The sequence below is a fragment of the Marmota marmota genome, unplaced genomic scaffold, assembly GCF_001458135.2.
Source record: "Marmota marmota marmota unplaced genomic scaffold, marMar, whole genome shotgun sequence".
NCBI lineage: Eukaryota > Metazoa > Chordata > Mammalia > Rodentia > Sciuridae > Marmota > Marmota marmota.
In genome coordinates this window covers 8,621,166-8,693,254 of record NW_025999982.1, presented here as the reverse complement: position 1 = coordinate 8,693,254, position 72,089 = coordinate 8,621,166, and the positions used below count along the sequence as shown (strand labels likewise).

Sequence of the window (72,089 nt, the reverse complement as noted above, 5' to 3'; positions counted from 1 at the left end):
ATGATTGCCACTCGTCAAAAGCTCATACCTGCGAACGATCACGGGGGATTCGTAGCATTCTTTTTACTTCTTTCATTGTTGTTCTATTGTTTCTATAATAAATACATAAAAAACAGCAGAGCTGTTGGAATCTGACTTTATAAATCAAAAAAAAAAAAAAAAAAAAAAAAAAAAAAAAAAGGAGGACTCTGAGATCCATGTGGCCTGTAAAAGCAGATGCTGTTTTTACAAGAACCATGGGTCACTCTTGCTGCGGTATTTACGTCTGTGTTGCTCTCTGGTGGGGTGGAGGGAGAAGTTCCTTTTTTCAAGCAGAGCAGACGATTCTTCTCCCAGCCCCTGTTATCCATGGTCATGGTCATGGTCAGAGGAGGGGCCAGCTCTCAGAGGGAAGGTGCTGGTGTCTAATATTTCTTTTGGCTTCTGCACAGGCAAGAGAGGCAGGGGGTGAGTCAGGAAGGACCCTGGGAAGGAACCTGCAACCTTTTCTTCCTCCTGTGTGAGGCTGGGGGTGGGGTGGGGAGCAGGGAACATGAGCTCTCAGGTACCCAGGAGACCCCAAGAGCCTCGGACAGCTGAGGTGGGGGGCTGGTTGCCAAACTAAAGGAGGGTGGAGTTTCTCCAGAGAGCTTAAAGGGAGAAAGGGGTTCAGAACCGTCATTTTCTTCTCCTTTCCATTCCTCTCCTCCTCCCTCTCTCCCTCCCCTTTCTCTTTTCCAATCTTCGTTGTCTTTCCTTCTTTTCCTTCAGTGGCTGTTGATTGCGCTCCTACTCTGCATACAGACTATATCCATTACCCAATTTAGGGAGGCCAAGAGACAGTTTCTGCTCCCCAGAAGTCTAGCCAGAGAGACAAATCTGCAAAGGTTAGAATCGAACTAATTCAATGTGACAAGGAGAGGAATTAACTCTGCTCAGAGGCCTCAGTGAGGCCTCCCCAAGAGGAATCAGGGGAGTCGAGGGAGGGGTCTGCTGGAGGGGGAGGGGCTGCGGGGGAGGGTCAGCGGGGGCAGAGGCTGGAGATGCTGGAGAAAGCGGCTCCTGCCTCCTTGGACCTGTGGCCCTTCTGCCTCTGAGTTCCGTGTCCAACGGGAAGGTCAACAGACTGCATGTCCACCTGACCCTAGGGGTGTCTCGATCCCTCAGTTACACTTAGGATCCCATCCTGGCTCTTCATCCAGAATCTACTAAAGTCATTTTGAATTCATTTGGTTATTTCTAGGATCTGTGGATGGCAGAGTCAAGGAGCCCCAGCCCCGCCTGTTCCCAAGCACCCAGGAAGCCAGTTAGACTCAGTTCAAGGTGTTTGGGTTTCACTAATGGACTCTGCTGCTCTCATTTCAGGGGTGAGAAAACTGTAGCCCAGAAAGGGGAATTTGGTGATTTATTCAATGTCATTGAGCAAATTGCTTGCTTTAAGTCAGCTCTTCTGGCCCCCAAAATCAGTTCTTTGTAGCGCACCAGGTCCTTTACCAGGGAAGACCAGTCCCTCCTCTTCCCCCTTCCATGCATCAGCGTTTCCCTGTTTACTCTTAGCTTCCTCAACTTCAAGGCTGGGCAGCCCTTCCCAGTCCAAAGGATGTAGCCAACAAGCCCTCCTCCTGCCCGCGACCTTCAGAGTTGTATTCCTCCACAGCTTTCATCTTTCTACGTGTCCCATCAGGACAATGCCTGGTCCCTGTGGTCTGCTCAGGGGAATAGCCCCTGGATCTCAAGGTCATGTGGCCCCTCCCTTCTCTACCCGCTTCCTCTCCCCTAAGAAACGGGATTTATTAAGGCCTTATGGTTAGAGTTAGGAACTAAGTGGCAAACTGGAAAAGAATCCCGGGGTCCAGGCTTCTTCCAACAAACCAGATCAGAAGTTACCCAGAGCAAATCTTTCCTGAGTCTGGCCTCATTCTCCTCATCTGGCCATGCTGGGGTACTAGATAGGCTTGAACCCAATGACCTCTAACCCCCTCAAGTCCTGACAATCGATGGCACTAAGCTTGCATGAGACTGCAATAAAGGGATGGGCACTAGCTCTTGCAGATGACCCTGTGTGTTGATCAACTTTCATCACCGTGACAAAGAATCCTGAGAAAAACAACGTAAGGAGAAAAGATTTATTTTGGCTCATGTTTTCAGAGGTCCCAATCCATAGTCGGTGGCTCTACTGCATTGGGCCTGAGGAAAGGAAGAACATCATGAAGGAAGGTAGGACACAGCAGAGCTTCTTAACTCATGGCAGTCGGGAGGCAGAGGGGGAAGAAGGGGTCAGAGACAAGACAAGCCCCTTGAGGGCATACCTCCAGTGACCCACTTCCTCTATCCAGACCCCACCTCCTCCGGTCCCCACCACTTCCTAAGAAGCCATCAGCTCTGAAATCGTCAATGGATTAACCCACCGATGAGGTCAGAGTCCTCAGGACCCAGTCACTTCCCCAGGGCCTCCACCTCTGAACATGGCTGTACTGGAGACCCAGCCTCCAACACGTGAGCCTTGGGGGTTCATTCCAGATCCAAACCAAAACACCCCACTTTCTTCAGTCTTGATCCAGATGCTTGGAGAGTACACAGCAGTGACCTGAGGACATTCTAGGGTCAGAAGGTGAATGTCATGATGGAAATGAGGCCCATTTGGCCTTCAAAGAGCTTCTGGGCCATTTGCCACTTGCTTTTTTGCTTTTCCACCTATAAATCCGTTCAACCTGCTTTGGCATCTGTGTGGTTTCAGAAGGCTATTATCTTGTCAACATTGTTCTACGGCATTGACATTATCTCTTAATTACACAATTACTTTGTTATGTACTGTAGACCTAGTAATAAAATATTTGAAGTGTTCAGGCACAGACAGGATTTTAAAAATATGATTTGAGTCAAACCATCTTGTAAAAATCACTGAGTGTCACAGAGAGAAGAGACCTGGGCTCATTCCCTCACTGAAGGGAGGGAGAGCCTAGGCCCTCTGTGAGTCACGTGGGTAGGATGAGTTCTGCAGACGTGGCACACCCAACTCTTTGTGCCATTGGAAATGATGAGTTTCTTAGCTAGGTTGATGGGACGGAAGGAGAAGCACACGGGACAGGCAAGGAGGTCAGGGGACAGGGGGACATGCATAGAGTGGGTGATCTGGGGTAGGCACGGTGACTTGGAGCACAGATGGGGGGTGGTGTGGAACAAGGAGCAGCGTGAGAATCGTCTGGAAGGGTTTGCAAAGGGATGGGATCTACCCTCGGTTAAAAATCCTCCCGCTTCCCATTGTTTATGACCCAAATCTGAACCAGGCTCAGCAGGCACTTGGCGTGACTCCCTGCTAAGACTGTGGAAGGCCTTCCAGACCAATGACCTTCTACCTCTGAGTTTGGAGGCAGCCCCAGAATTCTTCCTTAGCTAAATCTCCACAGTTTTCTCAGAAGAGGAAACTTATTTTCCACCTATTGGGGGTTGAATTGTGTCCCCCAAAAGCTATGGTGATGTCCCAACCCCTGTGAAATCTGTATGTGACCTTACTTGGAAATAAGGTCTTTGCAGATGTGGTCAAGTGAAGATGAAGGCATGTTGGATTAGAGGGGGCCCTAAAGCTAGCGACTGGCATCCTCAGAAGAAAAGGGAGATTCTTGCACGATAACAAGGACAGAGAGGAGTGATATCTCTGCAAGCCAGGGAGGGAGTGCCTGGACTACTGGCCACCAGCAGGAGCTAGGGAGCTACAAGGAAGGATTCTCCCCTGGAGACTCCAGAGAGAGAAGTTGGGTAGAGAGCGTGAGAGCCAGCAGGGCTCTGCTGACCTTGATTTCAGACTTCTGGCCTCCAGAACTCTGAGCGATTAAATTATTTTGTTTGAAAATACCTGTGCGGTATTTTGCAACTACAGCCCCAGGAAGCTAATATGCCACCTCTGGAAATTGTCTCCTCTATCTAATCCTATCTAGTTGGCCTTCTTTCCCTCTAAATACCTCTGTGTCTCCCGTCCTCTCCATTCTTTTGCTATCTCCTTGTCTAACACTCCTGTGGGGTTGTTTTCCTGCCCCCAAGTTCTTCTACCCATTCTCCATCTGCTTTAATCAGTTTTTTTTTTTTTTTTTTTTTTGCTGCTGTGACCAAAAGACCTGACAAGAACAACTGCAAACAATTTGGGGGCTCACAGTTTCAGAGAGGTCTCAGTCCATGGATGCAGTTGGTCCCATTGCTCTGGGCCCAACGTCAAGACCTTGACCCTTGACCTCTCTCTGCTCTGATCATCATGTTGGAAGAGTGTGGTGGAGGAAAGTGGCTTAGGACTTGGCCTCCAGGAAGCAGAGAGAGCGACCCCACTTACCAGGGACAAACTATATACCACCAAAGCCCTCCCTCAATGACCCACCTGACCCTCCAGCCACACCCTACCTGCCTACATTTACCAGCCAGTATTTCCCTGTCAGTGGATTAAGACACTAATTAGGTTAAGACTTTCAATCCAATCATTTCACCTCTAAACTCTCTTGCATTGTCTCACCCATAAGCTTTGGGGGACACCTCACATCTAAGCCTTAACACTGCCCAAGTCCTTCTGTTCTCCAGGCCCAGCCTAGACGGTCCTTTCAGTAACATCTTCCACAATCCTTTCAAAGGGCGCTTACCCCTTGTCTGCTGCAGTGTTTTTGTCGTTTCCCTATTTAGCTCCCACAGCAGAGGGGGAACCTACAAGGGGAAGGTGAGAGAGAATGTAGAGAAAGACTTCTTTGGTTCCAGGATTCTGCCTTTGTTCCGCCCAGCTGTCGCTGGGAGTGCTGGCAGGGAGGACACATCACTCTCGCAGAGCACAAAGCTGTTTCTCCAGATAAAGTCCCTAAAACATCACAGTTGCATTTTAAGTGTAGAGGCTGTTTATTCTCTTCTTTCTCTCAGTCAAGGTGTTTCTAAATGAACCAGTGATCAAGTACAGCTGGGTCTGCTCCGAGCCCAACAGTTGCATTGTTGGCCATTTTCCATTTGGATTTTGCCAGAAGGATAGAGCTGCTCCACAGCTGGCAACATGGAAAGCGGTGCAATGTCAGAGTCCATCCTGGGAGCATTTTCTCTGCACTCTTACGTGAGGTGTGGAGAGGCTTAGAGAGATGCATGGAAGCACACAGATGTTTCTACACTCACCTTGACCCTTGACCTCTCTGTTCTAATCATTTCAATTGCTCATCCTGTACAGAGCATCCTATGCTTGTGTCTCCAAATAGAAAATGCAAACAATGCAACTGTTGGACTCAGAGGTAGAATCAAGGTTTAGGTGTGAACCCTTTGCTGGCATGGATAACCGCATTCATGTAAGATTTGGATTTGGAACTGAGTCACCAAGCAGAGAGGTGGAGAATAGATATTCACTTTGCTGATGGGCATCCAGGGCAGAAGTGCAGGCTCTGTGCAGATGTCAAATATGAAGCTTCCTATTGAGAGGGAGGCTGCAGAATTGGTGGCCCAATTCTGTGGTATAGTTTTTTTTTTTTTTTTTAGTTGTCATTGGACCTTTATTTTACTGATTTATATGCGGTGCTGAGAATTGAACCCAGTGTCTCCTCACACATGCTAGGCAAGCTCTCTACCACTGAGCCACAACCCCAGCCCCCTGTGGCATTGTTTTGAGAGATGATCCTGGAAGCTCACCTTAGTGTCTGGCTCCCCAAACTGGGGTCCTCACACGAGGATCAGAATCTCAGCTCGAGTCCAGTCCTAATCAGTCAGCTCCAGTTTTGGATCCCCCAGTTAGTCCATACACACCTTCAGGATTGAAAAGCACTGGCTTAGACTCCAGTGGATGTCAGCTAAGTCTACACTTGAAATCACTCCAGATGCTAAGAGCAGACCCAGATTGATTAATCACAAGCTCTGGGGGCCAGGCCCAGGCATCAGCATCATAAAGAACCATCCCTGGGTGGTTCTAACATCCCATTTTTTGCTGGTGATTGGCTTATAGGTGAGCCTGGGTTTATAGGGGTCCAAACAGGCCTGAGGAAAGTTCTAGTGGGGTCCTCCTGAGAAAGTTTCCTTGCTCTTAGGACAAATACCCCATTAAGGAAAGCCTGATTTCTGCCTCTGGGTGTCACCATGTCAGGATGTGAGGCCTGAACAGTTGCCAAGGATGTAGAGGCAAAGTCCTGCTACCTGCTCTCTTCTTGACACTTGAAGAATATATGACCTGTTTAAGGTTCAGAGTTTCCTGTTAATTGCAGGAAACTCCTGACCAGTATACCATTATTTCTTAATTTCTTCATTATCCATGTAGGCCCTTCTATGCACGAGAATCGAGAGAGTCACCATGCCATAACTCGTGGTTGTTTCTCATGATCCTATGCACCCTGTAGGGCTCACCTCTAAAACACACACGCCTACCTTTTTCCTTCTCTGTGAATCTGCCGTTGTTGGCATCCCTGATTCAGCACCATACATACTTTTCATAACTGCACTGACAATGTTGTCGATCCCAGAGTCCACCCCAGGACCTGGAGCAAAATGTTTTATCAGAAAACTGCTATTGAACCACCCCAAGGGCAGGGGACACCATGAATACAAGTTCAAATGTGGGGAAAAAGCTGTTGTTTAAGGATCAGAACAGAGAAACAGGCAGGACTTGAACTAACAAAGAAGGAGGACACCAGAGGAGGGAAAAGGGCCTTAGAGGCAAAGAACACAATCCCTGTCTCTTTGCAGATGGATCCTTTCTCTGATTTCTCCAGTTACTTGATTTCTCCTCCCAGAGGTTACTGCACAGCACAATTGCACCTAACAGAAACATGAAGTTTTTGTGTGTGTTTAGCTGGTTGGTTTTCTTCTTATTCTTTTTATAACCTTGGTCTAATTATGCAAATCCCTCTTCCCTTTCTCCAGATCTCTGTACTCGTCTGCCCCTGACCCCCTTGATTCTCAGACTCACCATGTTCTGGGCCCTGTCTGCCTCCTTTGTGACCCATTCATCTTAGCCAGTCCATTGGTGGTCAGTGCCCCTGGCCACTTCCTCTCAACGGGTTTTCTTGAAAGCTGTTTTTAAATTAAATTCTTTCTAAGTTCCAAAATAAGTCACAGGAGATTGGATGCAGTAGCATTCACAACAATGAGAAGGATGGGAGGTGAGCCTGGGAAGAGATTCTGGGACCTTTCATTTAACTGCATCGTATTCTTTGAAGGAGTTTGCTCTGACCACTGAGGGATAATTTCCATTGCTGCAGATTATCCTTCTAAAAGCAAAGCTTCAAAAATTTGAAGAATTTGAGCGGTTGAAAAATCTTAAAATATATCACTTTTGATATGTCAAAGGATATTTTGGATAATAAATGATAAAGCTTTGTATGAATCTTTTTTTTTTCTTTTGCAGTACGGGGATTGAACCCAGGGGCATTCCACCACTGCCTACATCCCCAGTCCCTTGTTACTTTTGAGACAGGGTCTTTCTAAGTTGCTGGGTCTGGCCTTGAACTTGTGATCCTTGTGCTTCAACCTCCTGAGTAGTCAGGATTACAGGTGAGTGCCTCTGTGCTTGGCCGTATGAATTATTTTTTTTTGAAAAGGTAATAGATAAACTTGGTAGAAAAAAAATAAAGATACAGAGAAATTTATCATGAGCTGTAACTCTCCTCTCATCCCTGTCTTTCCTCCTGCCCTAGCCCCCTGGGCCTAGTCATTACCAAGGATTTCTTATGTAGCCTTCCAGAAATATTTTATACATGCTCAAACAATACACATCTATATTTATCACGTAAATATTAAATAAATAAATAGTAAATCCTGCCCTTCACCTTGTCGTGTATACCTTAATACCAATTTAAAATCAACATTTCTGGCTTTTATTTATTTTCTTGAAGTGGTAAACCAATTAACTCTAGATAGACCAAAAATTACTATGTATGTTATACTTTGTAGAATAACTATAAAAAATAATATAAAGAGTTGTGCCTAAAAAGCTAAAAGGTAAATATAATCCTAACAATTATATTAAAATATAATTATATTAAATTATATATCCTAAAATATTCAAATAATGCAAAAGAAGGAAGGAAATGGAAAAGAGACACAAAAAACAAAGAGGAACAAAAACTAATGGTAGATTGAAATTCAATCATGTCAGTTAGATTATATAAAATCACATTAAATGTAAGTGGTCTAAACTCACCAATTAAAAGACAGTGTTAGAAGGGAGATCAATGGAGTGGAAGAAGGGGATTGAGAGGGATGGAGGAGGGATAAGAAAAGGGAGGAACTATTGAATGAATTATGCTATGCATCTATATGACTACAGTGAAGTCCACATTCATATATATATCTATAAATCACTAACTTAAAATAAATAATAAATAAATAGAAGGAATATCAGTAAAGTAGAGGAAAGGGAACAGAGGAAGGGAAGAGGGAAGAGAAAGTGGAAGCACTGGAGATTGGAATGGATTGAATTATGTTCCATGCAAGTATGATTATATCAAAATGACATCACTGTTTTGTATGACTATAATGCACAAATAAAAACATTTAAAAGATGGGGAAGAAATTTTCAAATTGAACAACAACAACAACAACAAAAAAACATGTTTCAACTATGTGTTGTCTATAGGAGACACACTTTAAATTTAAAGATGAAAATATATTCAGGTTAAAAGTAAATTATGAAAAAGACATCCTATAAACAGTAATCAAAATATGACTGGAGTGATGTAAAATGGTACAATCACTGTAGAAAACAGTCCAGTGGTTCCTCAAAACATTAAAATGCAATTATCATATGGTCCAATAAATCTACTTTTAGAACTCTATCCAAAAGAAGTGAAAGGAGAGTCCTAAAGAGATATTTGTGTGTCCATGTTCATAGTAGATTTGTTCACAGTGGCTGAGAGGTGGACGCAAACTCAAATGTCATTGACATAAGGATAAACAAATAATTTGAATATTATTCAGCTATAAACAGGAAGGAAATTCTGATATATACTATAATATTAATGAACATTAAAGACATCATGTTAAATGAAATCATCCAGTCAAAGAAAACACAAATAGTGGGTGATTCTACTTATATGAGGAACCTAAAAAAATTTATTCACTATGGAGTATTTTAAAAAAGAAAGCAGAAAAGTAGAATGGTAGTTATAGAGGCAGAAATTAGACTGGTGGTTACTTGGGCCTGGAGGTGGAGGAAGGAGGAAATGGATGGGATGCTGTTTAATGGGTAACATTTCAACTTTGCAAGATGAAAAAAAAAAAAATTCAGAGATTGGCTGCCCAGCAATGTGGATATACTTAATGCCATCAAAATGGTTAGGATGGTAAATTTTATGTTATTTGATTTCATTGCAGTAAGAAAAAAAAAAAGATAACTGAAGTAGTTAGTTTAATATCAGATAGACTTCAGAACAAGGAAAATGATCAGGCAGAAAGGAACATTACAGAAGGATAAAACAATCCATTCACTGGAAGACAAAACAATTCTAAACATGTAGATACCTGAAAATAGAGCTTCAAAATACACAAAGCAAAAATGGGTAGAACTGGAGGATGAAGAAGGAAGCTCATGTTTGTCATTAGAGACTTCAACATTCCTCTTACTGGTTGATACAATTAGATATAAAAGCATCAGTTGTGTAGAAGATGTAAGTAACCCTAGTAACCAACTTGATCTAATGTACGTTTGTGGGACACTCCAGAGCAGAACATAGATTCTCTTTTAAAAGCGACATTCTTGGTGTCTTCCCAACCTCACCTTGTTTTCTAACTTCTCATTTGTGTAGTTCTTTCTCTCTTTCTACTTGTCTATCCCTGTTTTCCTCTCTCCCCATCCTCCCCTTTCATATTTATTTTCCTTATGTTCATTTTCCTCCATTCCTCTTTTTTTATTTCTCCTACCTAGCACCAATCTACCTAGCACTAAAATCATAAAATCAGATATTTCCTATTCTTAATTTAAAAGCAAATGAATTGAATGTTTTCTTTCCAAATAAAAAATTAAACAGTCTTGTAACAAGTCCCTTTTTACATAAGATGTTCAAGTGACTTCTCTCCCCAGACTCTGGTCCTGGATATCTGCCATGGGCTACTTTGGAAAGCATAGCAAAACCATTGGGGACTGTGGTTGTTGGGGAAGGAAGCCTTCCTGGAGGAAGTGGCATTGGGATACAGATAGAACTTGGGTTGCTGGAAAAGTGATCCAAGGGAAATTTTCTTTTAGTTTGTCTCTCTGACTTTGAAGCATTATAAATGGTCTGGGTCAGCATATGACATCAAAGGACAAGTGCACATGCACGTAGATGTCCCTCCCTTCTCCATTGTGCCTTTCCTAGCACCTAGAGTTTGGGTCAAGTCCCTCCTTTCCTTTAATTGCCTCTTTCCCTTACTTTTCAGTGCCAGGCTCTGTGGTAATGATAGGTTTTTCCCTCCTGGAACTCTCCGTCTTAACCTAATGCCTCGTAGAGTCTGGGATTTGCAGGTTCCCCTGGAACCTGCAAGCTCATTATTGGATGCCCTGTAGCCTCTGAGGTTCCTTCTCACAGGCCTTGGACCAGGACCCTATTGTGAACTGATGACATGCTGTGGCTCGCTTCCTGAGATAACCTGGGGACCTCCTCGTGTTCCTCTGTCTCTTTAGGTGTGTGACATTTTCCTCTTGGGGTGGAGGCCTGCTTTCTGAAGCATTCTCTGCTGCCTTTGGTGCCTGAGAAAGTGTTTATAAATGTCCTGTTTATAAATGCCAGCATAGATGGTCATGCCATGTGTGCATTGGGTGTCAGAAGGTATGGGGACGTGCATGTATGTGCCAGAGGAGAACATGCCCATGAAATGGTCTGTCTAATCAGCTCAGATCAACAGCAGGTGCCTGGTGGTACAAAAGGAAGACACATACAGACCCCCTGAAACCTCTGCACCAGCCCCCGACTTCCCTTCAGGACTGGTCTGTCCTGTGAATTTAGAAAAGTTTCACACAGACTCTGAACTAGAATTCGAAGAGATCCAGGAGGCCCTCTTATGCTCCCAAACTCTTCTTCTTGAGGGGATTGAAGTTTTGCCATTTGGCATTGCTTAATTTTAGTTAGGAATGTCCCTTAAAAAGAGCAAATAATTTTGGAAGGAGAAACCCAGAGCTAGGAAGATGGAATACTATATAATTAATCCCCTGTTAAGGTTTAGATATGAAGTGTCCCCACCAAAACTCATGTGCAAGACAACTGTTCATGGACTGAGACCTCTGGTCCTGGGAGACAAATAAACTTGTCCTCCTCTATTTTGTTTTTGTCAGGTCTTTTGGTCACAGCTACAAAAAAGCTGACTGAAACAGAAATTGGTACTGAGAATTGAGATCATTATTATGACTAACCTGACCATGTGGTTCAGAAAAATTTGGAGCTTTTTGGAATTTGTGGGAGGAATTTTTAAAAGGTTTAGAATGCTGTAAATGGAACTTAATGGGTGATTCTATGGGAAGTGCAGAAGACCAGAAGGACAGGGCACACCAAGACTGTACTCTTGGTTTCAGAGAGGGAAGACTCTATTGGAAATTGGGCGAGAGGCCGCTTGTGTTACATTCTGGCAAAGAAGTTGTGTACATTTGGTCCATGTCCTGAGACTTTGTGTGAGGCTGTATTTAAAGGTGATGGACTAATTAATTTGGTGGAAGAAATTTTTAGGCAGCATAGCATTAAGGCAGCAGCATGGATTTTGCTGGCAGCTTTTAGCCAAGTTTGCTGTGATAATCAGGAACAGAAAGCAGAGCTGAAAGATTTGGCCAGAAAAGTGCAAGTAAAACTTCGGCTAAAGAATGTGAGGTTATTAAAGAGATTATAGCCACTAGAGAAATGCTAAATGCCTTAACCTGTGACAATAGAGTAGGAGACAGAAATGTGTTAGGCAGACAGGGTTAACCCCCAACCCACCTCGAGAGTTTGTAAATGGAGTAGACAGCTGTGGCCAGTGAATCCACTGGAGCCTGAAAGAATGCACCAGAATCTGAAGCCAGTCCCCGAGTTGAAGCAGTGTATGATTGACACCCTGATTGGATGGTGCACACCGGATACCCAGGTGAAATTGGACTCAAAGACTCACTTCTTTAATATCTACAACCTATGGTCTTTAAGTCCATCTAATTCCCCTCTAACATCATATAAACCCCTAGACAACAGACACCCATCATCAACCCTCTCTCGGGGACCCCTTCCATTGTGGGAGCTCTGTTTTCTATTACTTTAATAAACTCTGTTATTTTGCTCTCACCTTTTGTGTCTGCAGATCTCAGTCTTTGAGCTCACAAGATAAAGAACCAACCAGTCTTGGCTTGTCAATAGGAAAGATAATTGGAGGGTATCTCAGAAATGGACAAGACCACACCCATCTCAGACTCAAGGGTGTAAAAGTAAAAGTCTTATAAAGAGACCAGGGGAGTACAGAAAGGATTTTCACTATGCTCAGCCACCCAGGAACTCAGAGGCTGCTGTAGCCATAGTCCCAAGAGGTGTTCAAGATGGTGACGGACTTTAGTGTCAGCTGTATGGTGTGGGAGCTGTAAGAAGGGTCATTGAGGTTGCCACTGAGATTTCAAAGGAAGAGCCAGGAGGCCAGTCAATGTGCAGTAGGGCGCCCCTGAGAGTGGGATGGGTGAAGATGTGAGAAGGAAGGCAAAGCTGCTCTGGAGATTCCCCCACCCCCAATTAAAAGATGCCAGTGACGTGGAACATTAGGAAATGCCTAGGAAAGCTTCAGGATTGAGCAGAGACGAGCCGAGAGAGGGGCCATCTGGGCTGCAACCAGCAAGGCCATAGGGGTGGAGAGGTACAGGCCCTTTGGAGAGAACATCACGAGGCCACGTGCCCTAGATGCTGGATGTGGGGCCGCAGGACTTGTTTTCCCAACTGGGTTTTGGTCTTTGGTCCCATCCCTCTGTCTATGCCTCTATTTATCCCATGTGGAATGGAAGTGTTTACTCTGTGCTATTATATAGGTTACTTGCTTTTGATTTTTAACGGGGGCTCATTCTGAGAGTTTGCCCTGAGTCTCAGACTTTGGACTTGAACATTTGGGAAATGATGGAAATGTTGAGACTATGGGGACTCTTGAAAGTGGGCTAAATATAATTTGCATTATGAGATGGGCATGAGCTTTTTGGGGCCCGGGGTGAAATGTTATGATTTAGATATGAGGTGTTCCCACATGCAAGAATGTATGTTAGACAATTTAAGAAAATTTGGAGGTAAAATGATTGGGTTATGAGTGTCTTAACCCAATCAGTGCACTAACCTACTTGAATGGATTAACAGGGTGGTAGGTATGGCAGGTAGGGTATGGCCAGAGGAGATAGGTCAATGGGGGTGTGCCTTTGGGACATATATTTTTCCCTGGTAAATGGATCATCCTTCCTCCCCCCTTTTTGTCTCTGCTCCCCCACTTTCTTGTTTGGCATATTCTGAGCAGCTATCCTCCACTACCCCTTCCGCCATGGTGTTTTTGCCTCATGCACAGAGCAATGGAGTTGGCTGTCTATGGACTGAGGTCTCAGAAGCCATGAGCCAAATAAACTTTTCCTCCTCAAATTGTTCTTTTCAAGTCTTTTGGTCATAATGACAAAAAACAACAAACAAACAAAAAACCCCAAACTGACTAAAACATCCACTTTACATTTTACAGGTGAGGGAGGCAAGCAATGTACTGGTGATGCTCTTGAGGTCACTTGGCAAAGGGGTGACACAGCTGGGCCTCGAACTCAGGGCTTCTGACTCCCGGCCGAGACTCATTACCTATCTGGATCACAGGACACCACCCGTGGGTCCTTCACGATGTGGCATGAATGTGCTTAACCCAGGCTTCTTTACTAATGGTGCCATTTTGGGAAATATGGTGGGCAAGACCCATTGAAATAAGAGGCAGTGGTGAGGCTAATAAGCTTGGATTTTTCCACAGCTTGGGGAAATAATTTTTCTTTCAGACCAGGATTATTCAGTGGAAATATCCAGTGAGGTTCAAATGTGAACTCTATGTGCATGCTATTTATTAAATTTTCTACCATCTGCTTTAAAATAAAAAGGAAAGAAAGAAACATGTAAAACATTTTATTTTTACTTTCTAAAAATTTATTTGGCACCTAATATATATATATTTATGAGGTACAGTTTTATGTTCTGATACATGTATACATTGTAGAATGATTAAATCAAGCTAATTAGTATACTACCATCTCATGTACTTATATTTGTGTGAGAACATTTAAAGTCTACTCTGTTAGAAAATTTGAAATACACAACACATTATCGTTACCTACAGTCACCTGCTGTACAACAGACCTCAGAGACCCATCCTTCCTCCCTGAAACGACACACTTTGACCAATATCTCCCCATTTTCCTCCTCCTCTCCATGAAACTTAAAAAATACTTTTAATATTATTCTGAATTTAAGCCAATATTCTAAAAAGGTCAACATTGTAAAACATTCCAACATGCACCGTGTATGAACACATATTAATGAGGGCCACGGTTTGTTCCCACCAAAACTCATGTTCAGACTTGGTCTCTGATGGGTGGCCTTGGCCTGGGAGGTGGGATCTGATGGGAGGAGCTTGGGCATTGGGGCGGAGCCTCATGCTGGATGCATACCCTTCTGATGTGAGTGAGTGCTTGCTCTGCTGGAACGGGTCTAGTCACTGCCGGTTGTTGTTATAAAGCCAGTCCATCCACGGTGCCCTCTGTCTTCCCCGTGTGCCTGTATGCCCTTCTACTTTCTGTTGTGAGTTCAAGCAGCCCGAAGCGCCCACAGAAGCTGAGCAGATGCTGCTGGTGTGCTCTTGGATTTCCCAGCCACAAGAACCTGGTAAATGGCTCTCCATGACAAATTGCCCAGGCTCAGGTGTTCTGTTCCAGCACCAGAAAACAGACAAGGATATATTTTACTTTATTTTTTTCACTGAGTCTTTGAAACCTGCTGTGTATGTTGTGCTTACAGCTCATCTCAGTCTGGACTAGCTACCCCAAGGACTCAACAGCACCCTGGCTAGCGGCCCCCATGTCGGACAGCAGCTTCAGACCTTCCCTGAGCAACCAGGATTCGGCATCCACTGCCCTGAGGGAACATTGTGTGTACATCCCTTCTTCCTCCAGATGGCATTGACAGGGGCCTGAAAGGACCCTGGGAGCTGTGCAGGCCAGGGGACTTCAAGTCATATTCCATGGACTCTAAGGAGTGGGTGTGTGCCAGGTCCGTGGAGGCTCCTTGTAATGTTGGCTTTCAGCTGGGTGCATGGTGGTCACGTGAGTGCGAGTGCCACCTTGGGAGCACTTGCAGATTACCTTATCATGTGTTAATCAACCCCCTCCCCCAAAGGGCAAGCAGCTTAAAGATGGCTCTACAAAGGAATCACAGATCGGAGATAACACCTGTAAGGCAAGCTCAAGTGGACGCAGGGCAAAGGCTGAGCTGACATTTTCCTACTCCCAGGACAAGGTCCTGGTCAGCCGCGTGATGAGATCAGCATATCAGTGATGGGGCGGCCTCCACATTTCAGAATTATCAAGAAGGCTATCTGAAATGTGAATGTATATCCACTGCCATGAACAAAGAGCTTCATCTTAAGAATATTTTATGGCTTGAGATTTCAGCTTGTGATAGTTCTAATTTTTCACATACGTTTTTATCAGGTAGGCAATACATTTGTTCCATGGTGTGTGTACATAATTTAGAAATACATACAGACTTTAAAAACAGCTGGGTTGAGTCACACCTCTGTTTGGAAACTTGCAGCGATCTTCAGAGTGACCCTGAGCCCTATGATGGCCAGCAGGCCCCCACCCCAACACACTGCCCCTCGCCTTTCTGATGCCATGTTCTCGGTCTCACTGCCCTTCTCTCTGCTCCACAATGGACTCCTTACTGTTCATTTCCTTTATAATATCCACACACACAAAAAAATCCATTCAGCTTTGCACATTTTTTGACTTTGTTAAGTGGAATCATTCTGCATGAACTTTTCTGCCATTTCTGAATCAACTCAGGTTGTAAGATTTATCCATGCTATTGCACGAACCATAATTCATTCATTTATTACTGCTGTGTATTATTTCAGTATATAACTGTATCTCATTTGAAAAGATGGTCTCTTTCTGCTTCTTATTTTCCTTTTCTTTTTCTTGTTCAAAAAGGGCCACCATGAGAACTTTGTGCAGGGGTGCTGGGGTTCACGTGCCTGCATGGGGTCACGGGTGAGCATGTCATTGCCAGGCCTTTGGACACATCAGCACTTTCCTAGGTGTGTGCTCTCCTCCTACCGCCCTTCTGTTGTCTGCCAAACTCCTGCTGGTACCTTAAGACCAGCTCCCATTCATCCTCCCTAAGAGCTTTCCTCTCCAAGTCTTGACACCATTACCTGGTATGTGATCTGCACTGGAAGGCTTCTCCCTAAATTAGTAATAATGGTATTTCTCTTGGTTAACCTTGTCTCTCTTAATGCATTCAAACTGCAATAATGAAATACCAGGCAATTATTTCTCACAGTCTGGAGGGCTGGGAATCCAAGGTTCTGGCAGAGATGGTGTCTGGTGAGGTCCCTCTTTCTGGCTCATAAATGGCATCTTCTTGCTGTGTCCTCTCATGGTGGAAGGGGCAAGGGGTTACTCTTGGGCTTCTTTTAGGAGAGCACGAGTCCCAGTCATAACCTCATGACCTAGTCACCTCCCAAAGGCCCTACCTCCTAATACCAGCACCTGGATTAGAATTTCAGCACATGGACTGGGGTGGACACAAACCTTCAGACCACAGCATCTGCTTAACCCTAGCTGCTGAGTTAAGGTGACCTATCCACCTGCTCTGGGGTGCATGCTGAGCCCTTACAGAGGGCAGCTATCTTTTCTACCCCCCCTGCTCAAGAATTATACACATACCAGGAGCTGTTTAGATTTGTCCCAAGCCCACCTAGGCTAATTCTACTTGTTACAGTAGCTCTGTGTCTAGTTAAGTGGGACACTGAGCTGGGCATGGTGGCTCAGGCTTTGTAATCCTAGTGGCTTGGGAGGCTAAGGCAGGAGGATCTCAATTTCAAAGATAGCCTCAACAACTTAGCTAGACCCTGTTTCTAAATAAACTATAACAAGGGCTGGGAATGTGGCTCACTGGTTAAGCACCCTTGGATTCAATCCCTGGTGACAATAAATAAATAAATGAACAAATAAATAAATAACACACAAAGTGTGACACTGATCAATGAAATACAAGTGTGAAAATAGCGAGAGTTGTTTCCATACAACCAAAGTTGCTTAGGAAAAGCTGTTGAAGGAAGGGGTTTGCTATTCAGATGCTAATGAGATGCTGTTTGCTATTCAGATGCTAATGAGATGCTAATGAGATGAGGGGCTGTTTCTCCTCTCTAGACAGAACTTAGGGGCAGAGAGCAGGGGGACCCTGTCTTAAGGCCCAAGGCCTGAGACAGAGTAGGATTGGATGGATATGTGTTGGTCCCCCAAAAATGAATGAATAAATAAATGTCGAGGTTTTAAAAAGGGGAAATAATCTCCCTAAATGTGAGTCATGAAAACAAACTGCTGGAAAATCAGGTGTAGGCGGAACAAATATAAAAGATTAGAAAACGACCTGTAAAAATCTTGAAGGATTCTATACCTGGATTGCTTCAGCAAGTGCCCTTCATTCTTCACTGCGATTTAAAGAAAAGGAGACAGGCAAGCCATCGTCTCTACATTATGGATTCTTTTATGCATTTTATGATGTGGAGCTTCATCTATGAGACCCACACGCAAAGGCAAGGCTTTGGCCTTTTAAGTGATGGGAGAATTAGTTCATTTGTATGATTTTTGTTAAAAAAATATTTCAGGGATGTGTGTCAGTATCTGCTGACAGCAAGAAAAAAAATGGCATGCTCAAATGAGATACTTTGAAGATAATTTAATAAAAGAGTTGTTTATAGAACTGTGGGTAGGAAGGAGGGAGACCCCAAGGAATGGGGCCTCAAATTAGGGGAACACAGCTCCTGCCAACAGCTTCTGTGGGTCAGCGGGTTGGCAGGGTGCCAGCACTACAGGAGGAGCCAGGGAAAGTCCTGCCCTGACCTCTCCGGTCATCTCCTGCCAGTGTCCCCTATGGGCCAATCCCACCAGGAAGGCAGAAGGCACAGGAGCCCACCAACACGATCAGTGCAGGTGAGATGCCCAGGGAGACCACCGGCAGAAGATGGAGGACAGCTGATGGGGCAGACAGGAACTTTCCCGCCTGGTATTCCTTTCTATGTGCTCCACACAGATGGTTTTCATTTTCCGATGAACTGCAAATCCAAGGCTGGCTAGGTTGGAGGGCTTCTAGTAGACAGTGGCTCCCCAGAGGCAGGGGCTCCTTCTTGGGCACCACTGGCTTTTCAAGCCGGGCCTGGGACTTTGCATATGGAAGAGACTGATGCTGATGACACCGTAGGAACAATTATTTGTCAAAAAATCGGTAATGAGCATGCCATTCATTCATTGAGCAGATATGTGCCCACCATGGGCCAGGCTCACTGCTCTAAGCTAAGAGGACACAGTAGTAAATGAGGAGGCGACAGGCTGGCGGGCAGGGGGTCAACAAATTCTTTCACTCATTCCACAAACATTTATGGGGCAATAGGGATGTGCCAGGCCCTGTCCTAGGTGCTGAGGGTCCCCCAGTGAAGGAGAAGAGGACACTCTTTGATCTTGCATTGAGTGCCTGTGTTTTACCGAGGGTAGTTGCCTTTAAAGCTGAAGGTATGCATATGAACAGCATTTTTTAAAAGCAAATGTAGTCAGTGGCTCCTGATGGATGAGAGGCAAGCAGAATACCACTCTAGGTCATGGAAAGACAATCCCCTGGGCTGGATGGAGGCCAGAACTTGGAGTGAATGTCCTTATAGGGCCAGGTTGTCCTTGCTAACTGAACAGCATCTGATCCCTTGGCTTTAGATGATTGGGATTGGTCCCAAGTAGGAAGATCTGAATTCTTCACACTTTTTCAATAATGGGGCCTTGCACATAGTAGGCCAGTTAACTTCTGTGGAATCAAGTGGACTCTACCAGTCTCTTATCAAGATTTGGGCTCCCTAGAAACTGGTCTTGGGAGACCAAGGGCCAGTTGGCAGCCCAGGGGAGCCCTGGCAGGGGAAAGGGATCACATTGCCTTGTTTACATGCTCTGGATGTTTTTAGAGCATGTGTCATTTGGCTCTGAACGCTAGTCTTTCTGGGAAGCTACAGAGTGGATGAAACCTAGCTTTCCATCATCTCAATTCTCTCCAAGACCCTGAACTTCCAAGCTCTGAGAGTCTGTCTTCCTCTCATGTGTAAGTACCAAGTTACAAGGGAAATGGTCACTCTCCATGGCCAGGAGACTGGGTTCTGGTCCCACTTCCCTCCCACCTTGGAGTGAGGCCCTTAGGCCTCTGTTGGATGGAATGATCTCTTAGGATCCCTTGCAACTTGGCCATTCCCTCTTCTGAGACCTTTTCTCCCTCCCCGGACTGTGGCTGCTGGGGCGAAGCTGCTCTCTCTCACTAGCGCATCCCTGGCACCAAAAGAGCTGCTGTGAATCAGCAGGATTGGTTTTAAGCTTTGGATTGGTTTTAAGCCTTGGTCTTTGGAGACAGCTGCTTACCCAGTGTGGTTCTGCAGGTTTGGGGAAGGGCCTTTCCTCCCTACGCACATCCCAAAATACCTCCTCTATCAGCCTTTTGATGTCTGGGATTGCTTTACTGTGGACAAAGCCTTTCATTCCACAATGAAGGATCAAAAATAGAAATGAATGCACATGTGTTTGGCATTGCCCATAACAAGCTGTTCTTGGCCTCCACACCGTGGCTCGTGCTGTTCCCTCTGCCAGGAATATGCTCCCTGTGGCCCCCTGTCCCCTCATACTGATCCTTGAAGAGTCTGCTCATGCATTTCCTGCCCTAGGGGATAGTGCAATTGATTTACCTTGATTGCAAGCAACACACTGATTTGCACTAGCTCAAGTAAAGGCTGGTGGGAGATGGGTGTTGGCAAGGACAGAGTCCAAGGGAAGAGATGGGCCCCTGGACATCCATGAGAAGGAGACCTAATGGTTTGCTTCCAAAGTTTGTCTCCCCAAAATAGATTGTAAGCTCTTGATACTAGGGACTTCACCTAATTCATTTTGAAAGCTCAGACCTAGAACACAGCCCACTATCTAGGATACACTCCATAGATGTTTGTTAAATGAATGAATAAATAATTGAATCCCAAGTATGGACAGATGTTGTGGACTCGGTCTCCGAGGGCCTTGTAATCTAGTTGTAGAATTAGAAAACAAGTGAAAAGTTAAACAAGATGGGATATAAACAGTGCAAAATAACAGTCAAGGACCGACACAAAGCTTTCAAGATAAACCCATCAAAGTCCTCCTAGGGGAGATGAGATCTAGTCAGCAAATAGTCCTGAGGTTGACATCAATTCACACTAACCTGCAGTTGACTAACCAGACCCATTTCTGAGTGCAGAGTAGAGATTTTCCAAAGCGGAAAATTAGAGTGAACTTTGAATTGGTGCATAATTTCACATAGGATGCTGCAAAGGGCCACTAGGAAGGGGAGGGGGGGCTGGCCTGCAACATCAAGTGTGTTAGATCCCATGCAGACTCCCCAGGGACCCACGATGCCCCTGTGGTCTCATGAGAGTAGCAGGTCTGACAGGGAGAGCCAGGCTCCTGGGGCCTGCAGTGCCTGCCCAGGTGCTCTCAGGACCCCACGGTGAGGAAAGAGAGTCCTTCACATACTTCCTCATTTTGCTGACTCAAGTCCAAGGCCAAGAGAGAAGAGGTCCTTGCAGTGGTCTTTGTTTAGAGACTGGGCCCTAGGGGAGCCCTGGCCATTCTCCCTTCTGTTTAGGTGTCTTTCTCCACCGACATGGAGGAAGCTGGATCCCAGCTGAACCCACCGAGGCCAACCACTGGAGGACACAGGCACAGGGAGACCAGCCTCCTCGCGCTGGTGCAGGGATTTGCAGCGACCCTGTGCTCCCACATTTGCCCACACCATGTTCACATTTTGTCGGCTGAACAGCTCTTCCTGAAGGGCCTATTGTGTGTTGGGCACTGTCCATTGGGCTGTGTGGGTTTAGCTGTAAGAACCAGAATCTCGCCCACTCGTGGTTGAAACAGAACAGACATCCATCATTCTATCATAAGGAGGAAGCGCTGGGCAGGGGCTCTTGAGATCACGGATCAAGGACTGGTGCTGCCATCAGAAACCTGACTGTTGGAATCCTCCTCCTGTGCTATCCTCTGTCTTGGCATGTCTCCCCTCAGATGTGAGAGGGTACCCCAGCCTGACAGCACCTCAAGTTCAAAGACAGCAGTAAGGCAGCTCAGGAACCTTTGCTTCTCTGTAACGGGGAACACTATCATCTTTCCTAGGCACGCCCAGCAGAATTCTTGTCATATCCCACTGGCCAGACCTGGGTCATGTGACCCTAGGTCTGTTTGCAGACCAACCACAGGCAAATGGCAAGGGCAACAGGCTAATCAAGATGCACTTCTTGGGGGAAGGGCAGTAGCATCTCTATCAGGATCAAAAATAGAAATGAATGCACATGTGTTTGGCATTGCCCATAACAAGCTCTGGAGCGAGAATGCCTGAGTTCAAATCCTGACTCCACCACATCTTGGTCACATGACCTTGGGCAAGCACCTAACCTCTCTGTTCGTCAAGTTTTTCCACCTGGTGATAATGACTCCTCACAGGTTGATGTAAAGATTAAACCTGGCTGTGCATGTGAGGTGCTCACGGTGTAGGCTGTGGATACGACCACTTCCCAGGACTCACTGCAGTCAGAATAAGGGCTGACAGGTGTCGGGAGGCCACCAGTGGGCTCACCCTCCAGTTTCCAGACAAGGAAACTAGTGATGTGTAAATCCTGTGCCATGGTGCTGGGGACAGGGAGCCCCTGAGGAAAGGTAGCCGTTCAGATTCCAAGGACGCCGGGGAAGCTTCTCAGAGGACGGGGCACTGACGTCTGACCTCAGTGTGACTGGCACCTGCCCAGGCAGTGGCAGGTGGGTGGGAAAGGAAGACAAGGACAGTTTATTGCACCCAAAGAATGGAGTGGGAGCCGGGGTGGCTCCAGATGGATGTGTGGCCAGGCTGGGGAGGGTCCCCAGAGTTCAGGAGCACTGCTGGGAAAGGGCAGTAATGTCTTTTCTATCAGATGTGTGATTTAAACTGCAAGTGGCTTTAGATTTGTTTGTTTTGCTACTCAGGATGGGTGTGTGGGGAAGCTCTGGGGATGCAGGTGACAACTTGAACTAGGGCAGCCATAAGAGGGCTTGACAGGAGGGACATTACTTCCACAGTCAGCAGGATGTTGCCATCAGATGTGGAGAGACAAGGGGGCAGAATCCAGGATCCTGGCTTAGGCTCTCTGGGTGAGTGGGATGGGGAGAAGAGCGACAGGAGAGAGAGAGAGAGAGAGAAGAGAGAGAGAGAGAGAGAGAGAGAGAGAGAGAGAGAGAGAGAGAACAGAGGATGCAAAGAATATGGGGGTGGGGCACTGTGTTGGCCAAGTTGGGTGCAGCTGGGGCTGTTGTCCGACCATCGCTCCTGAGACCCACGCTGAGGATAGGGTATTCAGAGCTGTCAACACAGGAAGTAGATAAATACTTGAGACAGATGAAATTGTCCTGGGAAAAGAGAAGCAGGAGCAAGAGGGCCAACCCCCGGCTCTGGGCACCACGCAGACTGCGGCAAGCTCTGCCTGGCTCTGCGCTGTGTGGGGGCTGCTGTGGTTCAAGGCCGGTGGGCAGCATCTGGCTTTGCTTGGTTGCTGCGCTATTGTTTAACACTCTGCCTGCTGTGTGAATTTCTGCACACCTCCTGCGGTTATTCAAATTTGCAGCCCTGATGGAGGGTGAGAAGAGAGGTAGGCTGAAGACAAGGACCTGAGAACAACAACCTTCCCCGGGGGTGAGGCAATGGAGGGGTACAGGAACAGCCAGAGGAGAATGATGGGGGAAAGGAAGATGCTGGGGAAAGATGGTTCAGGCCCAGGCCCAGGGAGATAATGAGCCCAATTCATGTGACTTGACCCCTCAAGTGGACTAAAGATTCTCAAAGACATAGCACATATTTTTCTTCTATCCTAGAAGAATCCCAGTGATAGGGTTTATTATAATAGATTATATTAAGAATTTATATTAAATTATAGTAAGAATTAGTCATCGAAGTAGAGTGGATAGGGAAGTACGTTATCTCCCTGGCTATACCCTGTGGGTGGTGTTTATACCTGGAGTTCATGCCAGAGATTTTGAGGGTGAGACCTGGCTGTTGGACTCTACCTGTTGACATTGGGTAGTTTACTCAATGACTGAGCCTCACTTACTCATCTATCGGAGAGAGAAAGAGAGACACCCGGTATCTACTGGAAGGATATGGAGACGGTTAAATGAGATACATTGCATGCTAACAGCACATATGGGACCTGTCCAGCCACAAGTGTTCCCTAAGTGGGAACCAGTGTGGGCCCTCGCCCCTCATCCTGCACCCAACACATGATCAGAGCACTAACATCCCATTTTGAATGAAAATGGGAAAATAATTTTGCCAGTGGAAAAAAACACGGAGGAGCACAGGTTTGCAGAGAGCTAAGGGGGCAAGCTTGGACCAGGATATGAGAGACAGGCAGAGTGCCGTCTTGGGTGTGGCTCCCCAGGGATTCTCAAGGGCAGAAGCAGAAAGTAGTGAAAAAATTTTCAGCAAAGACAAGACTGGCCTCAGGAAACCTGGGGGTACAGAGAGATCCAGAATGGAGGAGGAAACCACATCTGGGTTCTATGGCTTTTCTAGGTCTTTGCAATTTCCAGTCTTGTGGTGTCTCCTCTCACACACCCCCATATTTTCAGGTGGTAGCCTGATGGAAAGAACATGGATACCCTGGAGCCAGAGGTCTCTAGGTCCAAGATCCTGCTCTCTCCCTTTACAACCTGTGTCATCTTGAAAAAGTGGTTTGCTGGCTCTGAGTCTCAGTTTCCTCATCTGTAAAGCAGGCTGGCCCATCCATCTGATGGTGTGCCTAACTGCTGACCAGCGCCGTGCCTGGTGCTTGGTAGGTGCCAGTCATTATTTCTGTCTTGCTTTTCCTTGTGCCTAGACTTAAGGTGGTTTCTACCACCCTCAGGAAGAGGGGTGACGGCATTTCATGACCACTCAAGAAAGCCTATTGTGGAGGGAAAGAGGGGCTGAGGGAAGAACTTTGGGACCTTCTTTCCAGTCCTAAGTCTGAAAGAAAGAGGCTGACCCTGGGAGAGGGGAAAGGCAGCAGGACACTTGCTAGAGACAGTGACCAGTAGCTGTGGCTTCATGGGGTCCTGTAAGACTCCTGCCCCTTATCTCCCTCTAATGACTTGGCCTCAATTCTTCTCCCTCCACATCCCCTCCACATCCTGGGACTGGGCGCAGCCCTGGGTCTTGAGAGTCACAGCTCCATAGCACCTCCTCTGCTGCCTCCCAGAGGTCACTTCCGGGATGGCCAGCCCAGCCCAGTTCTTCCAGAGCACAAATGGCCTAGGAGGCCCTTCTTGTTCTATCTGGCCCAGGCACCCATCCCAGAATCCCTAGGCTCTAGAGGAAAAACCTCACAAGGGACTCACAATGGTATGGCATATGGCAATTTTAAAAGAGTGTTCCCATCCCCCATACTGTGGGCAGGAAGCTATTTTACAGAGAGAGGAAATGGAACCTCGGAAAACCGACCTGCTAAAGCTCGCCTGGCTGATAATGGTGGACCCAGCACTGGAACCCGGGAACCCCCCGCCTGGGGCCATTCTGGGTAATGACAGATTGGGGGCCCAGATCCGTGCCTTTGACTTCTGATCAGTGGTGGTTTGCTGCAGTTTGTATGGACTTGGGCTTCGCTGCCCTCTGTTTGTGGTTCCGGGAGGGGATCTGCCCTCCTCCCTCGACCTTTCCTCTCGCACCATTTCCTTGGACAAATCCTCTGGTTCGGGGAAATGAATGGAGCTGTCCACACCTGCTTGGTGACACTGCTGCCAGCTCAAGGGAGCTGCGCTTTCAGGTGACGCATTGTGATGCCCATCTCTGCGGACATCCCGTCCCCGTCGTCCCCTCCAGCAGCACAGCTCTAAGGGCAGGCAGAGAATCGTGTCTGTGCCTTCCATTAAGAAGCAGGGAGAAGGTACCAGCATTGATTGAAATTCTCAGGTAGAGCGAATCCGGTGGCATTTGGAGAGGGGAATTTAATTTGATAGTTTATATTCCACTTAAGTTCCTCTTCCAACTGACTGCCAGTAAACAGCTGCAGACGGCCACAGCTGTCTCTGCAGCGGAGAGGAAACACAGTGGGGTGGGCTGGGGGCTTCCGGAGGACCAGACCCCTCTGGGGAGGAAGGGTGAGAGGCCTGCTGTGGGCCCAGGGCAGCTGGCTGCAGGCGGCCCCTACATTCCTTCTGTCCTTCCTGGGCCCTCCCTGTAACAGAACAGGCTTGGAATGAATGATCCTGGAGGCCTCGCTTGACCTTGGACTTCACACTGCTTGGGGGAGTTTGGTGGTGGAATGGAGGGGACTGAGAATTTGGGATTAGAAATCCAGAGCTCATCTTAGTTCCTAACTTCCTGCAGGGCCTGGGCAGTCATCTGATGCTCTCCGAATCTCTGAGGATGATTTCAGTCCAGGCTGCGTCCAGGATGCTGTGAGGTCGAATGAGAGAATGTAAGTGCGGCATCTTAAGCCTTGGAGGGCCCGGCAGGATGTTACTATCTACTGTCACCATGGTTTCTGGAACAGAGAGGCCCTACAAACCCTGCTTGGTTCTCTTGTCTGAGGCTGGGGCTCCAGTTCACTGGGAAGCCCCCTCCTGCCCAGGAAGTGACGGAACTGTCTCTCCCAGCCCCAGGCAAGCCTGTCTTCAGCAAGGGCCTGCCGAAGTATGCTGCCTTGAAGGGGTCATTACCATGCTTCTTGGTCTCCCAGCTTGACGCCTGGGCTTCCTTCCCCACCCTGACCCGTTGGTTGGCGCTTGCCTCGGGAGGCAGAGAGCAGACCCTCGGGGGGTGAGGCTGGGATGGCCCCAGGTGATGGCCCTCAGTTTGCCTCCTCCTTTGTCCAGGTGCAGCGCTGGGGCTGCTGCCTGGTGCCCTCAGCCATCTCTCCACCTCCCTCTGTGCACTTAGCAGGTTTGGCAAGAGCATCGGCTGCCGCAGGAGCTGGGACCCAGAAGCGAGGCGCCTGGGGAATCTGGGTCAGGGGCCCAGGCACCACGAGGAGGGTCCATTCCTCACAATGGGCTTCGTAGGTGAGTCTGCGGCAGGAATCCACCAGAGTCCCTCTCCTGCTCACTCCTGTGAACATCGAGATCCCGTGTGAAGGAAGGGGTGTGACATGCTTAGGGCCCCGCCTGCTCCTCACTGTCCTGTGTGTCTGTGATGTGTCCTTCTGTAATGGCAGCCTCCCTGTCGACAAAGTCCCTGGTTCTTTCTGGAGGCATCGTTTTGGTTAAATATGGAAGAGGACAGAGAGGGGCTGATGGCTTTGCTACCAGGCCGGGACGCCTGTTGTGGCAGCTTTGATGATGGTGTCCGGTCTCATGTGTGCGAGGCTCATGCTGCCTTGAGTGAGATGATGGCCCAGCATGGCTTTGGAGATGGGGAGCCATTATGAAGCAAGATAGGAGAGCTGAGGTCAGAGCAGGCACAACATAAGCTCTTAAAAAGAAAGATCACTTCTCACCTGCCGCACCACCCCAGTCTGAGCCACCACTGTTTTGCTCCAGGCCTGTAGGACCGCGGCTGGCCCATCTCCCTGTTCCACCCTCATACCTCAGCATCTGCCCCCTTCACTTGGATCTGACTCACTCCTTTTCTTCCTCCCTTGCTCCTTCTGCTTCCCCACTCAGTCTCCTTGGGCACATCAAGCGGGTTGCAGCCTACCTCAGACCCTTTGCACTTGCAGTTCTCAGTCTAGTTGCCCCTTTCTCCTATTTATTCAGGGATCTGTTCAAATGTCATCTCCTCAGTCTTTCTCTGACCACTCCATCTTTCAAAATCAGATCCCCTGTCACCATTATATCCCCAGAGCCTAGAAAGATGCCTGGCTGCCAGTTATATTTAATAAATATTTGTTGAATGAATGAAAACATGAATGAATGACGTACAGGAGCTGGAGGGGCGTGAAAATCTGAGGCTCCCAGGTGGCTTTGGGAAGGAGAACGGGGACCCCAGCATTTACCTGGCTGTTCTCTGGGTCCTGAGGAGGCAGCTGGGGTCATGAGGAGCAAGGTGAGGATTGGGGGCATGGGGTGGCCGGGCCATCGTGGCCAGCCCCCCTGCTCTCCCTGGGGCCCTGCTAGACGAGTTTCTGCTCACTGTGCCCCTTCGCTTCATGCTTATTTCATTTCTACCCCTGCCGTCCCGCCACAGAGCTAATGCTTAATGACAGGCCTGTAATTACACTGACATCTGAGCCACAATTGTCCCTTGACGTCGGCTCTGAGAGTCCAAGGCTGGGTCTCCATCCCAGCCTGACTCTGGCAGCCTCTCCCTGGACGTCTTGCTCAGGGTCTTGATTTCCTGTAAAGCAGCTTGCTTCTCAGGATCCTGAGTGATCCGAAAGGAGCCAGGTGGACATCTTGCCTGGGACGACACGGGACAGACAGGGCACACCTTTCAGCTGGTGGCAGCGTGTCACGTTGAGAATGGCTAAGTGAGGAGCCCCGGCTGGGACGTTGCCTCCCAGGTCTCAATTTTCTCCTTCATAAACCCTCAAAGAGTTGGGCAAGATGAGTAGCTTTTATATTAGGTTTGGATCACCCTGGGAAATGCAAATGACATTACTTGGGTTTTACATGGAATCAGAGAGGGATGACCGTGGACATCCTCTGGTCGAGAGTTGCTCACTGGGGTCGGAGGATGGCTTCTGGGTGGAGCAAAGGGCAGAAGGCTCAGCGCCCTCCACCCACTTCACCAGAGAAGCCCCGCCTTCTTTTTCATCATCCGTATTATGTCACAGTTAAGATTTCACTTGAAGAAAGACTTCTTTACTAACATGTGAGAAATGCCAGAGCAGATGGCTCCCGAGTTCCCCTCTGGTGGCACTCGGTGTCTGTTTTCTTAAGAGCAGGTGTCATTAGACTCTTTAGTTTTGTTCCACTGAGTGATGTCCACAACAGCTGCTCATGGTGTGCCCTGAGAGCAGGTTGATGCAGGTGGGCAGTGTGTCCCTCCAGGACAAGCCTGTTCCTGTGCCTGCACCCACGCATTGCTGACCAGCCTCAGCATGAAGAAGCATTGCAGTGCCAGGAGGCATGACAAGGACATCAGGGATCTGGGGGCTCTTGTGTCAACCCCAAGGGTTGGATCAACTCCCTGACCCTGGAAGCCTGCTCCTCTTCCTCCTGCAGATGCCTGATAGCAGCAGGTAGCAAGGAATCCTTGGGTGCCCCTGCTCCATGGCAGCCCTTCCCCAGGTAAGGGACAGACGGTGTTTTGTCTGAGTGACAGCTCACTCAAATGGGAATGAGTCCTCGGGTCTTATCCAGAGCTGAGGAAGATTCATTATCCCCTGATCCTACATAAGACCCTTTCCATCTCGCTGATGAGCCCAGGGTCCTGCCTCCAGGGGGATGCTACAGCTGCCGCTCAGAAGGGAGTCAGTGCCACCTGGAACCAAGGGGGGTGGGGCAGAGGGGACCCCAGGAAGAAAACTAAGAGTCACGATGCAGTGTCATGTGCCATATAAAATTTTTTGTTTCACTAAGGGGACAGGAACCCTGAAGGCAGCCCTCCTAGGAATGGGGGATCTCAGGGAGTGCATCTAGAATCCCTGTGGCTTAACCAACGAGAACATGTGTATTCTTGTCACATAGGGAAAGTCCAGAGTCAGGGCCACCCACAGCTGTGAAGGAGCAAAGGCAGGAGGTGAACCTGGGGCAGGTCTGTGACCCTGCTGTGTAGGGGGAGCCCAGGGAGCCTTTCTCAGTCACCTGACCCAGAAAAGTCCTCCATCTCGGTCTCAGTGGGCTAGGGCGGGTGGATCTCTGTGGCAGTCAGGCCAGCTGAGAGGGTAGGCTCGGGCTGCTGGCCTGGACCACTGGCTGGGGTGCTGCATGCGGGGAGGAAAGGCAGCCTTCAAAGAAGAGTGGGGTGCATGCAGAGGCCTGGGTTCAAAGGGATGTCCCATCTGAATCAGTGGGGGCAAGTGCACTGTTGGGACAACAGATGGAGGATCATCAGCAGGGCAGGGCAGGGCCTTATGCCTTCAAAGACCAGGAAAGAGGAAAATGAATTCCACAGAAGGGCAGGCGTTCACTATCCATCATGTCTTTGATACTTACAGCAAACTTGTCAATTAACAGAAGATGAGAGAGAGAGAGAGAGAGAGAGAGAGAGAGAGAGAGAGAGAGAGAGAAAGAGAGAGGTGTCTTAAGCAATTTGTCTAAGATCATTCAACCAGGAATTAGCAGAACTGGTATTTGAACCTCTGTCTGCAAGGCACCCAAATCCATTGTTTGTCCACTTGCCACATTGGCAAGGGTCCTGGGGAGGCTGCCGCACAGCGTCTCTGGATGCATTTAGACTCCCTGCAGGTGCCATAAAATATCACGGCTGCAAAACTGATTCCCAAGTCCATGCCTGCACCATGGAGCTGACTCCGTGCAGGCTACCTCCATTTGCCCTAGGCATGCATGGTCCCAGCTGCAAACCGCAGGTCCTCACCCTGCTGGGCAGAGCTGGCAAAAGTGGCAGGAGCTTTCTAGACCATTTCAATTCAGCGGTTTGTGCCTTTGGTAAGCTCCTCAGCACGACAGAGACCCGGATCAAAGGTGGGATTCTATTTCTTCTCAGCCACCATGATCCATTCTTTTAATTTAATTGTCATCCTGAATGTGCCCTTGCTCTTTCTCAAGCTGCTTGCACAAGTGACACCCAGCCTTTCGGGCTCCGTGGCGTGCTGTCATTGTTTGCCTGATTTCTCCACACCTTTCTTCTGTCTAAAGTGCTGCCTGACAAGGATTTTAAAAAATTATATGATCGTGATTTCCTTTGCTCTTTTATGCCTCCTTCTTTTAATATGAAAGGAATTATGCCTCTGTCCCATCTTAGGGGGCTGCTTCTTGTCAAGTCACAGTTGTGTCACAACCCCTCTGGCCGATGGAGAGTGGCTGGAGGCCCAGTCCCCCGGAAGGGCAGGAGTGGATGGCGCATCCTTGGTCTGTGTTTGACCTGCCACTCTAGAGAACACCCCAATACAAACAGAGGCCACTGGCTGCTCTAACGTGACTTTCTATTACCCAAACACAACCCCCAGCACAGAGAGATCACACTCGGAAAAGCAGAACTTCTCAAGGTTACACTGTTTTTGGAACTTACCATTTACTGCCTGCGTTTTGAGGTTTTGCAGGGAAGTAATGTCTCTGTAGCAGTTAGAATGTAAAGGAGCAAAAACTGTGAAGTAGAGGTGAGTATGCGGGGGGAGCAGAGTCTGTGATAATTTGTGCCAAACACATTCAAAGGATTTAAGATTTCAACAATTTTACTGTAGTAAAAAAAATGTATTAATTAGGGTAGAATCTAGGCTGCTGTAACGAAGAGATACTCAAAATTCGGTGGGCACACTTTTCCCTTGTGGGAACATCTAGAGATAGGCAGATGATCCTTGATGGGCAGGTGGCCCAACTCTGTAAGGTCATCCAAGGTCCCTGCCTTCTTGTCTAGAATGTGGCCCTCATCGTCATGGTCCTTGCTGCCTCAGGGGCACCATGTCCATGGGATACAGAGCACATGGAAGGGCAAGCCCCAAAAGTTGTGGACATCATTTCTTTTATTTTTTTTTCCCCCGTTGGTACCAAGGATTGAACCCAGGGACACTTAACCTCTGAGCCACATCCCCAGTCCCTTTTAAATATTTTATTTAGAGACAAGGTCTCACTAAGTTGCTTAGGGCCTTGCTAAGTTGCTGAGGCTGGCTTTGAACTCGAGATCCTCCTGCCTCAGCCTCCCAAGCCCTTGGGCATCATTTCTTCTTAACTCTCTTTGGCAAAGGCTTGGCCTTGGAGCCACAAGGCAGCCAGCAGCAAGGGAGGCTGGGGAATGTATGCTTGGTGGGAGGCCAGAGCTAAAGCATGAGGACGCCATCAATAGAAGGAGGAGAGAATAAATAGACCCTAGGGACGAATGTAGAGATTCTACTCTAGGAAAAAGTTTCCATGATGAAGCTTTTTCCAATGATCTAAACATCCCTTCAAGTTGATCTCTAACAACAGCAAAAATCCTCTCTCTTCTCTAAAAAACCATCGCTGTGAATGAAGATGGCTTCAGAACAAACAGGCAACTCACGTCCTTCAAGCTAAATGCCAAAATACTGCAGCCTCCGCGTTTTCTGTCTCGAGGCCGGGATCTTATTTGCCCCTCCCAAAAAGCAATGGGAACAATAAATAGCAGCACACTAAAGAATACACATTTTATTCTGTAAAGGTATAAAAATTCCACCTGGAGGCTTCCCTGACAGGGCTTTCCAATCTTTCCTGAGATTTAATACAGGAAATAAATTCAATTTCAACACTTAGTGACTGCCTCATGGTGGGCTCCCAGTAAACGGTTGTTGAATAATGCTGTAGGAAGTGGCCGTCTTCATAACATCCTGAGATCTGACGGAGGAGGGAGTCAGCTTTCGGGAGCACAAATGGATCTTCTTATCTTGTTTGTGCAAAGAGAATGGAAGGTGTGGCTTTTACGGCACCGCCAAGCCGTGCCACACAGCCCTGTCCCTGGGGAGGTCCTCGATCCCCAGTTGGAGTTACTGATATTTTTCTATCTGGGCAAGGTCTTCCTTGACTTATGTCCTCTATCACTTTAGTGGTTAAAAGTGGAGGGGAGGGGTAATCACTATGATAAATGCAGATGGGTAGGGCTTATTATTTTTTATTTGTTCCAATTAGTTATACGTCATGACAGTAGAATGCATTTGGACACATCCTACATAAATGGAGTACAATTTCTCATTCTTCTGGTTGTACATGATGTAGAGTTACACAGGTCATGTGCACATAGGGTCATAATGTCCAGTGCATTCTGCTGTCATTCCCACCCCCATGGCCCTTCCCTCCCCTCTGTCTAACCCAAAGTAACTCTGTTCTTCCCCGGCCCCCTCCCTGTGGTGGGGATTGGCGTATTTCACTTAGCATGATATTCTCCGGCTCCTGTAGGGTTAATTTTTGACAAGCATATTTAATGCTTTGACACCCCTGGAGGCTTCTACTAGGGCTGCATTAGCAGAAAGTTAATTGGTTCAGGGAAAAGAGAGAAACCCTGCAAGCAAGAAGCTGAAGAGACAGCATTGGAGAAATTCAACATCAAAGGGGATGGCCAGGTGGGCTCAACACCAGGAAAGCAGGAACTGGTGTCCAGGAGGTACTGGGACAGGGCAGGTAGGCTTCACTCCATCCAGGTCATGAGATTCTTAAAGGAACAGCTTCCAATTGGGTGGGCAGGGCAACCCATCTGGCCTGGAGCCTTTGGTGGCTCCCACCATCTGGCGGGCTCCTGGTTGACCCCCTCTCATCCCTTCTGCAGCTCCCCAAACACCCCCAGACACATTTCCACACCTCTTCAGATTCCTAAGTCTGCCAGAAAAGCTAGGCCTTCCCCTCCCTCCCCGTCCCTCCTCTCCCTACCTGAGGGCTGTGGGCTTCGTGTTCTCCTTTAATCATTATTTGTTTATCTTTCCACTGGTTTCCAACCCCGGGGACAGTTCTCACCAAGCCAATTTGAATTAATTTTGCAGGGACAATTCCACAAGACAATGTATCAATTGCTGTATTAAAAATCAAGATGGATTGCAACTCTACCCTCCTTCCCATCCCTTAATTCCGTGTTCCCTCAAAGGCACAATCAAGTGTGTCTGGCATAATTTGTTCTTTAGAAAACCCAGACTGCTCGTTGCATGTAGTTGTAAATTTAGGAAGATTTTTGGCAGTGTTTGATTTCTATAATACTTTTCTTTATTGCACTCGGTGATTGAATCTTGGTGATCATGGTGACAGGGAGGTGGACCTCAGGCCAAAGCCCCCTCTCTGAGGCCTGCTCTCAGACTTCATCTATCTAAACCATCCTCTATCCTTGGATCTATGATCCAGTCACACTGTCACCTTCAGGGTAGGGTCACCCAAAGCAGCTGGGGACACAAGCTGAGGAGCTCTTTTCCAGGAATCAGTGGACAAGCTCAAAGGATTAAGAGAGGCTAGGGTCTGCCTGGTATGGAGGACAATGACAGCCGTGGTGGTGGGTGTCCTGGGTTGGGCTGTGTTTCCTCAGTGTTCATGTGGCCAAGTCCTAACCCCCAGTGATGGTGGATGGATCTGACTTGGAAATAGAGTCATTGTGGATGTAATCAGTCAAGGTCATTAGGATGGGCCTTAGTCCCAGCCTATACAGTGTCTTGTAAAAAGGGAACAAATGAGCCAAGTGCAGTGGTGCACGCCCGTAATCCCAGGGGCTCGGGAGGCCGAGACAAGAGGGCCATGAGTTCTAAACCAGCCTCAGCAACTTAGTGGGGCCCTAACCAACTTATGAGACCCTGTGGCTAAGAAATACAAAAACGGGCTGGGGATGTGGCTCAGAGGTTAAGCGCCCCTGGGTTCCAGCCCTGGTCCAAAACAAAACAGAGGAACACGTGGGCACAGAGGCCCGCATGGGGCAGAATGGCAAGAGAAGGTAAAGCAGAGACGGGAGACAGATTGGCAAGGCAAGGGGCACCTAAGATGGCCAGCAACCTCCAGAAGCCAGGAGAGGGGCAGAGCCGCCTCACAACCCTCAGGAGGAACCGGCCCCACCGACGCCTTGGTCTCCCCGCTCCAGCCCCCTGAACTGTGAGACAAGACGTTTCTGCTGTTCAGGCCGCCCAGCCTGCGGTGCCCTGCTCTGGCAGCTCCCAGAGCAAAGGTGATGGTTACAGTGGGGCCTCTGCAGTAGGCAGACCTGACCTTGAATTCTAGTTCTGCCCTTCACGAACCACGCGACTGGAACAAGTCAACTTGACCTCCTGCAGCCCCTCCATCTGAAGTGGAGCCATCCTAGTACCTTCTTAGTGGTACTGGGAGGCAGACCGGGTGCCGTTGGGTCCTGAGTTCACTCCTTTGGCCAGTGTGGAGCTCACCTCCAGCCTCGGTGGCTGACGGTGGCTGATGGTGTTTTCTGGGGCTTAGAAGTGTCTGGGCTGCAGAGAGGCGGGAAATGTCCAAGAGTTAATGTCCTTGGAGCAGCCACTAACGAGAGGCAAAAGCTTCCTCTCCTCTGGGAAGGACATAAACATGGCTGAGAGCCACATCACACAGGATCTCCCCTCAGCTCTCCAGGGGCTCGCCCCCTCCCCTCCCCCCAGTGCTGGAGTCGTCAGACTAACATACCTTTCTGGGCTCTTCTCCCTTGGCTCCCTTGCTCCCCATATCCTCATGTAATTCTTCAATTGCTTCCCAGCCTCACGACCTGCTCCCAGATTTTCGCTCAAGGTTTGCTTTTGAAGGAACCCAGATGAAGATGGGAGGGTTCCGAGAGATTATGTATGAAAGTCCTTACAGCGTGTGGCACACGGTAAGCACCCAATTCATTTTTGTGGCATGATGGACCATTCTTGCAGCGTAAATGACATGCCGTCCGCCTACAGCATTTGGAGGTGGGAGACGTGTGTGCACTGGGTCTCCATCCTGCTCGAGGTGACGGGAGCAGGGAGTTTCTACCCAATGTCCCCGTGCAGCATGTGGTCTGGCCAGATGGCCATCAGGAGGGAGTGGATCTGCGTGGACATGCAGGCCCTGAAAATGCCCTCTGGAAGTCTATAGGAGCAATGTCTCCGGATGCCATTTCAGAGTATAGGCTATGGGAGGGGTGGGTCCATGTTCCCATGTCACTGTGTGGCTGCAACACCAGCCTCATGCCCAGACTTGGCCAGAGCCAGGCTCTCTGCAGCAGTCGACCTGCTGCCAGAAATTGCTGGACTTCTTGGCCCCCTGCCTGGCTGCATGGGTCCCGGGAAACACAGGAACAGCCCCCCACAAAAGCGAAAGACCAATGGAACAAGCCACACCCAACACTGAATTTGCTTTGTGCTGTGTGCTGCCAGGATCTGCCTGGCTTTGTGGTAGGATGAACTCAAGGCGTGCTCTGCAGAACTCCTGTCTCTGAGGCACAGAACACATTGGGAGGCAGCTGGAGGGAGCCTCAGATTTTGCTTGAGGTTACCCATCACTGTCCATGTGAGCAGCTGACTGTGTTATCCCCTGTAGAGGGGTAATGACCTTTGGGGACAGATTGTGGGGGGAGCTACCCTGTCCACTGCAGGATGTTTAGGACCATCCTAAACATCTAGATTCCAGTCGTGTCCCCTGCTCCCAAGTTACATCAACCAAAAGCCTCTCTAGGAATTGCCCAATGTGCCCTGGGTGACAAAATTGCCTCAGGTTGAGAACCATTGGTGTAGACGGATCAACACACGTGTGGACACACAAGATGAATTTTTGTTGGCAGAGCAAGATGGGGGGCTCTGGCTTGCTAATCCCGGATGGAGTCAGCTTCCCTCCTAGTTGAGCACCAGGCTCTGCGGAGGTATATACCTGGCTTCAAATTTCATTTCTCATTTACCAGCTTGGTGACCTTGGACATTAAATGAAAATCAAATCATACCAGTCCCTTGCTTAAAAACCTCCTCTGGCTTCTCAATGATCTTGAAACAAAATCCGCACTCCTTCCCACAGTCTTCCAGAACTAAGCCTTGTGCTATCCCACTCTGTACTCTAGCGCTCTCCCACAGCCACCGTGAGCTCCTCTGTTCCCTGAGCACACAGGGCTCCTGGCTGTTCCTACACAAGGGTTTGTGCCTGCTGTTCCCTCTGGCTAGAGCATCCTTTTCCGGGTGGCTGGCTGTGTGTCCGGCTCCTCCCCTTGCTCACCTCTCAGGTCAGGTGTCACCGCCGTAGACATGCCTTCTCTGGCCACTCTTGCTTAGTAGCCCCAGTCACTCTTGGTGGGCTTGCCCTGTCCTTGTCTTCATGACTCTTCAACTTTTTCCCCCGTTTATTTACTATTTCCTTGTGAATTGTCTGTCTTCCACACAGCAGTGTAAGCTTCCTGAGAGCAGGGCCTGCAACAGCAACTGACAAGTGTCACGTCTTCATGGGTGTGTGGGGAGGACTAAAGGAGACAATTAAAATGACAAGCTAGTAGCAGTAGTAATAATAAAGCAAGCATGTGGCTCTCTGCTTCAATGACCCAGAGGGGTTTCTGTTGTCTGTCGCTGAGCTCAACCCATACATAAGGCGACTGTGTAGGTAGTAGAGTGTAGACTTCAGCAAGTCCACACAGGGCGAAAAAGCCTCTTGAGGGATGCCCAAGATGAATCAAAACCTGGATCATCTGGGGGATTGCTTATGACCAGTTGTTTCACCTGATGAGACAGGTGTCAAGGACAGAGTCCACTGTCCTGTCTAGCAAGATCTCCTGCTCCCTCCCGCCCATTGGTGTGGAAGCCTCTACTTCCTGGTCACCAGGTAGAATGGGGTGTCAATCACAGTGACTCATGGGCATCGCTTAGCTAGCCAGCGGGGTGCAGACACTCCTTGGGCTGTGAGTAGCCTGGGAAACTGACCCAACACTGAAGCCTGCCCCCAGACAAGACTAGGAAGTCCCCCAAGGGGGTGTGGATCTCACAGATTGTCAGGGCACTCATGGGCATCAGAATAGCCAGTCTGAGCAAAGAGTATCCCAAGAGGACGTTCAGCTCAGAAGGCAGGTGGGTCTGACATCAGCCCTGGGAGATCTGTCCCTGCACAGAGGGTGGGAGCCTGGGGGGAACAGGATTTGGCCCAGGGGAATGAGTCCAGGTGAGCTCTGAGTAAACTGGAGCCAACAGACACCATCTGGGACTTAGGGAAGAACGCAGATCAGAGGCAGCAATTTAGATTCCTTGGGAGACTAGCCATTATGTCTCCTCAAATTAGCATGTGTCCTTAGAGAAATGCAGCGTTGCTTTGTACATGTATGATTTTGATTTTGCACAAATAGTATAGTGTTATGGACTTTGTTCTGTATTTCACTTTTTAACTCTTAATACTAAGATTTTAAACATTTATTTTTGGTAATTTATTACTTTTTATAACGTAGGCAATAACATGCAAAAACTTGAGTGTGTCAATCAATACATTTTTTTTCCAGTACTGGGGATTGAACCCAGGGTGCTCTACCTCTGAGCTACCTCCCCAGGCCTTTTAATTTTATTCCGAGACAGAGTCTCGCTAAGTTGCTCAGGCTGGTCTCAAGCTTGTGATCCTCCTGCCTCAGCTTCCTAAGTCACTGGGATTGCAAGATGTGCCACTGCACCCAGCTCAATACATTTTTTTTTAATATTTATTTTTTTTAGTTGAATTTTGACACAGTACCTTTATTTTTAAAAATTAATTAATTAATTTTTTATTCCAATTTGTTATATATGACAGTAGAATGCATTACAATTCAGGTTACACATATAGAGCACAATTTTTCATGTCTCTGGTTGTACACAAAGTATATTCACACCATTTGTGTCTTCATACATGTACCTAGGGTAATGATGTCCATCTCATTCCATCATCTTTTCTACCCCCATCCCCCTCCCTTCTTCTCCCACACCTTTCCCCATCTAGAGTACGTCTATTCCTCTCATGCTCCCCCTCCCAATCCCACTATGAATCAGCCTTCTTACATCAGAGAAAACATTCAGCATTTGGTTTTTTGGGATTGGCTCACTTTACCTAGCATGATATTCTCCAGCGCCATCCATTTAGCTACAAATGCCATGATTTTATTTTCTTTTATTGCTGAGTAATATTCCATTGTGTATATATACCACATTTTCTTTATCCATTCATCTACTGAAGGGCATCGAGGTTGGTTCCACAGTTTAGCTATTGTGAATTGTGCTGCTATAAACATTGATGTGGCTGTGTCCCTGTAGTATGCTGGTTTTAAGTCCTTTGGGTATAGACCAAGGGGTGGGATAGCTGTGTCAAAGGGTCATTCCATTCCCAATTTTATGAGGAATCTCCATACTGTTTTCCATATTGGCTGCACCATTTTGCAGTCCCACCAGCAATATGTGAGCGTGCCTTTCCCCCCACATCCTCGCCAACACTTATTGTTGTTTGTCTTCATAATAGCTGCCGTTCTGACTGAGTGAGATGAAATCTTAGAGTAGTTTTGATTTGCATTTCTCTAATTGCTAGAGATGTTGAACATTCCTTTCATATATTTGTTGGTTGATTGACAATACCTTTATTTATTTTATGTAATATTTTTATGTGGTGTTGAGGATTGAACCCAGGGCCTCACATGTGCTAGGTAAGTGCGTTACCACTGAGTCACAATCCAGCTCTCAATACATTTTTAATAACAGACTTATTCAGATATAATTCACTCACCACAGAATGCACTGTTTTGGTGTCTCAGTCGTGTTTAGTTCAGTCAGGGGTGTGCAACCATAGCCACTGTTAATTCAGAGCACTGTCAACACCCCCCAAAGAAGCCCTGAGCCCACTGACCATCACTCCCTATTCTTCCCTGCTTCTTAGCCCTGGAAACTGTTCCTCTTCTTCCTTCTCTATGGGTTTGTCTCTGTGCACGTGGACATTGGAGATTTCATATAACTGGAACCATGTGGTGTTCGGCTTTTGTCTCCAGCCTTTTCCACGTAGTACACTATGTTCAAGGTTCATCCATGTTACAATGCACATCAGGACTTCATTTTTTTTTTTTTGACTGCTGAAATAAACCATTGTTTGGACACCCCACATCTGGCTTATCCCTTTCTCAGTTCAGGAATATGTGGGTTGTTTTCCCACATTTTAGCTATTATGAGTAACGTTGCTGTGAACACGTGTGTACAGGTTTGGGGCAGGCACGTACTTTCAATTCTCCTGCGTGGATACCCCAGGCAAGAATTTCCGGGTCATATACTAATTCTATCTTTAATTTTTTTAGGAACTGCCAGATTTTCCCCCAGTGGCTACGCCATGGCACATTCCCACCAGCAATATATGAAGGTTCCGATTTCACCACATCCTCACCAGCACTTGTTATTGTCTGTCTCTTTGTTCTAGCCATCTAGCGGGAGTGAAGTGGCCCCTCACTGTGGTTCTGACTGGCATTTCCCTAGTGACCAATGATTCTGAATATGGCTTGACATGTTTGTTTTATTAGCCATTTGTATATCTTCTTTGGAGAAATGACCACTTGAATGGTCATTGGATTTTGACAAAAATCAAGTTGTCCCTGTGGAACGATCACCCGCATCAAGACATAGACATTTCTAGCACCCTAGAAGACTCCTTCATCCAGTCCCAGGGTGACGTCTATTCTGACTCTCATTCCCATAGACTAGCTTTGCCGACTTTAAATTCCACTGAAAAGGAACGGTACTTGACCCCCTCCTTTTTGTCTGATTTCTTTTACTCAATATGATCCAGGTGAAATCCATCAGGATGTTTTTCTCTCGTCTTTTTCCTTACCGAGTAGTATTCTACTGTTTGGCGGACTCACTCATCCTGCTGTGGAAGTTGACTTGGTTTGTTTCCAGTTTTAGGTTACTACAAATGAAGTTTCAGCAGTTTATTCAATTCAACCTCGCAGTACACCTCAAAGGACAAAGTGGTTGTCCATGGAGGTGGTGGGCAGTGGGAGTGGGGCGTGTGGCCAGGCAGGGGGTCCTGCACGGGCTGATGAAGAGGCTGCTCTGATGGTCTGAGAAGGCTGAGCATCTTGAATTCTGCCTGAATACACATGGAAAGGAAGGGAGGGAAGGAGAGAGGAAGGAAGGAAGGAAGGAAGGAAGGAGGGAGAGAGGGATGAGGGAGGAAGGGAAAAAGGTAAGAAGGGAAGGAGGGAGGGAAGAGGAAGGAAATTTACTTCTGTTTTGTGTGACGTGCTCAAGGTCATTCCCAGAGGTCAAGGCCACAGTCTACTGGCCCAGCTGCTGCAGCTCCCAGGAGTCTCTGGTGGCGCTCAGGAGGGGCTGAGCATCGCTGCTCCTGCCCAGGAGGGAGGAGTGAGTGTCCCTCCGTCCACTGGTTGGCCACTGGCCTGGGAGGGCCTGGGCTTCAGGCAGTTCCCAGTTCATCAAGGTGACGGCCAAGACGGCTCCTTTCTTTGGAGCTGGCTGAGATTTATTTAATGTCCCAGGAAAGAGGCTCTCTGGGCTTTGTTTTCCTTTCTGGAACTTAGCTTTTTTTAAAAAGGTGAGTTGGGCTTTGTTCTCTAGAGAAATCCCCGATTGAGAGTCCTCCCCTCCACCCCAGACCGCCCCCAGCAGGAGTCTGTCCTGAGAGGGACCCGGCTGTGAAGGTGCTCTCTCTCTTCCCTCTCAGGTCTCTGTAGGTGCCCTCCCGCCCTCCGGCCCACCTGTCTCAGCTGCCTCCTGGCCTCAGGCCCCTGTCTGGGGGACAAGGCTGGTGCAGAGGCTCGGGGATCATGCAAGTGCTCCCCCCAGCAGAGTACTGGTCACCTTCGGCAGGGGCCTTGGCCTCCCGTGCCCATGTGTGAAGGTCCACCCAACCACAGGGGCTGTGGCACCACCAAACCTGAGACGTGTGGTGGTCTGCTCTGGGCTGCGGTGCTGGGGACCTTGGAGCTCCTGCCAGGAATCCCCAGGTGAGGAAGGGGAGGAGAGGGTTGGTGGCTCTGTAACCTTGAGAATCTTGTGCTGTCACTTATGCCCATTTCCAGGGCATCACAGGGCAGTGGTGCTAGACACCAGGCACCTGAGGGTATCTAGTCCCACTACTCCCCCCCATGCAGAAAGGGAAAGGGAGGTGCCGTCCCCAGAAAGACAACCTGCATTAGTGGCAGCAACAAATGAAAGTCACACTGACCAGTGCTGTCCTGAGAGGGACCCGGCTACTGGTGTGTGTGTGTGTGTGTGTGTGTGTGTGCGTGCGTATGAGCGTGCATGATTCTATTTAACCTTCCCCTTGTCCGTTCCTGCTTGGAAGGAGCCCCCACCTCTCCATCGGAGCCCACGGGACGGACTAGGTTTTGTTTAGGGACAGAGGAGGCAGAAAGCAAAGGAAGGAGAGAGACAGAAAAAGATGCAAAGATGGTGACAAAGACCGCCTAGAAGACAGAAAGAGGATGGTTGGGGCAAGGAAGAGAGAAGTCAATGCAGGGATGAGGAGAGCAAGAAAAGGGACCAGTAGGGAGGGAGGAAGGTGACCAGCGACAGTGGAGTCCCAGCCCATCCCCTGCCTCTTTAGAGTCACTGTCTTCACCCCCTGCCATGGCTGGTCTGGGGACCGAGTGGGTACCCGTCAGCCTCCTGCCGGGCTCAGCGGTCCCCAGCCAGGACCTTCCTGCTGCACCGCGGCTCTGCCTGGTTAAATGCCAGCTTGGGGGGGGGCACAGGCCGGGTGAGCCCAGGCTCTGGGGAGCTCCCTTACCCTCTTCCTCCATCTGGGCCGAGCTCAGGCAGCCAGGGTGGGCTTTGGTTCCAGAATCCCTGTTGGGGCAGCAAAGGAAGCACAAAGACCAGAGTTTAGAGGAAGCTCAGTGTTGACCAGGGCTTTCCCTGAGGTTCTGCAGAACAGTGGTTAAGTTAGGTCACCCAAAATGGCAGAAGCCAAAAAAAAAAAAAAAGAACCAAACAAACTGAACTTTCACAGTGAGGCCGCTGCCACAAGCTGGCCCAAGGGGGCCGTCAAGGTGAGCCCAGGCAAGGCGCCTTCACAGACAAAGAGCCGGAAGCTTCCAATGAGAGACCCAGTTCCACCGCCACAGGCCACGGGAGGGTGGGCAAGCTACTCTAACGCCCCTGGCCTCAGTTTTCTCATCTGCCAAATGGAGCTAAAGACACTGTAATAACGACCTACCACGACTGCGGCTTTTTAATAGTCTGTTCCAGCCCGACTCCTGCTCCCCAGATGACAGGCAATTAGTGGTCTTTCCTGTTCCCATGAGAAGGCGCCGGGGCTTCCAGCCTCTGGGCAGAGCCTGCGCACAGCAGCCAGGACCCCCCCGACAGAGACACAACGCCCGGGAAGCTCTCTGCAGCAGCTGGAGCCACCGGGTGTTCAGAGGCAGCCAGAGTCCTGCAGACACACGCGGGGACACCTGGGTCAGAATGCAGGTGGCAGAAAGCCTGTTTGGTTTTCGGTTCAGGAGTTCTTGGTTTCCTGATGGACGTCTGGGTAAACTGAGGCCGCAGCGGGAAGGGACAGATGAGGCAGGCAAGCCCATTTTCCTTTGGAAAGCAGTTTTCCTGGTGGGAGGGAAGGGGGGATTATGCTGTCACTAGGAGCCTGTGGCGAGCCTGGTCCCTGCCCGCTGCACTCGCCCAGCCCCGAGGTGCCACTGCTCCCTCCTTTGTGCTCCCTGCTCTCGGACTTCCTCCCCAGCTGTCAATTCATAGGTCTCCAAATGACACAGTTAAACGTCTTAAAGAACTGGGATTCGTCAGGTGGCACTGCCGGCTGCTCAGGAAGCAGTGCTTTGGGGGCCTGCGGCACTTCCAGGGTTCTCTCCCGGTGGTGGGAGCTCAGGGTCCCTGGTGCTGTTAAGGACGGACTCTCCTATGTCTTACGGCTGTTGAATAGGCAATGTATGGCCTGAATTGCTTTCTCTGAATGATATTGTGGACCCTGTGCGCGTGTGAATGTGATCTTATGGACATAGGGTTGTGTTTGTTTTTGGTACTGGGGATTGAACCCAGGGCCCCTCTATTCCTGAGCTATATCCCCGGCCCTTTTTTTATTTTATTTTGAGGCACAGTCTTCCAAAATTGCTCAAGCTGGCCTCTAACTTTCGATCCTCCTCCCTCAGCCTCCCGAGTCACTGGGATAACAGGCATTTGCTACCACACGAGGCGAAGATAATTAAGTTGTCCTTATAAGAAAAGAGGACAAGAGAGGAAAGTGAGAGAAGATGGAGGCAGAGATTGGAGTGAAGCATCCAGAGGCACGGAACGCCTGGGGCCACCAGCACTGGAAGAGAGAGGAAGGACCCTCCCTGAAGGTTCCAGAGGAAGAGTGTCCCTGCCAACACCCTGATTTCAGTCTCTGGCATCCGGAACACCAGAGGGACAGGGCATATCTGAGGGGAGCATGCTGGATGGGAGGAAGACCTCTTTGATACCTGGAGCCTCCATCTCTTCCTCTCTCCGTCTCCCTTCAGCTCTTCGGCTAATGGATCCTGCAGCTCTTAATGGAGTCTTGGCAGCCTGCCTCCGAGTTGGCCCCCCTTCTCTGCCCTCATGGCCTCTGGGAGGAAGTGCATCCAGGGGCTAGGGGTGGAGCTCCAGGGTCAGAGCTTCTGGACAGAAAGTCCACAGGTGGTATGACCTGAGGAATGTGATTACCTGTCTGATCTGCTCCTCCTGTGAAAAACAGGGGAACTAACACTCCTTCTTCACAGGCTTCTGTGTGAGTCAGCTTCCCATTACTATAACAAATACCTGTGTTGACTGACTTATAAAGACAAAAGGTTTATTTTGGTCCATAGTTTCAGAGATTTCAGTCCATCCTCAATTGGCCCTGTTGCTTTGGGCCTGTAGTGGCCCATCATGGTGGGAGAGCCTGGTGCAGGACAAAACTGCCCACCTCATGGTTGGGAGGCAAGAGAAGAAGAGGAAAGGGCTGGGGTCTCACTGTCCCCTTCAAGGACATGCCCCCAATGACCTAAAAAGTTCCCACTAGGCCACACCTCCTAAAGAGCTCACCACCTCCCCCATAGGACCACACTGGGGACCAAGCCATTAGCACAGGGACCTTTGGGTGATACTTAAGAACTGAACTAAGGAGGTGCTTTTGAGAATTAAATGAGATGATACATGTCAAGTGGTAACATGAGCAGTCACTCATGTTGATCAATGACTGTCCTTGGTATCAGGGAGATGATGAGAGTGAATCTCAGTATGTTAAGGACAAAGTGTTGCACTTGCTGCCACAAGGTGCAAATTAGGCATCTGAGAAGACAGAGAGCTGGGCTCCTTCTCTCCAGGCCCTGGGGAAGGTTTGTAGAAGCGCGCGTGGATCAGCCAGTGGAGGCAGGGCGGTGGTGTGCGTGGGCAGGAGGAGTGGGGGCTGGGAGGCCCGAGGGCTTCTCCTGGGGGAACCACACTAGCTGCAGCAAAGAGACTTGATAGGTTGCAAAGCCATGTGCACCAAGCACCCTGTGGGTCATGGTTTGGATCTGAATCGTCCCTCGAAGGCCACATGGTTTCCAGCCTATGGCTGCTGTTAGGAAGCTGAGTGACCTCTACACATGTGGCCTAGTTGAAGGAAGCAAGTCACTGGGGACAGACCTTTGAAGGACATATTTTGCTCTTGCTCTCTCACCCCACTCCACTTCCTGGACACTGTGAGGTGAGCAGCTTTATTCTGCCACACGCTCCTTGCTAGGATGCTCTGTCTCACTATGAGCCCAGAAACAACAGAGCCAAGCGGCAATAGCCTGAAACCTTGCGTCAAAACAAACCTTTCCTCTTTTTCAGTTGATTTATGTCAGATGTTTTGTCACAGTGACAGAAAACTGACTAATACACGGTGTGTAGTGTGTGATAAGTAGGACAGAGGATGAGTTGGGTCTGGACCATCGTGGCTCTGATGTCAGGGAAAGGAGGCTCTTTTTTCTTCCGAAGACCGTGACTGCTAAGCAAGTAAGAACAACACACTGGAGAAAGCCAGACTGGAGGCCGGGAGTCCATCAAGGGCTAATTAGTCCATTCCAGTGATGAGGATAGGCTAACCCAGGTTGGGATGATGAAGAGGAAGGGGCAGATTAAAAAACAATGAACCAGTTATTGAGGGGACTTGATAACTGGCTGGGGATGAGGCAAGGCAGAGGGACATTGAAGATGATTCCTTTGCTTATTGTTAGAATCACCTAGAACAGCAATGGGAGATACCAGACTCCGTGAAGACGGGAACCACATGCCTCCCCATGCCCACTCGGCACCTCACAGGGCCTGCGTGACGTGGGTTCTGCCTGTTGGATGCCTTCACCTGGTGGGAGATCAGTGGAGGTGTGACGCACTCAGGGGGTGTTCACAGTAGGCTAAGCTTAAGGTACCAGGAGATCATCCCCTTGGCTCTCAGGGGTGTCGGGCATGCGGCCCTACTGACGGGCAGAGGAAAAGGGACAGGAAGAGTCACACGCTGTCCCAGAAGGTGGCTAGAACCCTGGCGCAGCTGTGGGAACCCCCAGAGCTCCCTCCTCGTCTCTCCCCTCTTAGAAATGTCAGCAGGAGGACTCTCCTCAATGACTTGAAGTTTTTAAAGTAAAATGAGTTCTCGGATTGGGAAGCCGGCTGGCCATAATGAGGCATGGTTTATGGGACCCTTAGCGGGTACATGGAGAATCGTGATGATCATTGATTCAAACCCAGGGCAGCTTTCACAGATCAATCCCACCTGCCTGGGGGACAGTGCCAGCACTAGGGACGCACAGCCTCCCTGGATCACCAGCCTCAGTGCCACCCTCACTTCCTGCCACCCCCCTGCTCTGATGCCCACCCTTGCTCTGAGCAGATCCTAGAATCAACGACACCTTTCAGGCCAACCGCAGGTCCTAATCCAGATTGTAATTATCTTTGAGCCCTCAACCCACATATCCCCAAGTCATCAGCCTCATCCAATGACACCCCCAATAGACCCCACGTCCCAGCCCTCTGGCTCACTCTTTCACATCCTCCCCATGAGTTTCCTGCAGAGGATGTAGCACTAGGAGCTGGGCAGACTGGGGTCTGACCCTGACCTTGCACAGGTCGGTCTCTTGGAGACTTAGCTACCCTGTCAAAGTGTTCTCTCCTTGTCTGCACTGGGCCTAGCACAGTGCCTGACACCTAGCTGACACACAGACGCCGAGTGGAGGCAAGGACCCAGGCCTTCCTCTGAGGAACACACAGGAGCCCGTGAATTCGTGTCACTTGCTGAATGAAAATGCTCAGGACAGTTCCAGTTGCTTTGCGGCTGGTTGTATCTTTCCACTCCTCTTGGCACCCCGGCTGCCTCCTATTTGAAAAGCCTTTGCTCATCTCCTTTTGAGCAACCCTTCCCTGGGAGAGGACCACCCTTCTCCAGCAGCCTTCCCTGGCGGCTCCCAGCCTGCAAAAGTACCTCGTCTGGCTGCTGTTGCCTTCAGTCAGTGCCACAGTTTGCACTCGACTGGCCCAACGGGTTCTGGGCCCAACTTGGTGCTGTTCAGTATCTTTTTTTTTTTTTTCTCCCAATAGATAGATCCAAATGCAGGCAGATTGGGCAGTTGGTCACAGAATCCTCACCAGAAAGGACTTCTCGGTGAATTACACTGTAAACACAGGCAGGGTTTATGGGCTTGTGTTCACGCACCGCAGACACACACACACACACACACACACTCTCTCTCTCTCTCTCTCTCTCTCTCTCTCTCCAGAGCCTGTAGATACAGTTTCCAAACAAACCCTGCTCACACACTGGTACAGTGTGGCTCAGGCTGGCTTCTCCTGATAGGAAGGCGGGAACAGGGAAGGGACATGCCACTGAGGTGAGAGGCTGGTGTACACAAGGCGCAACCTCATTGATCATCGATTGGTAACATTTGTTCAGGAAATATTTACCAGGCGCTTCCACATGCCAACTACTGAGGCTACAGATGAGTAAGAAAGACTCAGGCACCTGCACAGGGCACAGCCCTAATCATTGCTACAGAGGGCCAAGCTCCACCAGGCTCACTTGCCCTGCAGATGCATGCGTGTACTTATGCACATGTACACACACACACACACACATTCAGATTCATGCATCCGCAGACACTCAGAAATGGGCCATGGGCTTTTTATCCCATCATCACAAGAAAGGCGAAATGGGAAGCCCCGGTCTTAGCAGTCAGCCCTGGACCCAGTGCTATTTCCTTGGCCATCTCTCCTGGGGCCAGGGATCGAATGTCAGATGAAATGACTTTTTAATGTCCATATGGGAATCTAGGAGGAAAAGGAGGTGGTAATAACACTCCCTTTGTAACCTGTCTGTCTCTCCAGCACTTGAGAAAATTGGATGCTATTAAAATCAATTTAACTCTAAAGGGCGATGGACGGTGGAGAGAGGTGTGGACAGGAGCCTGTGGCTGCAGCCCAGGGCTGGCTAGAGTGCTGAGACATGCCTTGGGGATGGGACTTCTTCTCACCAGGATCTTTTAGGAGGTCCCTGTGTGATTTCTCCAGCAACTGGGCCGTGACTCCAATTCAAACTACGTGCAGTTGGTTACCTCTATCCTCCCCGCAGCAGAGCTGTGGGCAGCGCCCCTCAGAGGTCCTCAGGTAAAGGGGTGGTTAGACCCTGTCCTCAGGGAGCTCCAGGGCAGATGGGACAGGTGGGGCTGAGACATCAGGTAGCTCCTGGCCCATTCAGGGGAGATCTACACAAGCAGACACAGGAGACGGGAAAATGACATTGGGAGATCAAATATTTGTGCAGTATAATTAGCATTTATATAAAAATGAAGAGCATCAAAAAAACCAGTTCAGAATCTTGTTCTGGAGATCCACAGACGTAGTATGAAGTGCAAACAGTCCTTGCTTTGCCCAATTCCCAGGTGTTATCACGGTGAGTCCAACCAGTCAGTCCCCCAGCAACGCGATTAAAAGTTGAGCTATCGTGTATGGTGACTGTGGGTGACGGCCAAGGGCAAACCTTGTTGTTTATTCTCCATCCCACAAATCTCTCCATGGATAGCAGTGAGCACGGCCGTCCCGGACTCCTCTCACCGCAGGTTGGTGGCTGGTCATCCTGGGTCTGCTGCTCAGTCCACACACTGATAGCAACACATATGGCTGTGTGGCTTGCCTGTCTCCCGGTGACAAACCCATGTGACGTTTTACAGAAAATGGGCAATAAGAGGAAATTAGCCAGCCAAGATGCAAAGCTCAGCAAAGAGACAGAAAAGTGGTTACTCCAGAACTGGAATGGAATGTAAATGGAGTCATGGAAGAAAGAGCTGGCCGTGGGAAGGGGGACGCGGCCACCGCTAGAGAGACTGCGGATGCGCAGCTTGAGGAATTTCGTGAAGGGCAACTTGACGACATTAACGAGGAAAGTGGTTGTGACAAAAAGGATGAAGATGTCCCAGAGGAAGGGACACCAGCAGAAACTGCACATAAAAGTGCTCTCAGAGATATTGTGCGACATCAAACGTGTAAAGGATGAAGTGCTGGAAATCGATCCAGTCTTAGAAAGGAGGGTGACAATTTGCAGAGTAAAAGAGATGTTTGGGGGCCCCTAGAAGCCACTTGGTGGCCAGCCACCTCTACTGGTGTTGACTGGGATGGATCTCCGGGGGAGGCTTGGAGGCCCATGTTGGCAGCCCGTGGGGCCCATGATTGGAGGCTGGTCTCTAACCTCCTGGGGAGGATTTGTGCAAACCCTACAGAGGGTTGGATAAATCATTTTCTCACCTGTTCTTCTTAAAGGCAAAACACATTCTAACATACAGGGGGTCCTGTTCCCGCCCTCCCTCCTTCTTGCCTCCCTGGGGCCCTTGGCTCCCCAGCATCCTTCAGAACACAGCCAGCTCCCGAGGACAGAGACAGGGCTGCCGTTGCCCTCTCCCCAAGCCTGTCGTTCATCCGGGTTCTTTTTCTCATCACCGTCCCCCAGGTCTAATTTAGTCCCCGGTGCCGCTCTCTTCCTGAATGATCAGCACCAGGAGGCCAATCAAAGAGAAAGGGAATCTCTGCCCAACCGAGAGCGGAGCCGTGGGCCTTAGGGACATCTCTCTTCTCTCGAGGGGGGAGATAGGTTTTCTGCACTCTGTGACGAACACCATGGGAAAAGGCATCTCTCAGGAGATATTCCAGGTTGGAAACACTGGCCTGGGACTTGGGGAGAGCCTCCTGCTCCATGGGGGTGGGGAGGCACGGACATGTTGGGAAGAGCGCAGATCATGCAAACCCACTGGAGAAACGGGACTTGCCTCTCAGGAGGGCCACGCGGGCAGGAGCAGCAGCCCTCTGTGGGGACTGATGTGGGAGCACTTGCTGGTGTCCTGGGCCCGGTGCTGGGGGTCTCCCAGTCAGCCCTCACACCTGCTTCTCATGGCTTCACAGGTGAAGACGTGGTGCCACTCAAGGCTACACAATTTGCTGGGGATTCTTGAGTAGCACATAAGGACCCTACAGCTAGATAGAGCCACCCACCCATGACAAATGCTGACATCCAGGAGAAGGTGCAGACTGTGTGCTGAGTCAGCAAAGGCCTAATTCATCGATTGCTGTCGTCTTTTCTGTCTCATGGCTCCATGAGTTGCTATCACTGGACCCAGCCAAAGAGGAGCCCAGAATGGAGTCCTGGACCGGAACCAGGACAGCTCCATTCTGTAGCAGCTCAGCCTTGCATTGTGTGTGTGATTCTGAGTGAGACCCATTCTGACCCTTGCTCTCCATCTCTACCTCCATCAAAGGAGTCAGTGAGACCAGCTGGCTTCAGAAGGCCGCCTCCGCCCCCTGGCTCCCTCCTGGACTCGGTGGGGGTGGGGAGCGGACTGCGGTTCTCGATGCTACAGCTGCCGGGTCTGACTCTCCCAGGCTCCCCCTGCCTGGGCTGGTCGCCCCCATGCTTGGCTCTGGTTTTTCAGCAAAACAAGCCGCGTGGGCATTCTAGCTGCCTGTCCCTGTTGGGCTCTCTCTTTTGGAATGTCTTTTCACACCTCCAAGCGCTGGGTGGGAGTGGATGAATGTCACAGGTTTGGCTCTGATAAAACATGAGCCATCTTCTCTTCCCCGGGGTGCAATGCTGTAGGTGCAGGACCTGGGGGTCTACAGTGCTGCTCTGACCCTCTGAGGCCGCTGGGGGTCTCTGCATGGCAGTGACCCATGACCACTAGCCAGACAGCGCTTCCTCCAGGGTGCAGAAGGCCAGAGCGGGTCTCTACCCAATTAGTGGAGGGGGCCAATTAATTCTGTAGCTTCAGGCAAGACACCTCTCCCAGCTGGGCCTCAGTTTTCACATTTGTTAAATTAAAGGAATTGGCCCAGACAGTCCCCTAAGATACTACTGCCTCTAATGTTGTATCATTTATTTCCTCCGTTCCCAGTGCCCGCGCCTCCTCCGTGTCTTGTAGACATGATGTCTGTTGGCTGGGATGTTGAGTGGCTTCAAACGCCCCACCAGGACGGCGCCTCTCAGATGCATGCTTTCTTTTTGGAAGAACTTGCCATTAAAATGTGATTAATACTGAAAGTTTGTTTATGCAACAACACGATGAAAGAGGCAGAGGCAAGAAGAGGGGGTCCACGCTGGTTCCACTGTGGGGAAAGGGTGTCCGACGGCTCCCGAGGATGGGTTTGGAGAGATGGGAGCCTTGAGTTTCATACCCGGTGGATTCTTTCAGCTGGAATATTGCTTCAGTTAATAATTTCTAAAAATTGTGGCTGATGAGACTAAGAGGACTTCCAAATTTCATCAAGGAGCCTGTGGGGCTTCCCTCAAATTTCATTAGGAGGAGACTAATTTAAAGATTAACTAATGTAAGAGATGAAGTTATCTAATTAATTGGAGCAGGCTCATGTGGTAATGGAGCAGGAGAGCCTTCTGGCAGTGGAGAGGAACCAAAATGAGGAGAGATGAAAAGTAAAGCATCATTGTTCCTGTGGCCCAAGTTCAGGGTGGAAGGTTCTCTTCTCCAAACAGGGAGTTCTTACAGTACAAAGGATGATGCCCTTGACGCTCTTGGAATTGAGACCTCTCCTTATTAATGCTGAGAATAACCTTGAGATGATATTCAAGTTCCTTTCATTTCCTTGAAATTCCTCAATAGCCTTTTAATGAAATTTAGTCTCTGTGAAAATTTGCCCAACAGGAAGAAGTACTGTGCGCAAGGGTTGCTGTTAAGATGCCAGTGTATCTCCCAGCACAAATAATAACATCAATTATGTGTCACAGTGCCTATAATGTCAAAGGTGCTTCACATGCATTTAACTATAATTTTTAAATAATATTGCAAAGACAGGGTTTATATGTCAGGGGTTTTGTGTCCAGCCATATAGATTGCCCCTTGGTGCGACTGTGGGGGCACTATTCACATTGGAGTTTCTGTGAATGGTATCTTTTGGAGTGTGATAGTGCTCAACCTATACTACTGTCCCGGTTTAATAACAATACCAAGAGTGACACGTACTGTTCTAAGTACTTGCCTATATGTCACTGTATTCAGTCCTCATCCCACCATCAAGACTGGCGCTGTGTATTACCCCTGTTTCACAGATGAGTCCTAGAGAAGGTTAAATAACCTTGTCCAAGGTCACATACCTGGTAAATGTTGAAGCCCAATTTAAATCCAAGCATGTCTGGTTTTCCATCAATCCACTCTGCCACTAGGGAAATTATTGTCACATAGAGCTATGTGGTGCCCAGGGCAGCCTCTGCCTGTGACTGCTGTACATCTGTCAGTACATAACTTCCCTAAGTTCTTGCACCTGTGAAACTGGGAGCTAGCCCCTCAAGTGCATGGTGGTCCACTTGGCAGACATTCTGGGGGAGTCACACCCAGGTGGACCAGGGATCCACTTCCTCTGCACATCGGGCACCACCCTGTCTTCCCAAGGAAGCAGGGCATGCTCCAGAGTGTTATACAGTAAGGACATAAATCATTTGGAATGATTATGAACTGACTCTAGAGTGGGAAGGAAGTGGAGGAGAAATCTTATGACCTCACACCAGAGGTGACCAAGGAGGGCCACACAAGGCAGTCCTCAGCCATTCGACTTTAAATGATGTCCCCTGGCTGAATTCAGCACATGGTGTGCCAGGAAGAGAATCCACCCATGGTGGTCCTTTCAAGTCTGGGTTCTCACTCTTCTGTCCACCCAGTGTGATGTGTCTGGCCAGTCAGGAAGGCAGAGGAATTACCATGTCATTAAACCAGGATGAGACACTGAACAATTCCTCCAAAAGAAAGGTACACCTGTTCACAGGAAATAACAGGTGGGTGCCATTGCTCACATTCTGTCCACACAGGTGAGGCCACACCCAGTCTTTGACCTCTGCTGCCCCTGCTGGCCAGTTTGGGGTATAACAGGTGCCTCTCCGGGAGAGTTTGCTTCTCCATGTTCACATCCCCACCACGGATTTCAGGAAGTCTTGCTGTTGCTATGCCAACTTGCCCCAGTATGCCTACTGCACATTTCTGAGTGCAGGTGCCATGCTGTCATTTTGTCCAATGGCCGGGGGAAACCTTGATTTGGGAGAGAGAGAGAGAGTGGGAAGATGTTTCAATCAGATCAGACAATTTTATGTCCTCAGGCCACCTGGACAGGGTGGAGAAGAGCTAAGTGAGATTCTTATTCCCAGGTAGCCCTTCCTGTCCCAGTGACACCCTGGGACATTGCCCATCTAACTTCCTCAGACACGCCTCCTCCTGTTGAATGTTCCTCAGTCCATTCTCACATGAGTCATGTCATCCTTGGCCCAGCCGATCCTCCTGGATGCCACCAGCCCTGCCCTGGATTAGACCCGGAGGGAAGTAGACCTGGGGGTTGTGCCAAAAGGATTGACGTATGAACCTAAGGACTGGTTTATGGACAGAAGAACTGGCTCTCTGGGCAAACCTCTAAACTCAAGGCTTTGTCTCTTGATGGAAAGAAGAAAAATGGTGTATACAAGGATACGGGAACCATCCATCCTGTTCATCCCAAATGTTGAAGATGATTCCAAAGACCCTAACTTTCCTTAAATCATTTCCAGAATTTTTTTCTCTGGGGCTGTTGATGTTCATTTCCCTTTTCTTTCCTCTCACACGTATTTTGTCATAATCACCTTGCCAAAAATTTATAGTGTGTGTGTGTGTTTTAACTCTCACCAAGATCTTAAACTGAGATACCCAATTCCTACCCCCCTGGTCAGGACCGTCAGAATCCACTTCTGAGGTGGACTTGCTTCATCAGCCCCTCTGGGTCTCAGGGAATTGTGCAGATGGTACTGGCCACCTTTTGAGAGGATCCTGCATGTGGGTTTCAGAGCTAGTGTTGGATGGTCAAAGTTGTAGCCAAGTAGCCCAAAGTATGTACTTTAAGTATTTGAAATAGATTGCTTTTGGGCAGGGCATGCACACTCTTGTTTGTCAGTCTCACCATGCCATATTGTCTTTTTACACTCTGACAGGTCACTGAATGGCCTGACTGATTCCCCCAAAGGCATTCATTCTGTTTGCACCTCTAGACAAGGACCAGTCTCCTTTCGGTAGCTGACAGTATATCTCAGCCCTGCTGTTAACCCATTTGTACTGAGCCCCATAGAACCCCCCACTTGCTGAATACAGATCCATGTATTGGACCCAAGACCCAAGATGTTCATGCACAGGGTCAGAGAATAAAGAAGGATTTGCTTTAAATAGGGACAGATTACTCGTTCGTGTTATTATACACTGAGATAATTACAGGGGGAGAAGTAACTGATTAAGGGATTGCTCAGAATCCAAGTCAAGCTGCCCTCTGCTTGACATCCCCAGTAATTTGAGGCGAATCACCACTAAAGCCATTCCCCAGATATTGTTGAGTGTGGATCTCCTCTGGGCTGTTCCAACTGGGCCGATCATGAGGTCAGGTGAGGCGGGGCGGGGCGGGGGGAGGAGCCCAGCAAGGTTTGGGAAGAGCAGAACAGGACTCAGCCAATGAGGCGTTAGGACCTGGCAGGTGAGCCGGGAAGGGCAGCAGACCACTCTTAGACCCGGGGATCTTTCAGTGGGGTCTGTGGGTAGAATACAAGGGGTCCCATAGACAAGGGCTGGAAAACAATCACACCTTTAATTTCCCTAACTTCTAACTGTATCTAGCATTTCCAGATTATAAAGACTAACAAATTGCAGCAGTGCTACCCAGAGCCCCCAGGGATCTGAGCTATTTCATCATGTTACAATTTTTGCAGATATTTTGTAATATTTACTGATAGTTGTTATTATCACTATTCTAAATTATTTACTAGACCTATCTCCAGATTTTATGTAATGGGTTAAGCATATTATCACTGCATAACAAATTAAAAATATTTTGACACAATCTATATAGTATCATGCTTTTTAGAATAGTGTGTGTGTGTGCACGCGCGCGTGTGTGCATTTTGCTTTGCAATCCTATACATCTTCCTTTGTACATTTAAAACAGTATTCGGAGCTAAGGTCCCACAGGTTCACCACAGTGTCACAGAGGTCCATGTCACAAGAAAGGGTGAGGACTGCTGCTCTAGGTTTCCTTTTAAAGGAAAATCATCTTCTATAACTAATAGGTGAAGCCAGAGTGGAGGGGGAAAGCCCTAGACCCTCAGTTTGGGCACACTGGCATTTAGAAGAATCTTGGGATAGCAATGCTTAAACCAATGGCATAAAATTCTAATGGTGACATCTTGGGCATTTATGGAAAAACACTTTAGAGTCTGGCTTTAAAATACCCCTGTAAAAATGCTGCCCAGGCAAACATCCAAGCTGCAGGCACCAAAGCTTAATTTCAGTTCAGATGGGGTCAGAAGTGTGATGAGATGAAGTTGTTAAGATGGGATCTCCAATCATCCCAAGGCAGGGTGCAGGAAATTATCTGTGAAATTCCCCTGTGTGTGGGTCTGCCAGTTCTCTCTCGGGTATAGCATGGTGGAGACCCTGACTTTCACCTTGAGTCCAGCAAGCCAGGGTCAAAAGCACTCTCCGTGTGCAGGAAGCTCCTCCTTCTTCGGGGGCTGCAGCTGACTGAGCCAAGCCCCTGAGAGAGCCTAGGAGCTCCCCGCCAGCTTGACTCCTGCAGTCTCCTCACGGGAGGTACAAGCAAAATGGAAGTTTGGCCAGAACATTCTGTAAAGGATTTTTCCCCCCAATTGCAGTAGCGACTTATTGCTGGGTCATAAAATCAATTTAGTGGATCACAACAAGCATTAAAATATAGAATAGAAAATAGCATGTGTCACACCCAGGTTAAGCATTATCTTGTGAAACTGGCTTTTGTTTTATGTGTGTGTGTGAGAGAGAGCAGTGTGGTACAACGTGATTTATTTCTTACCGTGGCTAGCAGCCAAAGGGTTTGAAAAACAGTGCTGTCAACATGCCTCTGTAGCTTCACAGAGAAATCACAGCAGTGGGAAGAGAGTGAGAGACAGGGAGTGTATCCTAAAAGAATAATTTATTTTAATGAGTATTAGAAAAAAATTAGCATACCAAATTCCCAGGAGTCCAGTATATTGCTTAGGATCAGGGCCTTAGTTTCCCTGACCACAGAATCGTAAGTGGTGCTTGGGTGCATACAGACAAAAATGCAAAGAGCTAGTGTGCGTGACCATGGCCTGGGAGATGCTGAGAAGGAAGAAGAAATGAGCTAAGTAGAGAAAGATTGACAGGGCAGGCCTCAGAGTGGGATGGATCAGAACTTAGGTACTGTTTCATTTATTTGAACTCATTTTGTAATCTCTGAAGAGGGATAATTACACTGGTCTGGCTGACCCCATGGGATAATCTTCCTGATCAAACAAGAAAATGTGGGTGATGTTATGTAAAGAGCACCAGGAATTATTACTGTCAATGGCAGGTGGCAATTTTCTCTTCCACAGAGATTTCTAACACATTTTTAGAGAAGTTTGCATTATAGTAAGAAAGAGTATGGATTGGCAGCACACAGACCCTTTGCCTCTTTCTTTTCAAGTTTCTTCCAGGGCCATTTCTAGGTGGAGACACAAAGTAGGGGTGGCAGGTGCTGATATAGCTCAGTTGGTAGAGTGCTTGCCTTGCATGCACAAGGCCCTGGGTTCAGTCCCCAGCACCACAAAAAAGAAAAAGAAAGAAAGAAAGAAAGCCAGTTCAGCCTATGGCCTACAATTTGAAGATTGTAAGAATGATGGCCCTGTGTTGAGCCAGTTGTTCCTCTATAAGTGCTTTGTTGCCCTGTTCCTTTGTAACTGGGTCCTACTTATCCCTGGTGTTGGCTACAGAGTCCTCACAGAGGGAGGTGTTGGTGTGCAGCTCACCAAAACCCACACCATGTGGCCCCTGCTTACACCATCAGTATCCACATGGGGCCTGGGAGGCCACGGGGTTCCCTCAAGAAGATAGGATGAGGAGAAGATGAAACAGCAAGGGGCACAGGAAGGGTGGAGGCTGAGAAGGGCAGAAGTTGGCTCATCTCCCACGAGAAAAAGAGTGAGATGGTGTTCGGGGCTGAATTTTGTCCCTCTCCAAAATTCGTTGTTGACCTAACCCTCAGGACCTCAGAATGTAACCATATCTAGAGATAGGGTTTTCAAAATGGTAATGAAGGTAAAATGAAGTTCCCAGGGTGGACTGCCATTAATTACAACTGGTGAATTACAAGAAGTGGACAATAGCAAGACCCACACAGAGAAATGACCATGTGAGTACTCAACAGGAGGAGATGGCCACTACAAGCCCAGGAGTGAGGCCTCAGAAGAAACCCACCCTGCCAACACCTTGACCTCAGACTTTCCAGCCTCCAGAAGCATTAGGAGTTAGATTTCTGATGCTCATGTCATGTGGTCTATAGCATTTTGTTATGGCAGCCCAAGCAGACCAAAAGAGATGGTGAATTTTGAAGTCAAGGGAGGGTGGAACTATGTGATGGGTTATGGGACACACCAGGAGGCTGAGGGCCAGTGGAGACGAAGCACCTCAGCTCCAGGTTTAGGAGCAAAGATGAACCAGTGCAAGGAGCCTGGATGTGCCAAGCAGCTGCACAGTCTTGAGCCGTAGACATAGTTGGTTAAGGCTAGAAAAAGAGAGAGCTTATTTCAGTGGTTCTCAGGATGGTCCCTAGGCTAGCAGTATCATCATTCCTGGGAATTTGTTAGAAATGCTGATTCTTCAAAGACCTAGAGATTAGACCAGAAACTGTACAATTCCGAGAAGAAAACATGGGGTCAACACTCCAACATATAGGCACAGGCAACAATTTTCTCAACAGGACCCCCAAAGCTCAGGAGATAATATCAAGCATCAACAAATGGGATGACATCAAAATAAAAAGAAAGGAAACAATTAAGAATGTGAAGTGAGAACCTACAGAATGGGAGAAAATTTCTGTTATCTACTCTTCTGACAGAAGATTAATATCCAGGATATATAAAGAACTCAGAATACTTAACACCAAAAAACTAAATCACCCAATTAATAAATGGGCAAATGAACTAAAAAGACACTTCTGAGAAGAAGAAATGTAAATGACCAGCAAATATATATTTAAAAAATGTTCAATATCCCTAGCGATTACAGGAAAATGTACATCACAACTATACCAGAGTTTCATCTCACTCTAGTTAAAATGGCGGCCATAAAGAATACAAACAATAATAAATGCAGGAGAAGATGTGAAGAAAAGGAACACACTTACACTATTGGTGGGACTGTAAATTAGTACAGCCACTGAGGAAGTCAGTATGGAAGTTCCTCAAAAGAATAGTCATAGAACCACCATATGACCCAGATCCACCTCTCATTGGGATTTATCCTAAATAATTAAAGTCAATATATTATAGCGAAATAAGCACAATTCACAATAGCTAAACTATGGAACCAGCCTAGGTGTCTGTCAGTGGATAAACAGATAAAATATGTGGCGTATATACACAGTGGAATTTTATTCCGCCATGTAGAAAAATGAGATTATGGCATTTGCAGGAAAATGGATGGAATCTGAGAACATCATGTTAAACAAAATAAGCCAAATTCAGAAAATCAAGGGTGATATGTTTTCTCTCATATGTGGAAACTAGAGAGGAAAAATGAAAAGATCTTTCTTATGAAAATCAAAGGGAGATCAGTAAATTAGAGGAAAGGGATCAGGGGGAAAGAGGAGGGGAGGGAGGGGGACATACTGGGGAATGACATTGGCTAAATTATATGGTTGTGTTGTGCAAGTGGACAAATAGGTAACAACCTATCCCACATTTATGTATCATTATGATGTCCCAATTAAAAATATAGGGGGGCAGCAAACAAAAATGCAGATTCTTGGAAACACCGAAAGATGTGGAGTAAGGAATTTTGGGAAGAGGCCCATCAGTCCATGGTGTACCAAGGTGAGAATCATTGCTTCACATAAACTTTTGACGATTAACTAAAAGAGCTTGTGCGGTTGAGTCCTGCAGGGTAGGGAGGCAGGAGAGTGGTTGCCATGGAATTGGAACTACGGTGGTCTGAAGGGACCTGTGAGATGCAGGTGGAAAGGAGAAATATTAGCAGTCAAAGAGCAATTTCAGTTCTATATCCCCAATTCCACTTGTCACTGTCAGAAGAATAGAGCTGGGGTGACCACAGGACCTGGGCACTTGGCTCATCCATGTCTTCTCAACTTTTTTTCTTCCCAAACTGCCTCCCAACCAAATCCTTACTCTAGAGATAAGTCTTAAAGGATGATGCTGGTCTCTAAGATGTATACAGGGGGCAGTAGGGATGAGGAAGGAGGGAAGAAGATAAGGGAGAGGAGAAGGCACGGAAGCTGTTATCTAGAGTGCTAAATACTGTCAGGTCAATTTCAGAAGTCACTTTACTAAGTGTGTTTTTCCCTCTTGTTACCTAATAGCTAGAATCACACAGGCGAACCAGGAGAGGACTATGAAAACCACTTGTGATTCTCCTTACATCTAGTAAAGATAACCAATGTCAATGCATTTAAACTATGACTCCTTCACCTAAGCTCAGATTTTCTTTTTCTGTTTTCTTTCTTTTTTTTTTTTTTTTGTACCAGAGATTGAACCCAGGGGTGCTTAACCACTGAGCCACACCCCCAGCCCTTTTTAATATTTTATTTAGAGACAGTGTCTCACTGAGTTGCTTAGGGCCTCACTAAGTTGCTGAGGCTGGCTTTGAACTCGTGATCCTCCTGCTTCAGTCTCCTGAGCTGCTGGGATTATAGGCGTTTGCCACTGTGCTTAGCCTTATCTCAGTTTTAAAGTGATTAGGACATAATGATCAAGTAACTCTGAGAGGGTGTCTTCATGCAAAGCTAAAGTAATTCAATTCTAGAATGCAGGCTTCTGCAATCTTCCGCTTCCGAGATCCTGGAGGAATGACTATTTAGAATAGTTTTTGTTTTTTTCATCCTCCAAGGTACATAGAGCAAGTACTGGTTAGTTCTGAGCATCCTAAACAAAAGATGGCCTTTGTGTTTCCCACTGATCTGGAGAGAACACCTGAGTTTGAGGACTCTGGCAAAGGGATTCATTGGTTAAACACAGGTGGTGAACTTGCTATCTCAGGGCCATAATTGGGACCCTGGTTAACCTTCAGGAGGGAGGGGGAAATACTGGGGAATGATATTGGCTAAATTATATGGTTGTATTGTGCATGTGAATAAATATGTAATAACCAATCCCACCTTTATGTGTAATTATAATGTACCAATAAAAAATATAGGGGGCAGCTTACTGCCTTGAGGTGGACGGTGACAAAGGCCACATGAGTGGTTAACGATGGCTAGGCATGTACCTCGGGAGTCAGAGGATGGACCACGTATGTGCCTCTCTGCTTAACCAGAGGTGGGAGACTGAGTAACTTACCCTCAGCCATTTTTCTACCGAGCAGCCTGGTCAGCCCAGAACCTGGGCTTTGTAGCCCTTATTGCCCTCAACCAGCTCGCCACCACCCAGCGAGCACAGAGAGGCATTCGTCCCAGAAGACTGGAGGGACAAGAGGAGCATCAGAGGCCATGACACCAAGAGATATGAACCAGGTTAGGGGGTGGTAGGCCTAACCGCTGGCCTGGGTCACACTGATATGATCACTGCAAGAAAGAGGAAAGCAGGGCCACTTAGAAAAGGGCAGTGTAGGAGACCTTAGAGACCAGGCTGGGATATTTAGAGAGAAACCAGCACAGACCCTGAGCAGGTATGGGGATGGCTGATGACAGGGGGACACCAAGGAATGGAACTCTTAAACATGAGGGAGGTTTCTGGCCTTGGGGACCTTGCTCCTGTACCTGCTCTGTCGCAAGGAGCTTCCCCTTCCTTCCCTCTCCTCCTCCCTACCACATTCTTCTCCAAAGCCTCCCCAGCGGAACTCACCTTGCCCTTCTAACACGTGGTGGTATGATCTTGACTCCTCCCCTCAAAACCCTCGACCTTGGCCTCTCTTCCTCTGACCTACTTTAGCACCTGGTGGTGCCTACTCTCTGCCAGACAGTCCCTGCCGGGACCACCAGGGCCTTCCCCTTCCCACACCTCAGGATGTCTCTCCACTGCGGAAGATCAAAGTCCCTCCACTGCTCTGCACACCCAAGGTGTCTGCCTTGAACTCAGCAAGACAGAGGCCCCCAGCCACACCTCAGTAAGCCGGAGGTAGCTACTGCCTTAGAAGTTCTGCCACCACCGAGATTCATTCCAAAGCTGAATTTTGTAGGTCAGCGACTTCTGATTTTGTTTTTAGAACTACCAATTTCCACACAAAAATATAGCAATCCATCCCTCCCTCCGTTACCCACCTTCATCTCCCAGGTACGTATTCATGGCTCCTCTTGTAACGGGCTCTTCGTTCCCTGACCTGCTGTCACCAGTGGAAATGCTGTCCCCAGTCCACCAGAGTCCTGCAAGCCAGAGTGGACTCTGCAGTCACAGGGGCACAGAGGGAGTGGTGGTGGTCACCCTGTCCAGGCTCCACTGTGACTCCCACGGCCTGTCGTCCCCCTTCCTTCAGTCCCTGAGGCCTTCCTGCCCCCTCTCCCCTCCCTGCTTCCTCCTGAGGAATCTCGCTCCACTAACCCACCTTTCTCAATGGCTCCAACAGTCCCTTCCGATGTGTCCAGCCTCAACCCAGGAACATTGCTTGTTGTTCTCAAAACCCACCCTCGGGCCTCTCCCTGCAGTGACCAACATGTTCATTCTCAAACCTGCTCTTCCCTTAGCTGCCACTCAATCTCCTTTCCACTGTTTCTCAGCATCATCAAGATTCCAGTCCCTAATTACTCCACTCAAACCCTTCTTGCTCAGCTCACCAGTAAGCTCCTAATAGAAAAATTCAATAAAGTCTCATCATAGACCTTGGTGTCCCCCTCTGGTTCCTTTGGTCTATTGGTCACGCTTGTTTACAAACTTGGATCAGCTATCACACACCCTATGATGTATTTGTGGTGTCTCTTCCTTTCTGGTCTTAGGCCTTAGGGGCTCCAAGGCTCCTAAGCATCTGTTCTAACAGTGCCCTGTGCAGCTATAAATGGAGCTGATTTTATCTCCTCTGGGTTTGCCAGTTCCCATAAGGCTTGTCGGCTTGTTGGACTCCTCACTGAGCCTGGTAGTATGGAATTCACTTGTGAAATGAAGGAAAGCTGGAAGGAGATGAGAAGGAACCCAAGAAAGACACACGTGCTGGTCAGACCTCAAACCTCACCTCCTTCAAGATGGGGAGACAGAGCATGCTCAGTTTTACCTCCCCAAATGGTAAGACTCAAAATACTGTTAGGTCTACAGGTACTTAAATCCTTTGAGTAACTATGCCTGCCCAACCTAGGAAAACTGCAAAATGTTTCTTGGAAAGAATTTGTAGAAAGCTAGAGGGGAAAAAAATGGCAGGAGAAACCTCATGGAAGTAGAAAATCCATGAGTTGAGTAGAGGAAGGTGACCAGGAGGAGGGAGGAGAGGAGGGAAAGTTAGGTACCGGGCAACGAGACTGACCAAACTATTCTCAGTGCATGTTGTGGCTTAGATGTGAGGTGTCCCTTCAAGCTCCTGTGGGAGTCAATGCAAAACCATTCAGAGGTGAAATGATCTGGTTATGAGGGCCTTAACCCAAGCAGTGAATCAATCCATGATGGGATTAACTGGGTGATAACTGAAGACTGGCAGGGTGTGGCTGGAGGAGGTGGGTCCCTGGGCGGGGTGGCTTTGGGGTATGTATTTGTATCTGGTGAGTGGAGTCTCTCTCTGCTTCCTGGTCATCATGAGAGCTGCTTCCCTCCCCACACTCTTCCACCATGATGTTCTGCCTCACCTCCAGCCCCGAGGAATGGCGCTGGCTGAAACCATGAGCCCTCAAATAAACTTTTCCTCCTCTAATTGTTTTTATCAGGTCCTTTGGTCACAGCATCGAAAAAACTGATTAAAACAGTGCCTTTATGCATATGTCACAATGACTTCCACTACTATGTATAATTATAAGGCACCAATTAAAAAATAGCTTTTAGAGGAGGTAGTAGAAACAAGAAGTCAGAGGCCAGCCAGTACTTCCCATATCCTCTCAGGGGGGCCCCATCAGACTTTTTCTAGTTGGAAGAGTTCTTTGGAGAAATGTTTCCCTTCTCTTAATTCCCCAGTCAAATCCCAGGGATCCTTTATTTCATCTGCCTCCTTGGAATTTGCATATGCAAAAAGCCTATCAGAGGCAACTCTCACCACACGCAGGGATTTTCAAAGACTGCCTGGAAAAGAAGAAAAAGCCTTTATATATTAAAGAAAAACCCTCAGGTGTTAAACAAACAAACAAAAGTGGGTGAGAGGCATAAATAACTTTGAAAAAGCTGCCTTCTTGTAAAAGATCTGAACCATTTGTCCAGGCACTATATGTCAAAGAATTTATGTGTGAACAAGCATTTCCTGGAAATACTTTAACCAGTGGTACCCCCTCTGGTAGCCTAAGTGATAAAGGACAAAAACGAAAAAATATGGGAAGCTTTTCTGAATACATTTGTACCTTGAGGGTGGACATCTATTTATCTATCATAAATCATGGCTGTCCCCAACCAGTTTACATTCAGATCTCCTTCTCGTGCCTGGTCCTTCCAAGCCTGCCTCTACCTATGATTTTCCCTCTGTCTTACTTCTAGCTCTTTCTTACTCCAGTAAGGGCTGGAGACCGGCAGGACAGGGGAAGACGAGACCCTGGCATTTGTCTGTGACTTCTCTCCTACTCTTCTGGGCTTCCGTCTGCAGATTCTCTACTACCTTCTGCAGAGTGCAAAGTTTCAGTGTCCCTCATCTCTTTACAAATTAACACCGAAATTCTGCTGACAGGCCTTACCCTTTCCAAGGTTTAAATCCCAGGGCTCTTGAGCTGTGACAATTTAAATGAGCAAGATTTCCAAAAACTGATGAGTGAGGTTTTAAAGGCCTCAGAGAAGCATGCGGGCACATCCTCCTTAAAGACTTCTGTAGGACAAAGTGGTTGCTGGGCGGTTGTCTGCGGAGCGTGTGTGTGTGTGTGTGTGTGTGTGGTGGGGGTGGGGGAGGAGTCATGAAAAGTGATTACAAATCATAAGCTCTAGAAGAAATCTTAGGCCATAATCTTCCAACAAGCACATTTTAAGGAGGAATGAAACAGAACTGAGGAAGGTGAAGTCACCTGCCCAAAGTCACAGTGTGAACCGTAACTTAGATCACCTAACTCCAAATCTGATGCGGCTTCTTCTTTCCTAAGGGAATGGGGTCCAGGTATAAGAACATCCGAGCACTGATCCAAAAGCCTTGCCTGGCTGGGTGGAGAAGGCCCCTCCAGGCCTGGACACACTCTGCTCACACCTCTGTTCTGTCTACTTGACGCCCTTTGCTGTTCTAGCCGAGAGCTTTCTGGTGGCTCCATCTCTGTCCCTTTCCCCCACTCAAAGGCTAACTCTAGAGGTTCAGGTTACTCAGGGGTAAATTTAACTTTTATAGAAGAAAGGGAAAATTTCAAGCCGTCTACTATTATTACAAGAGCAGCTAAAATACACTCAGTGACTTCCACTCCTGGAAAACATGGAGTCAACATGCTCTTCCCTAGTCCTGGATACAAAACCCTGGTTGTTGTAGACAAAGTAAACTTGTGAAGCTTCTTAAAGAAGGAGGGGATAAAGTAGATGGGCGAGGAGACTCAGGACTGAGGAATGGCACGGAAGTGGATTCCAAGGGTTTTCTTCTTGCCTCTTATATCCCAGACTTGGATTAGAATAATCAGGCAAAGGAGATGTCAATCAGCATAGATTTAAAAAAAAATAACAACAACAACAACAACAAAAACCCCCAAACAAACCCCAACCTGATGACTTTAGTCAAAGGACCAGGAAAAGGGCAGCTTAGCAAAATGGAAAACTTTTAGATAAGAGCCACCTAAGTCCAAGCCAAACACCTAAAAAAAAAAGAAAAAAACCAACCACAACAACCAACCCTGTAATCTCATTCTTTGGCAAAGACTGAGCAGGGATTTAGGTCACTGTTCTCTGCCCAGCACTGAGCGTGTGCCTCAGCATCCTCACCAGGGTGATGTCAGAGGAGCCAAGTGGCAGTTCTGATTTCCTTCCCCACCTGGGTGATAATGAGCTCCTCTGCCTTGGTGTCAGAGGTACCTGTGACGTGGGAGCAGTCACGGCGGCGCCACCTGCTGCTCCTCTCACTCAGAATGAGGTTGATGGCGGCCTGGGGGCAGCTGGCAGTGGACTCACTGCCCCCAAGCAGAAGGTGGAGCCCCCTCCTGAGGGGCAGTAATGAGATCACACACTTCATTCCCACTGGCTTGGTGTCAATGAGGTCTGCTCACAGAGGAGACATCCATACAATCCAGAGTTTTATATAATAGTCAAAATTCAAACATTCAATTAAAAATAATGACTTCTGTGAAGAACCAAGAAAAATCTCAACTTGCATGAGAAAAGAGAACCCTCAGATGCCAACCTCGAGATAACAAGGATATTAACAAGATCTAAGGAGCCGCCCATCAGACGTCATGAAAATAATTCAACAGAAAAGCAGTAGAAAGTCCCAGGCAAGAAGAGAATACACAAAGAAGAACCAGATGGGAGCTTTAGAATTAAAAGAAATAACAGATTAAACCCCAATGAGTAAGTTAGTTTGAGCCTGATCTCATAGACCTAAAAATCTTCCTAACCTCCTCCGTGGATGAACTTGATCTGGTTTCACTGATGTGATTATGAGTTACTGTCTGCATGGTTTTCAGAGACTGGCTGAAATACTAATTGCTTTTGTACTAATCACTTACAAAAAAGCTATGTTTTGTTGTCTTGTTGATTGTTGTCCCAGTGATACCTGGGGCACTGGTTAACTTGCAGAGTTAACTGGTCAACCTGCTTCCCTGAATGTTGAAGCGTAACAGCAGAGCAGCGTGCCCAGGTGAGCGTAGAAAGTAAGAAGCTTTATTAAAGGATAGTAAAACAGACTTCTCCTGGGTGGAAGAAGGGGACCCAAAGGCAGAATCCGTGGGATCAGGAAGTCCTTTATTCTCCTGCATTCTTCTCCCTTATCTTGTTCATTCCCCATCCTGCATAGTGACTGGGAGATGCCAGTGGAATGGCCAGGGGGTAAGCAGGTGGGTTTGAAGGACCAAGGTGGAGTGCTGGGCAGGAAGGGAGCCGCAGCCTGGGGGGGGGGCAGGATTCATTAGCAGCACCATGTCAGCTCAGGAGTTGCTTCAGTAACAACCTTTGTGGGAGGGGTAGTATCAAAGGGCTCTGGAGACGCGAACATACCAATCTCTCTGGGACTGTTTCCAACTTCTTGGACCCAAATCAGCCTCCATGTTCTCCATCCGACCTGATCACCTGTCTACACTAACTACCTGTCTTTAATCCTGGCTTCACTAGCGTGATCCCTGCCCTAGGTGTGCCTTATCCAGTCACCTGCCATCTGCCGCTGTGGACCTCTGGCCTGCTCTGATGCTGAATGCTGTTAACTGTTCTCGCCCCACCTGAGCCTGAGAGAGGACAAGGATTTTGGATTATTTTCCCCAACTTCAACCTCTTTCAGCAGGAAGCAGCTTGGAGATGTCCTCGCCCATTTTGCCATAGATATGGAAGGCACAAATCGACAGTGGGGAAACGTAGCCGTGGTCCCCTTTATGTTTTGAATACAGCTCTGCTGCTCAAATAAACCAACAGCCAATGGGCAGATTCAACAGGAGAATGGAGGAAACAGAAAAAACAATCAATGAAATTTTCGGATAGAATGACAGAAATTAACCAAACTGAATGACAGAAAAGACTGAAAAAGAAAGAAAGAAAGAAAGAAAGAAAAAAGGAAGAACAGATTATAATGAAAGATCGAACATTTATGTCAATGGAGTTCCAGAAGGAGATGAGAAAGAGGGTGGTTTTGGCATTTAAAAGAAAAGGGCTAAAAATCTCTCAAATTTGGAAAATGACAAACCAATAGATTCAGGAAGCTGAGCACACCACAAACAGAATATCCTCAAACTTCAAATTTGCAAAGAAGAAACCGTGAAAGCAATCAGAGAAGTGACACCTGATCTTTAGGAAAAAAAAGTAATTTGAATGGGAACAGAATTTTCACCAGAGGCCCCGAGGCACCCGCAGAATATTTTCCAAGGGACAGAAAAGAACTGTCAATACAGAATTCTACACCCAGTAAAAATATCCAGGAAAGAAGGAGAAGAATGAGAAGAATTTATTGTCAGCCCACCTCCCCCAGAAGAGTGGCTGTAGGAAGTTCCTGAAATAGAAAGGCAATAACTAAAGAAGAAATCTCAGGACTTCAGGAAGGAAAAAGGATGAAGGAAATGGTAAGAGCATGGCCAGTACAGTACTCTTGCCTGTTTGAGTCTGTGATAGATTTGATGGAGCCTCGTTTGATGTAGTTCCCAGCGCATGTACAGGAAAAGTTCAAGACCAGTATATACTGGTGAGGGTATAGAAACCTAGAGGAAGTGTCTCCACACTTGAACTCATCAATGATGAGACCAGTGGACTGCGGTAAGTGATGTTTATATTATGTAACACCTACAGCATCTGCTAAAAAAATTCTACAGGAAGATACATTCCAAAAACACTCAGTGGCATTCCGAAAAATGTTCGCCTAACTCACAGGAAGTCACAGGAAAAAGAAAACAGAGAAACAGAAAACAAAACAATAAAATGGCAGACTTAAAGCCTAAGATATCCATAATTGCACTAAAATGAATATTGTAAATGCATCAATTAAAAGACTAATTGGTCAAGTGGATAAAAGTACTGAATGGGCCATATGCTGTCACTTGGAAAACTTACTTCAAGTACAAAAATGTGGGTAGTTTTAAAGTAAAAGGATTGCAAAGGAGATATGATGAACATACTAATCAAATGAAAGCAAGAGTAGCTGTATTAATTCTAGACAAAGTAGATTTCAGAGCAGAGAAAATTACCAAGGACATCAAATGATGATAAAAGGACCAACCGGCCAAGAGAACATTACAACTCTAAATGTGTATGAATCAAAAAACAGAGCTAGCGGGAAAATAGGCAAAACATCCCTGATGGAACTTAAAGAAGAAATAGACAAAAATCACAAGCCCAGTTGGAGAGTTCAGCACCCATCTCACTACTGACAGGATGATAAGAACTATGAGAACTATGTCCTCAAGGATGCAGAAAAATTCGACAGCTCCACGGACCGACAGGATCCTACATGTGTATGCATAAATTTCACTCCATCCAAGAAGGGCAAAATACATTCTAAAGTGGCCATGACTATCTACTAGGATAGACCACATCCTATGGCACAGAAGTAACCTTGACAGAGTTCAATAATTGAAATTGTAGAGAGCCCATTCTCTCACAGCATTGGAGTGAAACTAGAAACCAAAACCAGAAGATACAACGAACATCCCAAACACTTAGAGTCTAAACAACATACTGCTGAATAGTCAAAGAGCAAGTTTCAAGGCAAACTATGTTTTGTAACATCTATCTAGATATATATTAAGGCAGTCCTGGAAGGGGAATTGATAGTGCTTAAAATTACATTTAAAAAGAGGAAAAGTCTTAAATCAATAACCGAAGCTCCCACCTCAATAATCTAGAAAGAGAAGAGCAGAAAAATCACAAACCAAGCTGAAGGAAAGAAATGATATGGATAAGAGCAGAAATCAATGGAACTGGAAGCAGAGAAAACAAGTAACACAAGACTATTTTAAAAGAGATTACTAAAATCGACAAACTTTAAAACTAACAAAGAAAAGAGAGAGAGAGAGAGAGAGAGAGAAAGAGAGAGAGAGAGAGAGAGAGAGAGAGAGAGAGAGAGAGAGAGAGAGAGAAGACAAACTATCAATACCAAAAATGAAACAGTGGATATCACTACAGACCCTGCAGACGTCAAAAAGGATAATATCTGACCACTTTGATGAAATGGACCTACTCCTCATGAAGTATCGGTGATCACAACCTGCCCACTGTGAAACAGGTACGTCGAATAGCCCTGTACTGAAATTGAGTTTTGAGTTAAAAACTCCTAAAACAGAACTTTCCAGGCCCAGATGATTTTACTGGCAAATTCTACCAAGTGTGTAGAGGAATTGATACCAATGAACACCAATCCAGCCTACATAGGAGGAGGGGCCAGTCCCTGGGTACTCTAAGAAGGTAATATTATGTTGATACCAAAGCCACAGAAAGATAGTGCCAAAAAAATTTAAAAGCCCATAATTCCTTATGAAAATGATTAACAAATTATCAGTAAGTAGAATTCAACAATATATAAAAAGCCAACCTGAAAGGGCAGTTACGGTAGGATTCCACTTCTGTAACATTTGCAGGCTGACAAAGTGGTAGAGATAGGGGAAAACTGAGTGCTGCCAAGGCTGGGGGTGTGGTAACGGTGATGGGGGGAGCAGGACAGACTTCGTGGTGATGAACTAGCTTTTTCTTTGGGGGTGGGGTAACCAGGGATTGAACTCAGGGGCACTCAACCACTGAACCACATCCCCAGCCCTGTAGAGACAGGGTCTCACTGAGTTGCTTAGCACCTCACTATTGCTGAGGCTGGCTTTGAACTCGCGATCCTCCTGCCTCAGACTCCCGAGCTGCTGGGATAACAGGCATGCACCACCGTGCTCAGCTGAAGTAGCTTTTCCTTACCCGAGGTTCTTGTTAGCTTATGTGCATGATGAAACAGCATAAAACTGTACCCTCGTTGACCCAAGATGTTTCCTGTTTTCGATGTTGCATTATTATTATGGAAGATGTGGCTATTAGCAGAACTGGGGGGTCCCACAAAACCTTTGCACTGGTTTTTGTATTTGTAGCTGCTTCTTTGAGTTAATTCTCTAGAACTCTGTCACACTGTCACCAAGGTACCAAGGAAACCATTGGTTGGCACTGAGCTTCTTAAATCAGTCCTCTTCCTGCCCCTCTTGGCCTCTGGAAAGGCGATGGAGAGATTGCCTTGGTTTGCAGGGGGTGGATTTAGTCCCTCTCCTATGAACGTTCATGATGTTAAGCCAGAGTTTCCACAGCTGGGTGTGGGGTTACCGCTGTGAACTGGATGGTGAAGAAAGCCGATATTGCTGGCTGGAGAGCAGATAGGAGCACAGCACAGCACAGCTGGAGGCGGAGATGGGGAGGAGGCTGACTGGAGACCAGGAGCAGCAGGTGCAAATCAGAACCCAATTACTTCCAGAATCAATCTCCCTTTCAGGGCCCTAATCGCTCTAGGAATGTAGGGACGAAAGTGGCAGGCTGCTGCAAGGTGATCTCATTTATTTCTACCAACCGCCCTGTGAAACCTTTACGTGGATGCAGTACTGTACAACCTGACAGCAGGCCCGCCCAGGCACAATGGCATTTGAGTCTCCTGGCCCTTGTGCAGTAAGGCACCAGGGCAGAGTTAGCGACTCCACTGAGTGACTAAGGCCACAGTGACCACACAGGGGAAGTGCTCTTGAGGAAGTGGGCCATGTAGACAAAAGACTTCCTTCTGCCTCGACCACAGCACTCACTTTGACCGTGCTGCGTGTTCTTGGATAGAAGGGGGAGCTAATTCACAGTGAGTTCACAAAGGCTGACCTTGGGAATCTTTATTCCACAAGAGCTGATTCACTCCAGTGCTGCATTTGGCCAAGATGCTGAGACATTCTATTGTACGTGTATTTCCATTAAAATTGCTTCTTAGAAGTCAAGCTGATTATACACCAGGAGAGGTCTCTGATATCCTAATTCATTCTGGGACTCCCTCCCCCCTTTTGTTAACTCAAAGCCTGTCTCTCGTGGAAATTCTGTTGTTACAGTTGGGACTTGGAATGTCCCCCAAAACTCACGTGCTGAAGGTTTGGTCCCCCGCTGGTGGAGGCTATTGAGAGGTGGTGGAAACGTAAAATGTGGGGCCTTGTTGGAGAAAGTAGGTCATTGAGGGTGTGCTGTGGAAGGGTACATTTTGTATGTGGCCCTTCCTTGCTCTCTCTCTCTCTCTCTCTCTCTCTCTCTCTTTTTCCTCTGCTTCCTGGCTGCTGGGAGGTGAACAGGTCTATTCCAACATGTTTCCCCCCCATGATGTTCTGTCTCCCCACATGCCCAGCAACAACAGAGCCAAGTGACCATGGACTGAAACTTCTGAAACTATGAGCCAAAATAAACCTTTCCTCCTTTAAGTTGATGTTCTCAGGTGTTCTGTCACAGTGACGGACAGCTGATTAATACACATGTTCTCATGCCCTCAACACCCAGAACTGATCACTGGATTCCTATGTCAGAGAATGAGGGACATATGTATGGTTAGCTTTAACAGCTTCTAGAACTCCTTGGTGGGGCATCCCATGCACAGAAGCATAAACACGCCTCAAGGGTTTGGTCTTCTTTGCAAGCACGCTGACTTCTGTCCATGATCTCACTACAAGGTAGACTCAGCTCAGTGACTGTGTTCAAGTTCTTCTTCTCCTCACCTCAATAAAAAACTTAAGGCTCATCTGGTGGAGATGAGTTCTTCCTCCCTCCAAGCACAGGAAGTGAGCACTGGCACTTGTACCAGAACCTGGAGCTCCAAACTTGAAAGTGGTCCAGCAGCGTGCCGGGATCTGGAGGCTATTCAGCATCTTAAGTCAGTCTGAAGCAAACGTATTCTGAAGGCTTAATAACGAAACGCCAAGTCCCGAGAATAGAGCTAAGAAACAATCACTGTGTCGGTTCTCCAAGAAATTCCCAGTGTATTACCTGGAAGTGTTGCAGTTACTAATCATCAACCCTTCTATGGCATTCTCAGCCCAGGTGTATGTCTCTGATCTCAAACTTCTGGGCAAATTTACCATGAGGCAGCAGGTGCAGTGGCACACTCCTGTAATCCCAGCAGCTCGGGAGGCTGAAGCAGGAGGATCATGAGTTCAAAACCATCCTCAGCAACTCAGCCAGGCCCTAAGCAACTCATTGAGACCCTGTCTCTAAATAAAATATTAAAAAAGGGCTGGGAGAGTGGGGCTGTGACTATGGCTCAACGGTAGCACACTTGCCTGGCATGTGTGAGGCACTGAGTTTGATTCTCGGCACCACATATAAATAATAAATAAACCAAAAGGTCTATCAACAACTTAAAAAAAATTAATAAAAAAGGCTGGAGATGTAACTTAGTGATTGTGCGCTCCTGGGTTCAATCCCTGGTACTAAATAAATAAATAAGGACTAGTATTTGCACATAATCCAAATGGTGAAGTATGTCCACACATGCTATACCGAGTGAACCCTCAACTGGCCCTACAAGGTCACAGTAAGATCAACGCACTTTTGCAGAACACAGAGGTCACTGTATTGGAGCAAAGACAGTGGCTTGGATTCTTCTCCGCCTCCAAAATATACTGTATGCATTTCATAAAGCGGTGTGCCAAAATGCCAAACCCAAACTATCTATCTCTATCACCAACTTAAGGAGTTATATTTACAAACATAGTTCTCATTTAATCAGACAATCACAAAAAACACTTATACATAGATTGGTTTCCTGTGATTTCTTTTTAATAAATGTCACCAAACATCTGAATTCATCAGAAAGACTTTCTAATCAATTAAAATATTCCCCATAATCGGTATCTCAAAAAATATCTAGTTTCTTTTTGTAGCTTTAGATGCAATAGAAACCAGAGAGAGTCGGAGGAAAGATGCTAAAATACAAAGCCTGGAGCCGGGTGGGCAAAAACACACTTCAGTGAAATAGCTCGGGGCGATTGCTTAGAGCTCCTGGCGCTGCTTCTTCATCTCGGGAAGTAGAAGGACTGTGTTATTTTTCCACCTGATGTTTATTTCTCAGCAGTCTTCAGAATCTCCGTTAAAAAAATCAGGGGGCCACGGGAGAGGGAAAAGTCGGCTGAAAAGAAAATTCGACATGTCCTCGAGCAGGAAAAAAGTCTGTAGTAGCCATAATGCTGTAAGCAGAAGATTCTAAGTTTGTATTCAATTGCATATTTAGGAAATCATCATTCACTAAGAATTATAAGAAATATGACAATTATGTATGAAGTGCTATTTT

General features: G+C 47.7%; 1 long non-coding RNA gene across 1 annotated transcript; it reads left to right on the top strand.

Moving 5' to 3' along the window:
- Positions 1–18,943: 18,943 nt before the first annotated feature.
- LOC107143887 lies at positions 18,944–39,760 on the top strand. The gene is made up of 4 exons (XR_001503734.2): positions 18,944–19,256; positions 25,560–25,650; positions 26,115–26,233; positions 38,940–39,760. It is a non-coding gene; the product is annotated as an uncharacterized LOC107143887 (long non-coding RNA).
- The last annotated feature ends 32,329 nt before the right edge of the window (positions 39,761–72,089 follow it).